Genomic DNA, 71,929 nt, shown 5'->3' with positions numbered 1-71,929 from the left:
CAACTCTTGTTCAAATTTCAGTCTGGCAAATAAACCTCTAAATGAATTTCTGTTTTGCCCTAGGCCTTGTCTTATATTTGTAAATGTTCAATTTTTCCCCCATCCCACAAGGACCAGAGACCAGATCAAGGGCCTATACTGTCCTGGGACTCATTAACCATAGATTGTCCCACAGGCCAGAAAGATGCTCATTTAACATGGGATGCATTTGAACATAAACTTTCCAGGAAAGTACTAAGTTGCAAATGCAGAAATTGAATTTCTAAAATGGAGTAAAAGTTGAGGGTATTAGCTGCTAATAGAGCACAATTGTTCAGCCAGTTGACCTTTGAACCTAGGTCTCCTTAAAGTCTTCCTATGAAAAATTGGCCCCACTGCCTCTCGATCCTGTTTTTAATGGGAAGATATGATAATACAGTCACTCTTAAAGGCACTTTAAAGTGTTAAACAAGCTTAAATCTTTAATTATTCTTTGTTCCAAGAGGAATTCTATTTCTGTCAATTTACCCTATGAAAATAAATAGTGACAAATTTGGATCCACTCTGGGCCCTACTCTGTTTTCTGTCTGCACAGTCTGCACAGATGATCTCCTCCATGTCTTCTAATAAGCCCCCTACATGCTGAGGAATAGCAGATGTACATCTCCAGCCTTGACACACAGCTAGAATTCTAAATTTGTCATCTCCACTTAAAGTCTAACAGGGACCACAAAGAAAACATGGTCAAAACAGTATTCTTAATATCCTTCTGAAAACTTGTTCCCTCAGCCCCAGTTATTTTCCTTCTTAGTAAAAAGGCCAGTACCCTCTTAACTGCTCAAGTCAAAAGTCAATTCCCTTAGCAAGTCCTGTCTACCAATCTTTCAAAATATATCCTGAATCTATGACCCTATCTTTGCTATTACCACACAAGTCTAAACAGTCTCTCAACTGGACTTCTGCAAATCCTGGTACTAGTCTGTCAGCTTCCACCTTTTCCCTACCACCAACCACCAACTTAATAGCCAAGGGAAATCAGTTCATGTCACTCTCTTGATTCAATTTCCATCTGTGATTAGGACTCCCATGGTCCTCGTGATAGAATAACAAGAACACAGAATACGTAAACTATTCGGCAAAAAAAAAAAAAAAAAATTCTTATTTTGGTAAATAGGCTTTTGAGTGCTGATGTGGTACCTGCCTAGCCTAGTGGTCTAAGAGGTGAGCCCACAACTCTGGGCCCCCTCAGCCTGCCAGACTGCTTGTTTTGCAAAGGATGCACTGACCAATTCATGTGCATTTTTGTGAGAACTGTGGAGGCAATGAGGAGCTATGTCTACCCGCTCTTCTATATCTTTGATTTCTCATATCTCTTGCCCTGCTTCTTTTCTTCTTCAGTCATACACCTAAATGAAAGCTACTGGAACAGCTTTTAAATCATCGTGCTCACTAGTATCCAGCCCAGACCATGGTGTCCTCTGTGTTCTGACATATATGGGGAAAAGGATTAACAAACTCTTTCTTCTGTTGCGTGATAATCTTTCAGTTGACTTATTGGCTCTGTTACTCTGACAAGCAGATAACTGTAAAATATCAAAAATATTCCTGGTGCAAAAGGTGTCAGTGCCAAAATGGAGTCATTTTTGTGTCAAAACTAAATGGATCCTGGAGGTCACTGAAGGGAGGGTCCTCACATGTGTTTGCCTGGATAACAAGAACAATCAAAGGAGGCTCTGTCAACACCACAACCTTTAAGTTAAGGCCATTTCTGTGAGGACATCCTTCCAGTAACAGCCAGTCCTAACCATAACTTTGCCAGAATCCTTACTAAACCATAACCTTGCAATTAGGTCACTTGTATGAAGACCCTCCCCTAGCAATGGCCAATACATATTACCATGTGGGATAAGCCCCTATAATCAATGAACTTTTATTTCAAAACAACCTTCATTAACTTTTCTTTTATGTCTTTAAAAGTGTCCCCTTGACTCACCTACCTGAATATGGCTATGATCTGTCATAGCTCAAATATCTCAGGTTATAATCCCCAGTATATTACCAAATAAACTCACTTCTTTGGAAAGCCACTTTCTTTTTGTTATTTTAGGTTGACACTGGGCAGTATTGCTTGTGATGCAAATTACCCCTTGTCATGCTTTTCAAACTGGAAGAAACTATAATGAATCATAAGTACTTAATGGAATGTACTAAGTACTTCCATTACTAAGTGGAAATGGAAATGTGGAAAGTACTTAATGGAATGTTCCATAAGTACTTAATGGAAGTACTAGGGATTCCATGATTTGGGCTTCCCTGAGTGTGGGGAAATTATAACAGGGTATGTTTCTTGCAGGAGTCTGGAACATAAATATATGGAGGGAATGAACACTCCTATGCTCCTATGGGGCAATTGGACTCTTTTAACCTACAGCATCTCTTCTATTTTCCTCTTGTAGATTTTGTCTCTGTACACCTGGAGCTGTCCCTGAGAAAAGGTGGCTTGTCGCTGGCTATACTATCCTATGCTGGGCTGCTATAAAGACTCCCACCAAATGAGAAATGCCTGATTGTGCCCTGCTGGTGAGCTGTGTTTCTTTTCTTATATCCTCTGTTGATTGAGCCAAGTATGGCTTTTGATAGTTTTATAAGTTTATTTAATTAAACCAGATAAGGTTCCCTGATAGGGAGTAGCATAAGCTACTTTCTTATCACTCTTAGAATAAAAATACAAATTTCTTGACTAGTTACAAAACCTCCCATGGTTGAACTCCAGCCTGTGTCCTGGGCTTCATGATAATTGTAATTTACCCCTTACCTACAAAGCTTGGCCACACTGGCCTTCCTTCTGCTTCCAGAACACACTAAGAGCCCAGCATAGGGTTAAGACCATTTCATTAGCTGTTCCCCAAGCCTTTAATGTTCTTCCACCTAATCTTTACAAGGATGGCCATTTTTATCATTCAGATCACCTTTCTACCAAGGCCTTCTCAACCATTCACTATCCTATCTATCTATTCCAATTATACGCATAGAACTTATCATTGTGTGATATTTTCTTCTTTGCTTATTATTTTCTGTCTCCCTCCACTAGAGTATAAGCCCCATAAAAACAGATACCTTGTCTTATTTGCTACTGTAACCCCATTGCCTAATATAGTAGTCCCTAAATGAAATATTTGTAGGAAGGAAGAAAGGTGGGAAGGAGGGAGGCAGAGAGGAAGAAAAGGGAGGTTGTATTAAAGACATGGACAATAATGGGATGAATGTGGAACAGTGTATATCAGAATCATTTGCCATCATGATAAATGAAATTAACTCATATTGGTGAATAGACTCTTGACTCTCTCAACAAACCTCTTTCTTCTGTAGTCTTTGCTGTCTCAGAACAGAATCTGAAATTTGCATTCCCTTCAGCCCCTTCTCCTTCTGGTAGGATGATTATTCATTCAGTTGTTCAGCTTTAAAATATAGGAATTAACCTCGATTCTTCCCTTTTCCTTGTGTCTCATGTCTTATTTATCAGCAAGTATTATGGTATTTCTCTTTGAAATACATCCTGAATCTGATGGTCCCAGCACTGGAAGTTTGTCAATAGCCTGTAAGGTGGTTTCCCTGTGTCCTCTCTCAGCCTATTGGAGTCACTGCTCCCACGGGAGCCAATGTGATTTTTTTTTAAACCATGTGATGATAGTGCTTTTATTTGTGAGAGAATGTTCTAAACATCTTTCTATTTTCTTGTGATAATTTTCTGTTTAGGCTTCCTATTACTTCTGAGGTCAGTATTGGTAAAGCACATTTTCCTGGAATATTTCCATTTAATTATTCCCAAATTAATTGCTTTTAATTGTACAAATAAATCCAATTATTTCTTATGTAAACTACTGACATTATGTTCTTCCTTTCACTCTTTGTTTTTGTTTTTTTTATTTTATTTCAAGAAAATATGAGAGTACAAACATTTTGGTTGCATTTTATATCTTTTTCTCTCCCTAGCAAGGATTAGAGGTATGCCCTTCCCCTCCACAATGCTCATTACATCCCTCAGATGGGGGTCTACCCCCTGGACCCCCAAATCCCTGGTGAACACCACCACCCTTTGATCACCATAGTGTTAGTCAGTCAGTACCAATTTGATGGTGAGTACATGTGGAGCCCATTTTTTCTGATCTTGTGTCACCTCACTTCAGATAATGGGCTTAAGCTTAATCCAGGATAATATAAGCGGTGCTAGCTCACTGTTGTTTCTTAGAATTGAGTAATATTCCATTGTAAACATACACCAAATTTTAATAATCCACTCATAAATTGACAGGCACTTGGGTTATTTCCACGTCCTTGCAATATGATCTTTTAAAAATGTAGACCAACCTACCCCACCTCTTTACCCACAACTGCCAAAAGTTTTTCAATTATACTGAATTCAATCTAAATTCCTTACTAAACTAAAATGACTTAGCCTGTGCCTGCCTCCCTGAGCCCCTCTCCTCAGCCCCCTGCTCTAGTCACAGCAGCCTTCTTGGTGTACCTGGAACACACCAAGCTCCTTGCTGCCTTCTAATTGATCTCCCTTTTGTCTGGAAACTCCTGCTCCTGACTTTCACTTGGCTGACTCCCTGTCATATATATCATTAATGTTCTCCAAGCCAGTGACATCCTTTCTGATTACCACCACACACACACACACACAAATAAGTCCACCTGTCAGTCTCTGTCTTCTTATCCTGTGTTTCTTCTTAGCCCCTTCCTTTGCCTGAAAGTATATTATTTGGTTACTTGAGTGCCTGTCCCATCTCTGAAGGCAGGGCCCTTGTGGCCCTTGTCCAAAACCTAGGATGAGACGTATTCAGTTAATATAAGCTGAGTGAATTTTAATCTATAAAAATATTAATATATTTAACATATAAATATATATTCTTCAATATTATATTCTTCAAATATATAGTCTTCAATTCTTCCTTTTCCTTAATCTTGCACATCTAATCTTATCAGAAAGTTTTGTGAATTCTATCTCCAAAATATGTTCTCAGTTTTCCGCTGCTTATCACACACCCTTGTTGAAAACCCTAGTCTAAGCCAACACTGTCTCTCACCTGAACGAGTGCAGAAGTCTCTTCACTTGGCTCTGTTTCCATTCTTGTCACCTTTTCATTCATTGTCCATATAAAATGAGAATGACTTCCACACTCCTTACAGAGGTGACAAAGCTGACATGGGTTACACTCACCTGTCTTTTCTGCTTCTCCTTCAAGCACTCTCCTTTCTCATTCTGTGTACACTAGACACACTGGCCTTCTTTAATTTCTTCTCAAATGTATGGAGCTCAAACCAAAATTGGAATTCTTTCTTATACTTTCCCCTATTCATGAAACGTTCTTTCGTTAGTTCTTTGAATGTCTGGCTTCCTCTTACCCTTCAAGTCTCTGCATGAATACTTCCTCCAAAGAGATCCACTCTGACCACCCTTCTACAACTTATATCCCTCTTCTTGCTATATGCACTAGCAAAATATCTTGTTTATTTCCTACATGAAATGTATTTTAATTGAGTTATCATTTATGTAACAGAAAATGATAGAGAATAGGAGTTAAGAGTGTACTCTCTAGAAAGACTGTTTCAAATCTCAACTCTGTTTCACCATTCCCTGTCTATGTAATCTTGAACTGGGCGCTTAACATTTCTGTGCTTTAGTTTATTCAATGTAAAATAGATAATATTATTAATAACAGTACCTACTTTACAAGGTTGTTTTAAGAAATAAATGAGTTAATATATGTGAAAGTTATAGAACAGTGCCTAGTTTTCAGTGAGTGTTCTATAAGAGTTGATTATTACTGCTGAGGTCTGTCATCTTCACTATATTATAAACTCCTGACAGCAGCAAATACATCAAATCTCATTCATTATTACATTCTTAGCATCAAGCACAGGTTCTGACATAAGTATTCAGTAAATACTTATTAAAGTGATAAGTTACAAAAGGCTATTTAATAACTTGAAAATGACTAGTGATATATTACCAAGTTAAAAAGACAGGCTACAAAACTATGTACAGTGCAATCATGGTTTTATTAAAATATGTAAAAAGACAAACATCATGTTATCTGGGTAGTAGAGTTTTTTTTATTTTTAATATTTTAATTTTACCTGTCTATATTATCTATAATTTACATATATATAAATTATTATTAGGAGAGTTAAGGCTTTACAACTATTTGTCAAAGATGTATACATTTGATTGTATAAGAATCAATAAAAAACTACCTGAAATAAGAGTTTGCACTGTCACTGGTGTTAGCATAGTTTTACCACAGTAGTATCCAATCAGAAAACAATGGAAAAAAAATTCCACTCAAAATAACAATCAGAAAAATGTGATTTTTAAATAAGCCCAAATGTATAGTATTTTTTATAGAGAAATAAGTGCAACTAAATAAGTGAAAGCATTCCTTATTCTAAAAGGAAAGTCTGTCAATTGTAAATTTCTCAATTCTTCTCTAATGTAAGAATATAATGGAAAGCCAATCAAAATCTCATTTGGTCTTTTCTAAAATTTGGCATCTACTATAAAGTATGTTTGGGAAAATAAAGAGACAGAATTAGCTAATGGTATTTTGCAAGGCAATTGTACTTTTTGCCATTAAATATTTCCAAGTTAAAATAATTGAAGAAACGTAGTCTTAGTAGATGAAATAAAAAGCAAAGAAACAGAAATACACATATGCACATGTAGCATGTGGTAAAGAAGGTACTTAGATCCAGTGTAGACACTTGCTGGACTTAGGGGTGCAAAAATTCCAATACCACAAATCCTGTCCTACTCTATTCTTTTGGGGCTAAGGATTAAAGCATAAATTAGGTTAAATTGATTTATTACAGTGGTTAAAATTATGGGCTCAGAAATTAGACTGCCTAATTTCAAACCCTGGCCCTAATATGAAGAAGCTTTACAACTTTAGGCAATGTGCTTCCCTCTCCACATGCTTTAGCTATCCTCATCTGTGAAACAGGGATACTACTACTACCTGCAGGAAAGGACTGTTTTATGGAATCAGACTAAAGAGCTTAGAAGAAGTTCTGACATATAGTAAAGCTTCAATAAATGTTAGCAATTATTAAAATTAAATGTAAATAGAAAAACCCTAAAATACCTTAAAAAATACAAGCATATGTTTATGATAGAGACATTAGGAGAACGTCCAAGATAATAAAGAACACAAATGCATAAGAGTACTTTCTATTCTTTGGATAAAACATTTCTCTTAAATTGCTCTCCACCTCCCTCGATATTTATGATGTAAATTATCGTTGCAGAATTTACCAGGTTTGTTTTGGGTTTTTCTCCTTTTTTGTCTGGCTTTCTAGCAAATATCTTGGTCTAAAGAAAAAGTATAGTTTCTATGGAGGAAGCCAAGCTCTAGGCCTGTATAATCAAAGCTTTGCATCTCTTCTCCACCTATACCACCCCATTGTCCTGTCCTTCCTGGCTCAGATATTTGATCTTGGACCACAGCTGACAGAGTGATCAGAGCAGGGATGGGAAGTTCCAATAGCCTTCCTTGCAGTAACATCAGCATGCAAGGATCTCCTCTCCCCAAAATTCCAACAGCCTTTATTCTCCCAAACAAAAGTTCTGGTCCTGTGATATCTTCTATTTGATTTGTGTTTATCCAGTCTTACCAACCACTTTCTCATTCAGTTGCTCATTTACTCACTCATCATCAACACTCAGTAATTTAATTTTTGGTAGAATTTTATGCACCAGGGCCCTACCTTAGCTGCTAGGTAGAAGATAGCGACCCTTTCTACCCCAGGCACCTCCCTCTCCTGGATTCACCACTATGGAGCTGAGCACGAGCTTGATGAAGTCAGTTTCTGATGAAGCTACAGCAGATATTTCAAGCATCCAGGCAACTGTACAGGGCTCTCAAAAGATTATGACCAGAGAACAATCCACTAAATGAACACTCCTCCAAAGCCAGGACTTATAGACCCATCCCACCTGTGGTCTGGCCTGGTGAGCTGGGCTTACCTAATATGAGCCCCCAGGTTTCCTTTGGCACAGGTGGAAGGCAGGCAAAAGCAGGGACATTGCATTCCATGGGGTTGTTTTTCTCATATCTATCGGACCTTCCAAGGTTGGGAATTAGAGGTTCTGTTGTACATCTTCTCCAGTAAAAGGCAGCACCAGAGCACTCGCCTTGTGAATTGCAGAAAATAGAGATAAGTCTTTTCTCTTCCTTTCTCCTAGCAATGCCATAAACAGTTCCTTTGATCTGGACATGAACTCCCCACTGATGGGGAGTGGAGTGAGGGATTGAGGGGCCCAGAAGCCTTGTGCTTCACCTAGAGATTGAAACCTAAATCACTGGCGTAAAGTTGTTCCCAAAAGCTGGTTTCATCTCCTTTAAACCACATGCTGGTACCTCAAAGGTAGACAGACTGGACACAGAGCCCCGGGCCCCAGGTGAAGGATCTGCTTTCTCACAGTTCCTGAAAGGATCCCCACACTCATTCTCTGACACCAAAGCACATACCACAGCCACTTTTAGCATAGTGGCATCCTCCATCAAGAACCCTTTTCCTTCCTTGACAGGAATAGGGCATGAATATTTCTTATATTTATACTCCCCCCTTCTGGGATGAAACTCTGATTTAACAGTCCATATTTTGTATGTGTGCTTCATGGTTCCCTTGATTGATTTATGAATTGTAACACTTTTACCATAGACATACATGGGTAACGGAAAGCATGTCTGAATGTAAACAAGAATTTAGTCTGAGATGCCAAGGGCAGCTCCTGTTGCCATGCACCTCCTACTGCAATGCCTTCGTGCGTAATGGCTCTTTTGCAGAAATACTCTTCTTTCCCCCTTCAAAGCCTTATCTGCTTAATTCTTACCACTTTTGAGGGTTTCGCTTGCAGTACACACTCACAGAAGCCTTTCATGTCTCCCAGGCTAGATTAAGCTCTTGTTTATGCTACTTCAGAGCTAACCATCTTTTTCTTTATAGCACGTACCATAGTTTGTAATTATATATATAAGTATTCTTCATATACTCACAATCTGAACAATTTCTGCTACCAGATCATAAATTCTTGAGGGCAAGATCATGTCTCCTTTATTCACATTGAATTCCTAATAGCAAGCAGAATGCTATGCACAGGATAGATACTCAATTTTTAATATGTAAGTTGCAAGAAATCGACTCTCTGCATCTGGCTACAAGAGACTTTATAAACGTAATGAGATTCAGGAATCTTAGAACCTCAGCCTGAATCCTTACTGCTGTATCTCTATTCAATCAGAAATCAGCATCAAATCCTAAAAGTGATAGCCCTGCGAGATATTCTTCAGGGGCAATGAAAATAAGAAACTGTGCCCATTCTTCTGCCAGGCTGGTGGTAGGGAGCCCCAAAGCACAGAGTACATGGTGGTAGCTACTACAGAGCACAAAATCTGGAGGAACTCTGGAAGGCCATCAATAAAGCTGCAGACCTCAGTCTTCACAATGTTGCAGCAACATTTCCTCCTCTGTTCTCCATACCTCTGAGTCTTCTAACTTTAAACCATTTAGTTTCCCCTCCAAGCCCCTCCATCCACATAAAGATAACCTTTATCACCACCTCTTCTCCCATATCCTCCCCCTTTCTCACAGCCCACAAAAATCAGACTCAGGCAGCAGCTGACACCGGAGAGCGGATGTAATTGCATCTCAAGACAGGCACACGCAGAGCTCAGACTGGGGCCCCACAGTGGTACCATGGTGGGGGTGGTTGAGTCACACACAGAACCCCCACCCTGTTTCTGGCTCTTAGTCTTCCTCATTGACTCTGGAACAACATTGTCTCCGCAGTAAAGGGCATCATAGTAAATTTGGTTTATAGTGCAGCTGTGTTTTCAAGAATGGGAAACCTAGGGTAATAAGATATGGGAAAAAGGCAGAGGAGAAGATATGGTCTGAATGACTAAGGCTCCTACAACTGCCTCAGCCTCTCCACAGCAGCATCCACATCACCCCCCGTGGCAATGAGGGCCTGAAGATTGGCTTCAGGATTCAGAAAGCCCATGGCCCGCAGCTGCTCCAGTTGCACCCGGAAGTGAGCCTCAGGCTGCAGCTGCTGGGGATTGGCACTAGCTAAAGCTTGCAGCATCTGGAGGAAGGGAGTAGAATGGAAGCCCAGCTCTGCAGAGCCCTGTGCTGGAGACACCTCAGGAGCTGGGATTGGGGGTGGGTCCTCAGATATAAAGGCACCTTCCCTAGACTCTGTACCTCCTGCCGAACTCCCCAGCCCTGCTAGGCAAGGCATGAACCAGAGTAGGAGGCGAGGTGCTTCAGTAGCCAGGATCTGCAGACCCTGCTCAATCTGCAGCAGGGCTTGCATGGCACGGGGGTTTGCCATGGCTGCCTGAAGGTGCATCAACAATGGCAGCTGTCGGTGTATCTCCTGCAACTGTGGGACCTGATTCATGCCAGATGGCCTCAGAGATCTTGGATAAGCTGGTGGTGGCAGCCAGGGAGGTTCAGAGACTCCAGGAGTGGCTGCCATGAAGGAAGGTGGTGAAGGAACAAATGGAATTCTGTTGGCAGAATCCCCCAGCCCTGAGACAAGATCAGGCAAGCTTGTGTTGTGGCCAGTAGAGCTTTCGCCTGCACCATCTAGGCCTCCACCTTGTCCAGTACTGTTCTCTGTGGGATATCTCAGGAAAGCTGGGCAGGAGGACTTTCCCTTGATTGCTACTGACTCCTTGGGGAGAGGCTGGCCTGACCCAGGTTGCTGGGATGAGGATGAAGTTGGGGGAACTCTGTTTCCTGGTGGTGGTAGTTGCTGGCTTGGGCTGAGGGTGGATGTGGTCCCCTGCAGAAAGGTTCCTAGGGATTGAGGGGTCTCATATAATTGCTGGAGGTAGTCATAGAGCCCTATATTACCCAGAAAGCTTGGACCCCTATTCCTAATTTCAGATGCATCCTGGTCCCCAAGCCGCCTTCCTCGCCTGCCACCTGAGCCTCCATAGGTGGAAGTCCAGGGGTTGGGGAGAGGGTCACAATTTTCTGTCCTTGAAGGTTGGCTGCTACCAGTGGTGCCATTAGCAGTAGTGGCAGTGGCAAAGGGGTTGCCACCAAACTGTTCCTGTACTGCATTAAGCATTGGGTCCATGATATCTGTGTACATGGTGCGAAGCACATTGTAGCCACCAGGGATGCTCTCTAGGTTACTGAGCGCCCGGTCCTGGCTACGCATCATCTCTTGCATCATGGCGGGGTTACGTAGAAACTCTAGCGTCTGCCGCATGATTTCAGGGTTGTTGAGAATATGCCCAATCTCAGGGTTGTGCTGGATCAGCTGCTGCATATGGGGGTTGTCAAGAACCAGCTGGCGCACCAGGCCTGTGTTGGACAGCAGACCCTGGATGAAGGGGTCATCAATGAGCTGGGCCACAAACTCAGGCACAGATATGTGCTGCCACATCAGCGAGTTTGGCTGGTCAGGGAAGCTTCCGGGGGTTAGACCCAGCCCATTGAGCCCTGTAAGGACACCCAAGCTGAAGGCAGGAGACCCATCTGCTGGGAAAATGGAGCTTGGCTGAGGGAACGACCTAGGACTTGGGCCTGGGGCAGGGACTGAAGCAGCTGGGCACTCGGTGCCCACAGCACGGCGCTGCATCTTGATGACCAGGTGGAGAGTGAGGCCATCTCGCACTCCACACTGTGCCAGTGAGTCAGGGTCCTTGAGGATTTTGCCAGCAAAGATTAGAACCAGCTGATCAGGATGGGCCTTAAAGCGCTGGGATATCTCTTCTTTCAGTTGCTGGATGGTGCATGTGTCCGTAACTGAGAAATCCTCCTTGTCCTTGGGCGTCTTCACTGTCACCTTGATGAGCTGGGGATCCTGGATGGGTGCTGGGCTGCTCTGTGGCAGGGCCTCTCCACTTTTGGCCATGGTGGCAGCAGGAGGCCCAGGTCTGTGGGGACACAGCTGGGGGGATGGGGATGGGAGACCAAGTTCATCCTTTCAGGCAGTGGCGAAGGTAGGAAAGGTGAGCATGAAGAGGGTCTCAGGGCTCAGGGTCAGGAGAGCTATAGGGGCCACATGGAAGGGACCATGAGGTCCCTGGGACAGGATGCTTCTGGGAAATGATGGGATTGAGAGATGTTGTGGTCAGGAGAGAGAAATCTGGGACCCTGGGAAAGAGGTGTGTAGGTGATGAGCATGAGGACAAAGGTAGGAGGAAGGGCCCAGTCTGGGGCATACTTACCAGTCAGCTGTGGCCCCGTCCTTCCTCTTATGCAGGGCTCCAAACCGCCCTCATCTTGCTGCACAGCCACCCCTGAGGCCTTCTGGGCCGGAACCCACTCTCTCAGGTCACTTCTGTGACCTCAGTACTGACATCACAGCCTTACACAATGGATTCTGGAGACTTCTCCAAGCTGCTCTGGATCCTGGGAACTCCTGCTCCCCCACCATTGACCTCTTCTACTTCCTTTATCTCAATTGCCTTCCTTATACTGAGGGTCCTGGGCTGACCACTCCTTCTCGGGCCAAGAACCCTGCTCCCACACAGCCTCGTACGTGGTATGTGGAGACCCACACGGGGATCGGGTCATGGTAGAAAGCACCTCAGTCCTTTGTGTCCCCATTTAGACCCAACTTCAGCTGCTTCCTAGCCTAGAGTCTTCTTTCCTGGCATCCCATGTCCTTGTTTTCTGTCTGATTCAACATTAACCATGAATTCTTTATGTATTTTCAAAGTATTGATTTTCTGATAGATGGGATTTTGAGTATAAAGTGAGGGATCAAGAATGATGTGTTTTTTACTTTTTTTGTTTTTAGTTATTATAGTCCCCCAGAGGAACTCAAAGAAAGTTATTTACTGAGATAAATAAAAGGCCAGGGAATAAACAGGTTGTTAAATAGAATATCATCAGGTTGTTAAACAGTTCACATGTACTTGAGATGTCTATTTTATATTGGAAGGGCGATGTAGAGAGGTGATTGAATATTATAAGTCTAGAGTTCATCAGCATTTAAAGAATATTTAAAATCATTGACTGGTTAAGATTAGCTGGTTAGTGAATATAGGAAAAAGAATAGAGATTAAAAATCTGAGTCTTGTAGCTCTATTAGAAGTCTGGAACATCAGAAGAATTCAGCAAATGAAACTGAGAAGAAATAAAACAGTAAGGGGGAGAGAGAGAGAGAGAGAGAGACAGACAGAGAGAGAGAGAGAGAGAGACAGACAGACAGAGAGAGAGAGAGAGAATGAATATAAAGGAAGACACGTTTCAAAAAGGTGAGAGTACCAGCCTAAGCAAGAATGAGATCCTGTCTAAAAAAAATAGAAACATTATCTGGGCGTGGTGGCATGCACCTGTAGTCCCAGCTACTTGGGAGGCTGGAGCAGGAGGATCATATGAGCCCAGGAGTTAGAAGCTGCAGTGAGCTATGATGACACAACTGCACTCTAAAAAAAAAAAAAAAAAAAAAAAAAAATGAAAGAGTAACCATGTCAAATGATGCTGATAAGTCAGTAGCGTGAGAACTGAAAATTTGTTACTGGATTTGATAAAAGGGAAAACTGGAGACCATAATGAGACCAGTGTTAATAGAGTGTTAGAGGCAGAAAGCCTGATTGGAGTGTGTTTAACACATTGATTGCCACACTAGGAAAAAAAAAATTCCTGGGGCCATGGTGTTTTATTCAAATAAAACTATCCTTTCTTTTTATTGTTTTCTGTGCATGTTATATGCAACACTATCCACCTGTTTAGAATTAATTTGTCAATATTAATTGAACAATAACAACATCAACAAGGAAGATTTTCACGAACCAACTACAGGGTTTTCTTCATGTGGCCCTGGGCTCAAAACTAGCCTGAGTTAAATACAACTCACATGGCAGTCAATGTGTTAAGAGCAAATGTGTTGGAAAGGAAGTGGATCCGGTGTGAGTGCTATAAATGAGAGAAAGGGGATGGTGGTTCTGTGGGACTGTGGGGTTAAATGGTTTTCAGGTTTTGTTTTCTTTTTCCTTAAGATGCAAATAGTACGTGACATTTTTATTCTGATGGGAACAATCCAATGAATAGAAAAAATGATGCATGAGAAAGGGAAAATAGTTTTAAGAGTATGTTTTTAATTCTAGGGGCTAGAGAGATTGGGAGCAAGGGCCCATGTGGAGATCTTGGTTTAGAAACAGTTTATTCATTGTAAGGGAATGGAGGACAGAGTGCAGAGGTGCAGATTTAGGCTAGGTGGTCAATTCAGTGGACACAGGTGGAAGTCTTTCTGATCACTGTTGTCTTCTTGAATCAGACATAAAAGGAAATATTGAAGATTTGAGAAGAGCAGTAAAACAGGTGTGAAAGGATCAACTCAAAGAATAAGGTACTGGATCGAGTTGGACAGTAGATTTCCAGGTGTGGTTCCCCAGACCTGCAGCATCAGCATCTCCTGGAAATTTGCCAGAAATGAGAAATTCGTGCCCTGCTCTAGACCTCCTGAGCCAGAAACCCTTAGATTATAGGTAAGAAATCTGTGTTTTAATACATCCTCCTGGTGATTCTTTTGCAGATTCTGGGTGAGAACTGTAACCAGCTCCATAAATAAGAAAACATTTTTTACAGATTTTTTTTGGCAGTTTTCTTATGTTTCAAGTTCCCAGGTCAGTAAGATTTGCTGACCAGGGCTTTGAAATTTTCTGTTGCCCTAATGCATTCCCTTTTGAGTTTCTTTCTCAGAAATGGCAGGAAAGAATGGTGGAAAAGAATGCTTGCCTCCTTGTAGGCACGAGATGACTACAAAACTTCACACTGCCTGTTTGTCTGGAGAAGACAAGATAAGCGATTCTCCACCACAGATTGTGCCCAAGGACCCACTGAGCAGGCACACAAGGCTGAAAGAATGACCAATATTAATCCCCTAGCTCATTTTAATACAAAATCCCCACCCTGGGAGGGACTTATCCACCATTATTTTTTTATCATGGGACGTAGCATGTAGTAGCACGATTCCTCACTATGCTTGTGTGACCTGCACTCCAGCACAAATATGTAATGATGCTCACCCCCCTCATGCAATATTCATTTCACCTCCAGAAAACCCCTTACCCTGTTGATCGGGGAGGTGGATTTGAGGCAATTCATACCTCAAATCCCTCCTCCCAATAGACGCATGTCCTGAAATAAATCTTTTCTTCTTTGACAATCCTCATCTTAGCAGTTGGCTTTCTGTGTAGCAAGTAACATTGAACCCTCCTTATGGGCATGTTAACAGAACCATCAGACTGAGAAAAGACAGTTAGGGTTACTAAGAGGACATTTAAGACTGTTGGTGATAAATTTAAATGAAACTTTTTGGCACAGTTGTATGCTTTTCTCTGCCTACACTGAAATTAGGCAGAGTTGGGCATAATCATGATGAGTTTACTAGGTGAGTATTATGCCAGAATTATCATATTAATGGACCATGAAGTAGTCCAGAAGCTAGACAACTAGGGTCAAGAAGCAGCCAGAAGGTGCAAGACTGACACCTGTCCACTTCTGAGTCCATGGAAATGAAAGAAGCAGCCACTGCTGCTGGAAAAGCAGTGTCCTCAGTGGACAGCCAGATTTCCCTTCCAACAAAAGAGTAAGAGACCATTTAGAAAGGAGGTTATAGATATGTGAATTTTGCTGTTGCTAAGTTATGAGTTGTAAATGGTAGGGTGGAAACGTTTGGGGAATTGGTGATGAGAGGAAAAATGAATCAGATGAGGAATTTCCAGAGCATATTGGGATAAAAATCAGACAGATGACCTAGAGAGCTTGGGCTTTTACGTAAAGTGTGGCAAACAGGGTATAAAGATTAATCGGACTAAATGTGAAAAATCCATCTTGGCTATAATTTCTTTCTTGAGACTTATCTTTGAGAGGTTGTAGTGGTAAAGCGGGGGTGTTTGGCAAGGAGCTTGCTAGAAGTGCTAGAACTTTGTGGGCTTGCCCTTCACTCCTGCAGCGGCAATGTCAAGGCTAGGGAGGGGTGGTCTGCTGGGCACACAGATGCCTGAGGGTCCCCAGAGAGTTCAGAATCTGAGGACTTTTCACCTCCTCCAGGGCTGCCACCCCATTCCCAGGCACTACTGTCTCTCACCTGCTCTATTGCAAAAGTCTCCTAACTGCTTTCCCTATTTCCTTGGTTTCCCTCCACCACAGGCTATTCCTCACTCCATAGGCAGACTGATAAATTGAATTACTTCAGTCCTTTGTTCAAAACTCACCAGTGACTTGTGATTACATTCACAGAAAAAATCCAAAGTCCTTGCCAGACCTACAAACCCTTTAGGAGCTCTCCTATTTCCTCCCACCCCTCATTGTTGTGGTTCACTTTATACATTATCTCCTTGCCATTCTTCAAACACAAGAATACCCCTTTCTCAGAGCTTTTACTCTCATACAGCTTTCTCTGCCTGGACCAGCCTTCTCCCAGGGAATTGTGTATTCAGTTCTCCCAATTCATTCTGATTTCTGCTCAAATGTCACCTTTTCAGAGATTCCTTCTCTGTTCACCCTATTTAGAATAGCTCATCCTGATTCCTTTTTCTTCATAGCACTTACCACCACCTAACATATCTATAAGTTAATTTGAATAGTATCGTGTGTTCTTTCTCAAGAAAGAAAGTAAACTTTGTAAATAAAGGATCTTTGATTTTTTCATTGCCATTTCTTCAATACCTAAATCAATATGGACTTAGTAGCCTATGGCTAAAGCGTATTAAATTATTTAATAATTGAATAACTGAACTGTTCCACAATTGGTTGCATGTCCTGCCAGGCTAGGATACTCCAGGTGAGGCAGAAAGAGGAGAAGATGAGCCCTTGGCAACTATGCAAAACACAAGTTACAAACATAAGATATGCTGAAGGATGTGATATTCTTGGAAGGTGCTGTGCCCCATGGAGGGCTGGGTTTGTGGTGACTGGAACATGCAGTGAGAGTGGCAGCAGTTAGATCTCTGTGTATTAAAAAGAGAGTAGTGACAGCCCATCAAAGTCCTTTAACTGTGGCAATGGCAGTTAGTGTGAGGTTCTGATGATGGTCAGTGCTCATGAGTACCTGGCTGATGTGTGGATTCTTCCTACTCTGGCCCACCAGGGTATTCCTTTTCCACTTTAAGACTTGAATAATTTGGGTTTGAGAAATCAAGACAGCCTTTATGACTAAATAGCTGGGTCTGTCTATGTAAACTGTTCCCTTTCCGTATGGGTATGTTATTATTGTCTTTCCCTCGATGTGGGTCTGTTTATGTGTCTCTAGGTGTCTGTGTGTATCTGTGTATGCATATGGCTGTATGTTGACTCTTTGTGCCTACATACATGATTCTTTCATTGTGTGAGCTTGTGTACCTGTGTACACCTGTCTGAGGCAACATATGCAGGTTCATGGATATTTAAGCATGGTACATGAAACTGATTCTTTTTATTGCTATATTAATATGAGCATGAAGTATGTGTATTTGTGTGTTCCTGTATGTACAGTTGGTAAGATAGAGATATCACACACAGTTAGTTGCTTTTTTGCTAAAGAAACAAAGCCAAACCTAGAGTGGGGGCAAGTAGGTGTAGCCATTTTATTGACAACTCTTCCAACCATGGCCAATGATCTATTTTTCAGTTTAGAAAGCACTGGTTGGTAACTCCTATTCCGGGACTTCTTCTGGCTGGAAGCATCAGAAGAGGTGGAAATGGCTGATGAGGTGGTCAAGTGGGTTAGCCGGCAGGTAGCAAGCAAACAGGTAGGCATGGTGGTTAGAATCCCTGGGACCTCTTGAGCTTACGGATAGCAGCACTGGTGTCCCCCTCACTAGCAATAAGTGCCTGTAGATTAGCATGGTGGTTCTGGAATCCCATGGCCTGAAGGGATTCCATCTGCTTTTTGAAATGAATCTCAAGGGCTTGTAGAGTGTGGGAAGGATCCCCATCCAGAGACTGTAGTCTCTGTAGGACTGCTCCAGACTTATGACAGTACTCAGGTCCTTTGGATTCAGTTATATCTGGAGCATTCCAGGGCCAGGGCACTGTGTCAGGGTAGCTGCAGCTGGGAGCAGGAAGCCAACCCTGGCCCCCTAAGTAGGGTGCAACCCAGGGCAAAAGAATAGGAACCTCTGTGGCCAACAGCTGGAGACCCTGCTCAATCTGCAATATTGCTTGGGATGCTTTAGGGTTTGCTAGGGCTATAAGTAGGTCAGAAAGCTGTAACTGCTGCAGCCATGTGGGCAACTCCTGCTGCCACTGTTCACTTAGCTGGGGGATACTCACGAACAACATCATCTGAGCTGCCAAGTAGGGGTTGTTCATAAGCAACTGCATCATGCTTCCTGTGATCTGGGAGTTAGTCTGTTCATCCAACAGCTGGAAATCATTCTCAAATCTCTGTTCAGAGCTACTTAAAGAGATAGTGGCATCCTTGTCTTCATCCTGGGGCTTCTGGGTGAGCTCTACACTAGGTAAGGCTGGTATCCCAGCTGGCTGACGAAGGGCACAAATGTGATTCTGTCCCTTGGTGGAAATAGTGGCAGTATTGGCCCTGGTAGTATGGTTGACCTTGTTGGAGGTTCCATTGGCTGAGGTGATTGAAGATAAACCACGAGAACTAGTATAAATGACTCGGGTTTTAGGTAGCTGATCCCGCCCTTCCTGGGATGGTGACGGAGATGGGTGGGAGGATTTGAATTGATCCAGCAGTTGTCCTGCTAGGAGAGCTATGAAAGGATTGCTTTCAAAAGGATCTTGCCTGCTGTTGAGAAGTTGATCATTGAAATCAGCACAGCTCTGACCCACAGTATTGTTCCCACTTGGCATTGTCTCTAAGCCCAAATGTGGCTGTGGGTTTGGTGGATGCTCAAGGTTCCGTCCAGGTTGCTGTATCTGCATTATCTCTTGGATCATGGCAAGGTTCCTGACCAGCTCCAGGGTCTGCGAAAGGATCTCAGAATTGTCAAGGAGGTGGGAGATCTCTGGGTTCTGCTGCATCAATTGTTGCATGTCTGGGTGTTCTGAGATGAACTGCCGCATGAACTCTGTGTTGGATAGAAGCCTCCGGATGCTAGGATTCTCCAGAATCTGTGCTGTGTGCTTTGGACTGCCCACTTCCAGGTTCTGGGTGTGAACCTTGGGTGCATCAGACCCCACAGAGTGAGATGATTCCACTGGGGCTTGATTCACGCCAGCAGGTTGGTGCACCGCACTGCTGTTTCCTTTGGTGTTTCTGTCCTGGTGGTGGAAGGGCTCATTGGTTGGAAGGTTTGAGGAGGAATGGGCTGGGGATCTGGAGCTATGCTTGGACTTGATGACCAGGTGGATAGTGTGGCCATCCATGATGCCCCTCTGGCTCAGCGTGTCATGGTCTTTGAGAAGGCGGCCCATGAAGACCAGCACTAGTTGGTCCATTTGACATTGGAAGTGAGCCGATAGCTTCTCCTTGAACTGCCTCACCAAGGTGTCATCAGGTATCATAAAGTCTTTCTGGCTGCCTGGTGTCTTCACTGTCACTCGAGTGATACTCAAGGAGGTATTCTTATCTGTAGGCAGACCTGAAGGATGCCGACTCTGGGGCTTCCTAGGCGTTCGAGAGATGACATGCGGCATGGGTCTTAGTGGGTGGGCAGGCAGGAAGCAGGTGGAAGCAGGGGCAGAAGGGGTGAGGGCAGGCAGTGTTGCTGCTGGCCTTTGTCTCAGGTGTTGTATTTTCAGGTCACAGGCTAGTTTCCTTGTTGCCCAAAAGGAGATGTTTGATTGGGCTAGGGCCAGGTATTTTGCGATGTTATGCCCTCACCCCAGCTCTCCAGATGTGGCCCAGCCGAGGCCTAGTGTGGCTACTGATTCATACTTGGCCCAGGTGAACTAAATGGTGATGAATCCTCCCAGGGCTACCCCTCCTCCTGTCCCACCCATCAAGGGCATGACATCTTCAGAAAAGGGATATTGTGATGTCAACCCTACCTAGTCTCACAGTCTGCCTGGACTAGCTGAGGGTGCAGGACATATTTGGGAGAGTCTATGTCTCTATAATAAAATAAAAATAAGACAATTTTGCATAAAAATTGGAGACAAAGCTCTCAGGATGGAACTAGTTAAAAAACCTAAATAAAAACCAGATTTTTAAAAATGTGGTAGATGTGGAATTTCTGTGTGGTACTGTGTATAGGCCCCTTATAGGGATATCAGAGTTGTATGAAAAGTTGCTTCTACTGAAGCCATATATAAAACCACATTCTTGTAAGAATACAGTCTCTCCCACAGGAAGGAGCTCATTAATTTTGTTAGTGATCTGAAAAAGGTAGGCTTTAGGAAAATGGAAGAATAAAGGTGTTATGTGGAAGAGGATGTCATGTTTTCCCTACGGTCTAGATTTTGGGATTCTAGACTTAAGTATGCTCCTATGTGGTGGGGAAAAACTTCCTCTGCCCTAGGAAGCAGGAGCAGGGCTAGCCAGGGAGGCTCCCTGTGGGGGTGTTACAAAGTAGAGGTGAGTGAGCTGTTTCTTGCAACCTAACTTTGTACCATGTATCACTAGATATTTTCTATATGTCACTATAACAGAATTTTTAGAATGATTCATTTCAATGATCTAACCCAATCCTAAATGCCCACATTTGCTTCAAAGCATTAAGAGAGAGGTGTCTATGAATCAAGAGGTGATGGTGGAGGTGGTTAATAGTAGAGTCCCTAAGGGGACAGGTATAGGCAACTAATAAGCCAGATTCTCAATCTCATGCAAATGTGGAGGATGTTGTTTGATTTTTATTTGGAAAGCTGATGAATTTTTTGTTAATGGATATGTTCAAATGCATATTTATGTCTATGTTGATGTTTGGGTGTAGATGGAAATAGTGTTTATAGAAGAATGAGACTGTATATGTCTTATTGAATGTATGAGATATTTGGAAATGTATTGTGAAAATGTATGACTCTTCTATGTTACTGGGAAGACCTCAGGGTCTGGATTGTATGTATTCCACCCACTACCTGCTTGGAGGAGGAGGGGCATCATGCAGACAGATAAGAGACAGGAGAGAGTTAAAGCCCATATGTTCTCAGTGTGTTAAAAGGAAAGCAAAGAGACAACAGTCAGCCAGGAGACTTCCTGCTATCACACCAAATATTATTTATTGAGAATGTCTGGACCCTGAGCCCAATCCAAGCCAGATCTTCTTCATGCTTAGTTTCCAGTTGCTAATTTCTTAGGACTGGTCTCAAGCCTAAGCGCCTCTCTCAACTGCACTCTAAAGTGAGATTGGTCCAGGACAGTGAAAAATGGATTATCAAGCTAAGACTCTGCCCTGAGGGTCCCAAAGGAGGCTAGGGATAAGAGAAGGACCTCCATATTTCACTCTAATGACCAGCTCCCCTGTATCTTCTGCCTGGAATCATATGTTGTCAGCCTGAGACTGACCATCCTAGGTCACAGATTTCTGGAATTTTAGGTGCCAGAGTCATAGTTTTCAGAAAGAAATATGAGATGCCAAAACATCAGAAAGAGGGGATACCATTTTCCTAGCTAATAATTTGTTCATTTTTTCCCAATCAAATCTCCCTAGACCATTATTAAAGAAATCTTTAATGTGCTGATTGAGATATTAATTACATAAAGAACTAACTAGATATAATCAATGTCTCCCAATCATTAGGGACAATGGTCATTTTGAGAAGTGATCCTCCTGGAGAAGAGGAAGAAGACACACTTCCACCAATGTCCTGCCCAGCCTTGGGGGCTCGGAGCCTGGAGAGCTATTTGTGTTTGACAGGTTTTGGTAGAGCACGAGCCCTAGGTGGCCTTGTGGCTGGTGGTCTTGGTAGCCTGCTTTGCGATGTCAGGAAGGTGAGATCATAATTCAGGAGGAACCCGTCATTGTAGACATACAGCTTATGGTCCGAGGGGCAGTAATTGATGCCATGCAGTGTTTCCAGCATCTTGTCCAGCAAGATGCTGAGGAAATGCCCCTGCCCAGTGTTGGTATCAAAAGCGTAGAAGATCTCCTCTTGGTGAGTGCTCAGTGAGCGTAAGGCATAGAGCACCCCACAGGCCATGAAGGCCCCTGACAGGGCTGGCTTGTACTGGCTGGTGTGCCAGGTTTGCTCTACTTCTAGGGTGCTAGTGTTGAGACGACTCACAACAAGGTTACCATTGCTCTCCTCGGTGGCATAGAGCACCCACAGCCCCTTCTCATCACCAGCAAAATCTAAGTCCTTCCAGGGCACACCAGCATAGGAAAAGCGATTAGTATTGGTGGCACCAGGCAGTGTGCGCCGCAGCACTAGGGTGTTGGAGGAAAGGTTGATCTTGGCCATGTCACTTGTACCATAGTAGTTAAAGTACATAAAATTCTCATACACGGTATTGCCACTGCCATCACCATAGCCCATCATCCTCTCCTGATAGTTCTTCAGCAGCATGAGGTCATTATAGGACTTGTACAGCCGGTAGTAGTCAAAGTACCTAGGCCAAGCCCCCCCACATCAGAATCATTAGGTAACAGCAATAATATACAAGGTAACAAAGGGCTGTTAAAAAGGGCAGGTTAGTGTGCTAATTAATAGCAGGGGCTGTAGGATTAAACAATGGATTTTTAATCCCTCTTCTTTTACTTACTCCATACTATGATAAAATAATTTAAAAAGTAACAGTAATAAAAACGCTAACAGCAGCAGTGCCTATGAGGTACTGTATATGCATTATCTCACTTAATTATAATAAATACACTGTAAGATAGGTTTTATTCTCACAAATTAGGAGGATAGGTCTCATAAAAGTTAAGTAATTTGCCTAAGGTCACACAGCTTAAAGTAAAATCTGCAAAAGCATTATAAAAGAATCTACGTTATTGACTGTCAGGACTGACCAAGATGATGCAAAGAAAATCATTCGTAGAATATTTGTCTCAAAATCAGTAATCAGCAAATGATAGCTATTATTTTTTCTTCTTTGCAGACAATCTTCTGTATCTAGGCTCCACTGCCTTCCACCTACCCTGGAGATGTAGGTTTCCTATACCAGGACATGGTTCGGGAGCTAGATTCAGGGAGATTTATGCCCATGAGATCACTTTTTAAAGTCGTTTAAATTATCTCTGAGTTATGAGTATTCTTATTCCTTAACACTGGGCAGTAACTCCTGGCTTACTCATAAAAATTTTGAGAGGATTCAAAAAGCAAAGGTATATAAATGTATTTTATGTGATACAAAGTGTTTATGGGAATTGAGGAGCATTATTACCAGTAACAATAATCTTTGTGAACTGAGCTTCAACTGGGGCTCTTCAATGACTGGTTCAACCTACATTCATCCCTTCCTCCCGTGACCTACTAAACTGGGTCTCTACCACATCTCCACACACACTGACTTTGAACACTGTGCTGTACCTACCTCCCTAGCAAGGCTGACAATCTTTTGAAGGGCTCATTCATCTATGTGTTGATTCATTTCTTTCATCTAATACATATTTATCAGTACCTACTATGTTGTCTATACTTTCTTATTTCATCCCATGTGATCTTCTCATATATTTAATTATCCTCATCTTGCATATGGCTAAGAATGAGTCTGAGATGTTGATTCATTTCCCCAAGGTCGCTTAGCTCAAGTGGCAGTACTGAGATTCAGAGCCTGAATGGCTTGACTGCAAGTCTGAAGTTTGGCCATGGTCATGCTTTAAAGTTCTATGCAGGAAGTTAGGATTCTAAGGCCCAGCTGTAGAAGAGTTTATCCTTGACATAGGATCAGATTTCAAAAAGAACCATCTTTGCATTTTTATGGAATTAAACATTTCAGACAATGGGTTTGTGAAGGAAGCTCAGGGTAGTCTGGGTGATACTTATCCCATGAGAGAAGTATTAGCAGGTGACCCATCAGGCCTAGGCTGGGTTTGCTCAGGGGCACACCTAATATACAGAGAAGAAGCTGGACTAGAATTACAAAAAACAACCATTAGGGTAAGGTTAGGGACCATACAGAATTAACCTGGTTGCACAAGAGCAGTCTTCCAGGACTCACCTGGTATCTGCAGTCAGAGGGGCCACCCAATAAAGGGAAGAGTCTGCATTAGGTGCTGAGTCTCGGCCCCAGGCACCTGCCTTGTATGAGAGGCCTCTCCAATTGAGCTTCACCACAAAGGGTCTGCTGACTTTCTGGAGGCCTCCATGATCACAAGAACCTAGAGGGGAGAGCAGGCAAGGCATGAGCTAGGTGTAAAGCACACAACCTGCAGAAAGCAGTGTGAAACCACAATGACTGTGTGTGCATTGGAGTGTATATCCCTGTACCTGAGTGTGTATGCAGGTATACAAGCAGGTTGATTTTGCATGAATGGAGTTCAGTATGCATGTCTGTGCATATGAGTATACCCATGTATGAGCATATACTAGTCTTAGTCTGCATCCTGCAGTGACAAACAAAACAAAGGAATGAAAGATTTATTCTCCATCAAGATTTTTACTGTCCTTCTCTCAGCACACAACAGCTAACCCTGCACTTCCAGCCTGGCCTCTGGAGAGACAAGATCTTGAGAAATTCAGTCTGTGAACTCACCAGGGGGCAGGGGCGGACCAGGATGTCTGGAGGCCCATTCTGGCTCCCTGTCCCTCTCATACTTGCTCAGTCGGTCTTTGAGGACATCCATCTCCTGGCGGAGAGCATTGATGCTGCGCTGGTCAGAGTCAGCCAGGAGCTTGAGCATGAGACTGGCATTAGTCACCTGTGGACATGAGAAGCCAGGGATGTGGGTCATGAAGTATTTTCCTTCCCCCACCCCGCATCTTCTATGTAGTGATGTCTGGGAGCATGGAGTGTTCTTAAAAACTGAATTCAGGCTGTCATATTTCTCAGCTCAGGATTATTTCCCCCTCCCCCAGAAAGAAGTAATTTTGGAAGTTGTCCAATATGTGACATTAGACAAGACAGGAGCCTGTGGGGGGAGGGCTGTTCTATAATCCATCCATGTTCCTAGGTCTGGAGTTGGTGTGGGAGGTCTCCAGCCCCACTATCTCCTGCCTTGGTCTTAAGCTGGGCCGCCAACTTCCAAGCTCCCTCCAGCTCCTGGAGCAGCAGATCGAATGCTGAGGTCTCATAGGGAGAAGAGAGGGCACTAGGATATCTGGACACCATCTTGTAGCTCATTTCCAGGGCATCATTGTCTTCATCTTCAATGACCTGGACATGTAAGAATGAATAAGTAGTTCCCCCAAATGTCAGCACCTCAGAGATCTCCAAATTCTGGCACTGGGCTCTTCCCATCCACGTGCATCATCCAGGGCCATACAGCCTACACAGTCCTCTCATAGCTGTCACCTTATTTGCTTCTATTAACAGTCTTTGAGGTGGGCATTAGTATTATCCCCATTTCACAGCTGAGGACATTCATATCTTTCTTTTCACTGCAGGAAAATAATTCTTACCTTCACACCATGCAGATCCTGTCTTCCCTCCCCTGGTCAGAGCCACTGCTCAGAAGAGGCTTGGTGAGTGAGTGAGGGGCAGACCCAGTGGGCAGACTGAGTGGGTGAGTGAGTAAGCTGGACAGACCCAGCTCCCAGTCTGGTCACATCCCATTGACCTTCCCCAGGAGCTCCTCAAGTGAATATTACAGTAAGCAACTAACCATGTCACACTGCTGATGTGACACTTGCATTTACTCATCTTTACCTACAGGATCACTTCCAGCTTGCCAGCTTGGGCCACAAGTCCTTCCATACAGTGTCCCTATTTTAACTCTGCAACACTAACTTGTTCCTGCCTCCTTTCTATTGTGTATGCCACTTCCAGACCTCTGATTATTCTGTACCTGTGCCTAAATTGTCCTCTTCTCACCTTCCAATGGACTCATAGCTACTAATTCACCCATGAATGTAGGAGTTACCCTTCCCTTAATTTCCCAAAATTGAAGCTGCAGTCCCTTCCAGCACCTATTGGTGAAGCCACCCTTACCCTACCTCCTGCACTGGCTGGATCCGGCTGCAATTCACATGGCTGGAAGCTGGCTTTTCCTCAAGGCTCTGTGGGAGAGAGCAAAGCTGTCTGCAGAGAGGTGTCAGGGGATAGGCTTGGAGAGCTTCCACTCTCCACATTACCCCCTCTCTAGAGATCTGGCATAGTCCCACAACTTTACCTTGTCTTGAAGAGAGCAGGGACAGAGAGTTCCAAATCATCAAAGAAGGGAAATTAGCAGTAACAGCACCAGGGAGCCCCAGAGTCTGGGCTGGTGTTTAGCATTAACTGTAATCCACATTTTGTAATTGAAAAACAAGAGGCTCCGAGAGTTTCAAAATATCTTACTAAGTGACACGATTAATAAGTGGCAATGCTGTAAGCTTCCCCCATGTCTCCTGCGTGTCCTAGATCCTGTGCTCTGACACCTAAGGGAACTGCAGAGCAGCAAGCTCTGTTGGGTGGGTTTGCAGCACAGGCCAAAGAGAGGGTAGAGGCAGTTTCCTTGCCGCAGCTAAATGGAGGGCTAAACAGTTCTAGGGCTGAGGGATGCATGATTTGAGTTATCCTCTCCCTGTCTATCATATTACCTACCTACTCTCTTAGAGCCCAAACCACTGATTCTATACCAGATTTCCTGAGTTCTAATTCTGGCTCTGTGACACTGGGTAAGTTATTTAATCTCTCTGTGCCCCAGTGTCTTCGTGTGTATAATGGGAGAAATTATAGCATTTACCTTTTTGTTTTACTTTAAGAATTATAGATAGTGAAATAGAGATAGACAGATGATTGATAGATAGAATATTTGTGAAGTACTTAGAAGAGTGCCTGGCCTGCCTGTGTTAAGACTCATTATATTGGTTATGATTCTGAGGCTATATCTCCACCTCCATTTTCCAAGTGAGATGAGCCAGCCCTAGATTAAAGATTCCTTCTCAATTTATTTTACTGGGCCTGTAGGCCTCTATACCAGCTGGGGTTTCCTTACAGAATCTTTAAGAATTCAGATGTGTGGCCCTTGTTCTTCTCTGAGAAGTCCCACTCATTGCTTCTCTGGCCCTGGAACCCATAGTTTAACCTGGCTGTATCTATATCCTGCAACTCCAGCCTAATAGTTTAGCTTCTGGGGAGAAATGAAGTCAAGACTGTGTAGCTTATTGTAGCTTGGGCTGGCCTCCCTTAGTTCCAGCATCCTCAGCACAGGAAGAAGGTGGCAGACTTTTGCAGAAAACAAGGCCCTGTAACAGAGCAGGGTATTCAGCCAGAATTCCTCCTCTGTTGCCTTTATCCTTGTCTTCCATCTCTTACCCTGTGTCATCACAAGCCAAGGGGAAATCAGAGCAGATAAGGTGTCTGAGCTTCCCTCCCTCCCTCCCTAGTTCTCACTATCATCACTGTCTCCCAGAACCTGGGCGGTTCTTGAACAGAATTGGAATAGTGAAGGAAGCCAGCCCCAAGCACAGAGCTGTCTCCCCTGTCGGCTATGATCCCCCCACCCTCTGCCTGTACCTGAGGCTGTCCTGAAAGCACCATGGGCAGCAGCAGTAGAGTGGTCAGAAGAGCTGGGATGGGCTGCATCTTGCATCAGCTGCAGGAGTGGAGTAAGTCCCAGGGGTTCCCCTGGGCTTTTATCTCTACTGGAGTGAACGGTCTCAGCAAAGGATACAGATTTCAACATCTGAAAGGGCAGGGCGAGGAACATGAGAGGAGGAAGGGAGGGTGTGGGAAGGTGAAAAGGAAGGTTGTGACAGACTGATGCCTCCAAACGTGGCGGGGGGAGTGAGTTTTTTACTACAAGCAGGATCTTCCTCATCCATCCCCAGGCTGAGATCTTTCCCACCCTGCTTGGCCCTCCTGTCCAAACAGATTAAGGCAAACCTGAGACATTCTGTGGGGGCCTTGGTAAGGGCCCCTTTCAGGGGGAAAGGGGGATTATGGTCTTTCTCCCAACTTTGAGGGAGGAAGAATCAAGAAGGAAATGCAACCCTACCTGTTCAAGCTCAAGAACAGACCCCATTGGCTTAACTGTGTGCACTTGGATGAAAGCCCAGGTGTATCTCAGGAGAGATTACTTCAGCAACAGTCTGTTGGACTGCTCTGTTCTATGCCTTCCCACTTCGCTATACACTTCTCAGTGTTTCCATATCTTTCCACTATTCGAATGCTTTCTCTAATTTCCCCAGTCTTCATGCCAGCAACCTCCACTGCCTATGCTCCAAGAAAGCCCCTTCCCAGTACTTTCTAACCTGCCACAGGAGGCTGTCAATGCTCAAGTCCTCTGGCCTTGCAACTGGGGTATTCCTTCAGAAAAGAAAGAATTTGGTTTCTGAGGCCTAGACAAAGAGTCACAGCCCGGTGTTCTTAGTGCTGGCCACCCTAAATTATTCTCTTCTCTGCTAACTCTCTTGAATACTTCTCAGGCAGTGGGGAGTCTCACATTCACCCAAGTGCCTGGGAGGGTGTCATATTTCCTATGAAAAGTGTATTGCTCCATTTTCTCTATTGAGGAATTTGGTCTCTGTAGCTCTACTGTCTGTATCTTTCATCTTTCCCTACTTTTCACAGCACCCTCAACTTTAGATATTATGGCCCTTAGCAGAAAGATCCTCTACTTACTCATCCTATCCTTTGGAATCCTTTTCCCATCATATACCTAGTAGAGAAAGGCATATGAAGCCCCCACTTCCCCTGCTGGGAAAGGATTTAAGAGCTTGGTTGAGTGTGTGACTCCAGGAAGTCATGCTCAGGGCTCTGTTGGGCTATCCTTGCTGAGACATCATTGCCTTATCTTGCTTTACAGACGCTCACCCTCTGTCTCCACACCAAGCACAGAGAACCATTCTTCAGCTCCTCTGGTCTAGCCTTGCTATAACCATGGGGACCAGGGGAGCCCAGAGGTTAGGAAGATAAGAAAGGAATGAGTTGGGAAACCTAAACTGCAGGAAGTAGGAAACCTGTCCAGCATCAGTGTCCAGGTGGGTGTCACTAGAACTACAATACCTGATGGAGGGAGGGACATAGGAAGGGAAGAATAAAAGAACAGATAGAGCATAAAGAATGACAGCTGGTGCTGGAGTCCTTGTGCCATGTTTTGCCATCTACAAATAGTAGCACAAGTTGGGAAAGCAGGAGTAGCTTCAGCTTCTGTTCAAACTAGGAAAAGAGCTTCAGGAGGCAGCCACAGTATTGTCCACTCCCTTCTCATCCAAATCCAGCAGGTCTCCCAAGCTCTAGGTCAGGCGTCCTCAAACTTTGGCCTGCGGGCCACATGCAGGTGTTTTTGCCCATTTGTTTTTTTACTTCAAAATAGGATATATGCAGTGTGCATAAGAATTTGTTCATAGGTTTTTTTTTAAACTATAGTGCAGCCCTCCAATGATCTGAGGGACAGTGAACTGGCCCCCTGTTTAAAAAGTCTGAGGACCTCTGCTCTAGGTATTAATCACCCATGTCAGAAACCATGTTCATTTCCAGAGTTGTGTTCTATTTTATTCACATCATGCCATGTCCTGAGCCCCTCCTGTCTCTATCCTTCCAGCAAACACGAAGTTCCTGCTTGGTGTCAGGCACCGTAGAAAAGGCCCCATTCAGAGCCATGTTTCAGTAATCACGTTCTGGCTAGGTAGAGTGAAGAAGAAAGATGAGATCCTAGTCCTCAGACTGTGTCCTGGGCCTCCCTGTCTGTCATGTTCCAGGCTCAACACCTTCATGTGTGCGATCCATCTATGGAGACCCATACAGAGGTAGGAAGGCCAACAATAGACTGGGCCTGCGTGATGAAAATAGTTTGGCAGGAGCATAGGGCCACCTGGGGGCAGACAGTGGAGATACCTTGGTTAGAGCTCTACACAGGTGGGTCCTGCAGCATCACCTGATTATCTGAGGGTGAAGTTGGAGAATATAGCAACACATTTATTCCTGTCAGGAGGGCCTTTCCGGCCCCACCCTCCTCACTGCCCCTGTGCAGAAGAGCTGAAGCAAGCACCTGAGCCTCTGAGCAATCTGCCGGGTCCGCACTCCGTAGACCACAGGATTGAGGGCCGGGGGAACCACCACGTAGAGGTTAGCCAGCAGGATGTGGATGTGGCTGGGCACTGTGTGGCGGCCGAAACGGTGAGTGAGGAAGGAGAAGAGGGCAGGTGTGTAGAAGAGAACAATGACACTGGCATGGGCCCCGCAGGTACCCAGGACCTTGCCTCGGGCACGATGGGATGGCAGGCGGCAGACGGCACGGAGAATGAGGGCGTAGGAGGCACCTATGAGCCCTAGGTCTAGGGCTGGGGAGAGCAGCGTGGTGGCCAATCCGTACCAGATATTGGGGCGCGTGTCTCCACATGCCAGCCGAGCCACCCCCATATGCTCACAGTAGGTGTGGGGCAGGGCTCGCTGCCCACAGTAAGGCAGTCTCTGGAGCAGGATCACAGGGGGCACCATGACACAGGCACCACGGGTCACAGCAGCCACAGCCACTGTTCCTACCACACGCTGGGTCAGCAACGCCCTGTAGCGCAGAGGCTGGCAAATGGCTACATAGCGGTCCATGGCCATGGCCAGCAGCACTGAGGACTCAGCGATGAAGGCCACGTGGACAACAAAGAGCTGGGCTAGGCAAGCTCCAAAGGAGATCTCACCCGACAAGCCCCAGAGCACAGCCAGAGCTTTGGGCACCGTGGATGTGGCCAGAACCAAGTCAGTAGCTGCCAGAAGCCCCAGAAGCTGGTACATGGGTGCCCGAAGTGCCTTGTCAGCTGCCACCAGTCCCAACAGAAGGGCATTCCCCACCAAAGCTGCCATGTACAGCAGGCACACAGGCACAGAAAGCCAGACGTGCAGAGCCTCCAGTCCCGGCACCCCCAGCAGGACAAAGGGCCCAGGCCCAGAGATCAGAACGGTGTGGTTGAGAGCTGGCAGTGCAGGATCCAGCCCCATCTCCTGGTTGCATCTGGCTGTCTCCCTGAAGGACATAAATGAAATCTGTGAGCGGCAGCTACAAATTCTGCAGAAATTTTAGATAGGTGGGGTGTGGATAGGGCTTAGGATGCTGTAGCATTGGCAGACCCCCCTCTTTGTGTTAGACAGTGTTCTGGGAATTTGGCATATACTGACCTATGGATTCCCTTACATAGTCTCGTGGGTTTGCTAACATTCTCATATGACAGATCCAAGAATTTAGTTTCTGAGAGTTAATGATCTTACTCCAGGTGGTAAATAGAAGAGCTAAGATTTGAATTGAAACTCATTTGACTGAAGACCATGCTCTGATAATCCTCTCCTCTGGATAGAATATTCCCTCATTAGCTCAAGCACATGGGGACATTAGGGTATGTTTTGCTTTAAATAACCTGTCCCAGAAAAAGTCATTTGTGTTCTCTAAGCCTAATCCCTCCAACTACAGTATAGCTGCTGTGTTCTCTCCAGCCAGGGGGAGATGTAAGCGAGAAGGAAGGATGTAAGGATGGCTGTTTCCTACTCCGTTCACACCGACAGATGCTCAGGCAAAGTTCCCGTTCCATGATCCATTTGCAGAAGCCACTATTTAAATTAAGACCCACTCTCCCAAACATTCCTTCCCATCTATTCAGTACTTCTGCCCAGATGCCCATGGTTTCTGGCATCCCTCCCTCCAGCTCTGGTCCACAAGAGTTCTAGGCACCTGGGTCATGGAATTTAATTTTTTACTTTAACCAGTGCAGGCATCTCTGGCTCCTCTTTCCTCTGTCCTTTGTCCATGAGCAGATACTTTGGGTTCTACAGAACACAGTCTGGGAAAACCCATGTAAGGACACAGGAGTACATCAGGGCTGGACTGCAGTGAGAGGGCCTGGGGTCAGATGCCACAGTGGCCGTGCGTCTGGTGGTCAGGTTAAAGTGGTGGGGGTGGGGTGAGGGAAGAGTTTGCTTGCCTGGGTTTAACTAGATAAAGAGCAGCCTGAAATAAGGCTGGTAAGGTGGGCATTCCATGTTCTACCCGAGAGTTATGACCTTGAACTTTATGAGAGAGAGAATCTGGCATCCTAACCTGTCCTGGAGACTGAGGGACCTGGGGCAGGTGAACAGAGAATCAGATCTCTGGCGTTGGGTCCTCACCTCAAGCTTCCCACACAGCCTTCTCTGCACGTCTGTCTCCTGGACCAACACCTTGACTCCTTCAGAATAGAGACAGGCAATAAACCAGACTAGACTCTCCCATTCGGGAGTCTTGTTAGTTTAGGAACCAGTGCTTCCTTCTGAAGGATGAGGCTTTGGTGAGTCCTGGGGCCTGGCCCTGTCTCTCTCATGACGGGGGCCCTACCAACTCCTCTGGACCCTGGGAACATTCTGCCAAGCTCCAATTTACCACAGGCCAGGCCCAGCCTTTACAAGGAAGGAGGATGTCAACTCTCTCAGGGCCTAGGAATGTCTCTCCCCAAACCACAGGGCAAGCACAACTTGTACCCAGGCAGGGCCTCTTAAGCAAGTTTTGTACTCAGGGTGTGGGCTCTGCTAGCACATTTCCTCTTGGAAAAATTCCAGAAACAACTCTCCCAGTTCCCCTGTGTCCTCAGCATACACTTCTTCCACTTCCTCCTACTGGCTAAGTGAAGGAGAAAAGGAGGACACTGGGGACCCTCTTGCACCCTCCAGGCTCATTGCCTGCCCTGTATCTAGTTCTCTTCACACATAATTGGACCCTTCTCATCTTCCACCTGCCACCTCTGCTCTCTCTTCTCCCCAGCCCCTCACCCCACATCCAGGCCTCACCACCTCAGCTTCCCCTGCATGTCGAGAGTTCAGCAAGGACATACACAGGGAGAAGTAAAGTGGCGTTTCTACTCTCCCTGAGCTCCCAGGCACAGGCTGGCTCTGGGCTGTGTGTGGCTCAGAGTTCTGGAGCATCTCCTTGGTGGCGATGCCACTGTAGAGGCGTTACACTGTCTTGTGATCTTCCTAAGATCAAGAAGCTCACATACAAAAAGGATATAGTCACATAGATCTGGGGCTAGAAAGAAGATTCCCAGGACAGTTTATTTTCTCAGATTCTTAGCCTTGTCCCTCTCTTGACAACAGTTTTCTTCTTGGCAGAAGGGGCTACCTGTGTCCTCACACTGGTTCTAAAGTTCTGTGTTAACTCTGAGTTTCTGTTCCTACCCTAACGGTGTGCTCACTCTAACTCCATTCACATGTGCACTTGTGGCACTGGTGGCAGATACCTGCATGAATCAGCTGCTAACTGAGACTTGTCCCTACCACCTGCTACCTCTTCCTCCATTGGGTTCCAGGCCAGAGCTCACTACAAGGTCACCATCTCCCATGTCGTTTTTCTTTTGATCATCCTGAGGGTGAGCCTGGCTCCTAAGGGCCAGTGTACTCAGAGTGGCTCACATATTGTTTCTTGCCTAAGAGACGTGAGGAACAAGGCATTCCCTCTAGGTCAGAGTAGAACATCAAAGAACATAGTAAGTGCAGCTGGATGCACTAAGGAAAAAAAAGAAGGCCCAGTGTAACAATCCAAGAAATGAATCTGAACAAACTGTGTTCAGTCTCAGATACGGTATGTGATTTGGGGTGAATCAATTAATAACTTAGAACCATGGTTTAATCAGAACACATGGTCCTCACCCTGATTTTGGAAGAGGTTGGGCTGGGAGGGAAACACGGCACAATGTTACATTTTTCTTGTTTCTGTTTATTTCAATTTCAGCACAGTGATAACAGCCAGGGCAGGCTCTGAAGCCAGAGTGTCTAGATTCAAATCCTAGTCCTTCCATATATTAACTGTGTGACTTTGGACAAGGTCCTCAACTTCTCTGTAGCTCAATTTCCTCATCTCTAAATTATAGATAATAATAAATGCATCTGCTTTACATGGAACATTGTAAGGATTAAATAAAATGACAAATGTAAAATAATCACATAGGACACAACAGTGTCTACAACACAGTAAATGTCCAACACATGTTAAATGTTGTTATCATCAGCACTCTTAGTATATCCCTTTCTGGCCTCTTTCCACTACATTCTTCATTCTCATTTTATACTCTGATCAATAGTCTTTTAATATATCTTAAAATTTTAAAAGAAAGTTGGGTTGTGAACTGAACTAAGTATGTTTAGAAGCAGAATGGTCTGGAGTTTGAAAAAAATAAATGACCAAAAAGCAGGATGAAAGGTTCTGATTAGATCAAAGAGAAAACTTCCTTTGCTAATAGAACCAAAAGCTGATTACAGGACTGTTTCTAACCAAAACAAGAAATGTGGCATCACTGTCCCCTAGCTCAAACTTCCTACATCATTCTGATCTGGAATGGGAGACGGGAAGGGAGTGGTGACCCTCGGCCCCAGCTCTCAACCTGAAAGGCTGCACTGGCCCTCCACTACATGCTCTCCTTTCTACCCCAAAGTTGCTCTCTGAACCAAAGGCTGAGAAACTCATTTTCATCAATTCTAAAAGGCTTTTGGTGGCATATTATCAGGTATTGGCACTTTTGACCTTCAGTGTTTGGCTCAATGTGGAATAAATCCAGGTAGAAGTCAGGTGAGGAGACCTTGGCAGGAGCCCCCAAAGCTGTGTCTAAGTTGTGACTGATCATGGCTGAGGGATTCCTGCTGGTGATGGGATGGGGGCCTCTCACCTCTCTGTTGTGGAGTTCGGATTAAAGACAAGGAGTGGGCATCCTGTTGCTATCCACCCAATTCTGCTTCAGTGCCTGCTGCTCCAGTCTGGCCATTCAGCTGACAGTGCCCCTGGGCCCTAGGAGACTCCAAAGATGCTTCTGTGGCAAGCTAGGAGAGAGCAGGTATGGGTGAGAAGGATTTATGGTTCTCTTCTTTGAGCATTTCAGGTGGCATGGGCCTTGAGCCCCTGGCGGGATTGAGGATCTGCTGGTCTCAGCTGTGAACTGTTAATGAGGAATTAGCAGAGATCTTAAGTTCTCTCTGTAGACTTTTCCAGGTCCCAGATTTATGTAACTGGTATGCTCAGGACCTGGGGAATGGTAGAGACTGAGTAGGGATATGGAGATGTGCTTCACTCTACACTAATGACAAACCCAGTTGCCATCTGGAAGTTGACAGCTGTCATTCTTTAGTATTGTTTCTGCCCCTTGACCTTCAGTGTTTGGCTCAATGTGGAATAAATCTAGGTAGAAGTCAGGTGAGGAGACCTTGGCAGGAGCCCCCAAAGCTGTGTCTAGGTTGTGACTGATCATGGCTGACGGATTCCTGCTGGTGATGGGATGGGGGCCTCTAAAGAGACAAAAGAGCATAATTTAAAGACCTGAACTTTTGTAAAAGTCTCCACTACTGTGTAATCTTGAGCATTCTCCTTAACCCTTCTCAGCCTAGTTTTCCTGCTGTACAATGAGGATTAATGTATTTTCCCTAAAAAGTGGTTGTAAAGATTAACATAGCAGGCAGAAAGCACCTATCAGGTGCCTTGATCTCAGGAGACTTGACACGACATTACACAATGTTCTGTGTCTTGGTAAGAGTCAGTTTTAAGACTCACTCTGCTTATCTGACATGTATCTGTTGTACCTGAATGATTGACATTCTTAGTTTCACAACTCCATCCCTCCTTCAAAAAATACATGCTCTCACATTTACAGCAATAAAATATGGTATTTTATTTACAGTAATAAAATATGGTAATGGCAAATCTTTTACAATATATCACTACAGTTTATGTTTTTAATCTCTAGTTTGAAAAAAAACTTTATGTATACACTTACAGAAAAAATTCAATACCAAAACAACAATAACAAAAAAAATTCTTATACAATTGTGGTTATGTTTTTATAGTCCAGAGTAGTCCTATTATCCCCTCTCGTTTTGGGCCTTTTGCTTATGGGATTTTGTGTGTGTAAACAGTACAACCTAAGGTATATGGGAGTAGTTCTTGTGATGTGACGCAGAGACCACAAACAAGGAGTCACTCTTCCAATGTGATGATTTAGTACTGGGGGTGCTCAGTGAGGAGCCCAGCTTGCCATTCTCTCTTGAGGTAGCCTCTGCCCTGAGCAGGCTGCCCACTTCCCAATGACAATACGACTTTACACATTTAGGAGCTAGTTCATGATATGGAAATCTAACTCACAGAACAAATAAAGCTTACAAAGTATTTTTCATGGCAACTTGATGAAAGCACAAATTTCCTAACATAATAATTATTTTATTATATGTAGGATTTGTACATGACTGTGATGTGAAGAAAGAATTATTTTTTCAACTCTCTTACGGCAAACCTAACTAACTCTGAACTGTATATAAAATTATGAAGGACACAATGTCAACAAGTGTAATTTAGAGTTCAGTTTGGTAAAAAAATATGTTTTCATGAAATACTAATAGGTACAGGCAAATTGTCTGTAGTAGTTAGCAAAATTAAAGAGCTTATTATGTCATAACATTGAAGTTGATCAAAATAAGGAGTTTTTCCCTGATGCAAAATAATAGCTATTAAGGGAAACATTTATGTTGAGATGTGTGAAATGTACAATGAACTTTTAGAGTTTCTTCAAAATAAGAAACCTTTTTTTTAAATTCTTTTTTATTTCAGCATATTACAGGGGTACAAACGTTTAGCTTATATATATTGCCTATGCGCCACCTGAGTCAGAGCTACAAGCATGTCCATCCCCCAGATAGTGCACACAGCACCAATTAGGTGTGAGTACACCCATCACCTCCACTCCCCACCATCTACCTGACACCCGATGAATGTTATTACTATATGTGGACTTAAGTATTGATCGGTTAATACCAATTTGATGGTGAGTATATATGCTGCTTATTTTTCCATTCAAAATAAGAAACCTTTTTGTTCCAACTTTTTAAGAATGTATATTGTATAGCCAAATTTTCTTATTTAGCTATCTTTTGTATTTTTAATAGTCTCAATATATCATGCAACATGTTTTCAATAGTAGATACAATTTAGAGTCAAATATAGAAGTTAAAAGTTTGGAAGATCAGAATTTCTGCAAAATATTATGTCATATTCCATATACCAATACTTTTTAAAAAAATAAGTGATAGACTATATATTTCATATCTACAAAAAGTTAACACTGAACAACTTACTAATTTAATAGAATGTTTTGAATTTTATTTTCCATTAAAAAAATAATCCATGTGTAGGAAATTTAACCATTCACAATATATTTGTTATCTTGAAAAATGACTTAAGTTTCTAGAAAATATAGCATTATTTGGCTAATTTTGAATAAAATATAAAGGTAATTATTTTGGAAATGATGAAATTTCTTTAACATCATTTCTTCTATTCCTATTAATAGACCTTTGTAAGACATATTTCTCTACTATGAATATTAGAAAAGCAAAACCTAACCACACAAAACATACACACAAAAATTGTTTAATCATATATTATTGCCTGCAAGTAACATCGCCATCAATTCAATCAGGGTTAGATAAAATTACAAGCAAGATGCAAGCTTATTTGATACATTAAAACTTTGAAGACTTATATATATGGTATTCCTTTCAAAGGTTTGTCTAGACTTTCAACATTGGAATTGCAATATTTTATCCATAAATTTTTGTTTTACTATAATTGCAGAATGACAAAAATCTCATGGGTCTAATATAAGTCCTCTACATTAGTCATCTAAATGATTACACACTTTCAAACAACAATGTGTGTAATTTTAGTAAGTCTTTATTTATTTCCTATCTTATGTTTATTCCAGCTATATTTATTGAATCTTTTTTTTGAGAGAGAGAATGTCTCACTCTGTCACCCTGGCTAGAGTTCAGTGGCATCATCATAGCTTACTGCAACCTCAAACTTCTAGGGTCAAGTGACCCTTCTGCCTCAGCCTCCTGAGTACTGGGACTACAGGCGTGGGACACACCACACTAACTTTTCTATTTTTTGTAGAGTCAGGATCTCACTGTCACTCAGACTGGATGGAACTCCTGACCTCAAGTGATCCTCCCACCTTGGTCTCCCAGAGTGTTAGGATGTATGGAATGATTTTTATGTCTTTTGAATAAAATACGAAATGTGAGGCTTGAATTTTCTGTATGTATTTCATAAAATTTTTTTTAGTAAGCTATGATACTGCATTTTACAACAATATTAATCCTCAGTTTTTGGAAACAATTTTTTAAAGTCCTTCTTTATCAGTAGGTAGAGAAAAACTGATCTAGAGGCCTTTCTTCCCATGTGTTCACATATATGAATGTCCACATTTGTGGTTCAGTGGTTTCCTTCTGCAAACAGATGAGCTAGTGTGATTGTTCTCACCTTTAGGTGTGTCCTGCCAAGCTATGATATAGAAATAAAGTAATGGGAAGCCAGTCTCACTATATAGTCATATCACATCCTTGGACTGAACACTAACTGAAATAAAGTTCATGTTTTTATGTCCACCTGTCTGACTTCTATGCCTATCTGTCAATTAGTTTGCAAGAGGAAGTAGACAGAGATGTGTGATTAATAATTAATCTTCAAATGCCAACAATAGTGTCAACTATGAGACAGTTTACAAACCTCTTCTATGGATGTTCAAATCCATTCCCTACATTTGCTGAACATTCTGGTTTATAAGCACCCATTTTTCTCACTGTCAACTCCTCTAATTAATGCCATCATTAAAATGGATGATTCTTCCATCAATTTAGACAAATCTTTGAAACACATGGTTCCCCACCTAAGCTCAGGCAATCCCCTCTGGCTGGCAGTTCTCAACCCCTACTCTTGAGGCTCAACTTCTTTTTGTTCCTCAAGTCACATCACAGAAATAGGCTCTTCCATAAAGCTTTCCATGACTCCACAGAATGGTTGAGGAAGCTTCCTTTGTGCTCCTATAATAGCATACTCCAATCATTGCAATATATAACATTAAATTTTGTGCGTAAATTATCTACATGTGTGGCTACTCTTCTTGCTAAGCAATAAGCTTCTTGCTTGTAAACAGTGTGTATACTTGCTCAATAACTCTACTTTTAGTTTGTGTGCATTTTCTTTCATATCACAGGTGCTTTGTGAATGTTATTGGACTAAAATTATGATAGGTAAGACATCTGTAACTTTATTTTAATAATCTAGGATCAAAATGGCAAATACAAGAATAAAAACCCTCAACTGCCTCCTTTATTCAAAGGCATACGCTATAAATCCATTCCATCACTCATTTTTAATAAGCTCTACATGAGTTTCCTGAACACAGAAACTACCCCTAATTGTGATGGACATCTGACATAAAGCATACATGCAATATTCGGTCTAGGTACACGTTGCAAGTATCCGGATTAAGGTGGAGACAAATGGATGGGAGAGTGAGCAGGACTAAATCTAAGGGAATAAGGAAGATATAAAGAATGGTGAGATGTGGAAAGTCTGAAGAGAAGTTGCTAGGGACACATTCATTGATCCCTACAATTTGTAAAATAATGTACTAAATTCTGAGGGTGGAAAGATAAAATAACACACAATTTCCCTATTAATACCATATCTAGTACAGGTTGGGACATTTTAAAAATGTGGAAATATATAGGATAAGACAATTTACGTGTGGGAAAGTTGCCTCCTAATTTTTGTATAATTATCATTTTTGCAAACAAACCAGATCATATAATTTCATTCATGGACTGATAATGGCAAATTTGCAACTTTTCTCACCAGACAGAGCCATTGATGGCTAGGGCAATAGATCTGAACTTGGGGAAGGTAAAACTGAGCCTAATCTCTTTTCTTCTTCCATAAACAATAAAGAGGAGGAGGATATTAAGTGATAAAATGATGAATTCAAGTTTAAACATGATGTATCTGAGGTGAGTATAGCAGCAGTAATTACTAAATATACTAACATAGCAGATACTATTAGAACACCATTTGCAATCTGCCAAGTACATCCATCTATATTATTCTTTAATCCTAACACTGACCCTATGAGCTCAGAAAGCAAACACTGAAATCATCAGATCACATATGAAAGCTGAGATATAGCATTGCCAGTAAAGAGATCAAGAAGTCATAGAAATAAACAAATTCTCCTGGGGAAGAGGGTAGAAAAATAATAGCAGACAACTGAGCCAGAGAGAGAGAGTGGGAAAAGGAAGAAGAGACAGAACAGGTAGTCATCCCCTTGACTTTGTGTTTTCCTTGGTCATTAGCCTTTCATGGGAGCCATTCTTGCATGCCAGCACATAATCATGCATTCGAACTCCCACCAGGAATAAAGGAGTATATACTTTGATTATCTCAACTCAGAGTCTACTTATTTATTATTTCTTCAAAAAAGTTAAAAATATCAGGTCTGGGCCAATCCATGTTCTCAGCAAAATGGAAATAACCAGATGAGAATAAGAGAATACCAGAAAATCTCCTGGTATCTGAGATCATTTTTAGCAAGCTGGCTCAGAAAGCAGATTCCTCCTACAGTGGGATGTGTGTTAATTCTATATACTAGAGTTCATATAGAAGTAGAGGGTGGAATTTGGTTACCAGAGGGGGCAGGAAGTGCATAGGCAAAGGGGAGATGTTAGACAAAGGGGTCAAAATTTCAGGTAGAAAGAGAAATATGTTATAGCGATCTATTGTACACAGCGACTACTATATTTAAAAATAATGTACTGTATACTTCAGAATTGCTAAGAGTAGATTTTAAATCTTTTTACCACAAAGAAATGATAAATGTGAGAGGTAAAGGATAATGTTAATCAGCTTAATGTAATGATTCCCTGATAAATCAATGTATAATAACATCATATTCTTCCACATAAATATATATATATATTATTTGTCAATTAAACATTTTAAAAATAACTAAACAATAAATTATTTACAAGTCTAAAAGATAGAGTGCATAACAACCATGTTGCTCATTATAGCTGCAAATCACAATTTCCAAGTTTTATTGTTCTTTCCACTTAGGGTAATTCAGCTGTCTGTTTTACCTTCTTTTTCTTAATCACATGATCATATCCTGTACAACCCACTTTTCTACAAGCAATCAGGTCATCAAGACCATTTGTTCATATAGCTTATGCCACTTTCCAGCTACATGAAAGCAGCTAAAAGCAGTTCTCTCTTTAAATGGTATTTGCTTCTTCATTCTTGCTACATTTCCATATACCATAAAATTTTCCTAGATTTTCTATTGCCCAGTGGATCATCATTCCATACTCTTGGTAGAAAACAAAAGTATGATCTTATCTCTGATCTGCTTGGTCTTCACTCCATACACAATGGGGTTGAGTGCAGGTGGGATAACAATATACAGGTTGGCAAACATGATGTGGAAAGTGCGGGAGACATTGTGTCCAAAGCGATGGGCAAGGATGGAGAAAAAGGCAGGTGTATAGAACATGAGGATGACACACACATGGGAACCACAGGTACCAAGGGCCTTCTGGCGGGCATCTTGGGAAGGGAGGCGAAAGACAGCACAGAGGATGAGGGTGTAGGACACAGCAATGAGGATCACATCTGATATGACTGTCATGATGGGAACACAAAAGCCATACCAGATGTTGATGGAGATATCAGCACAGGCGAGCCGGGCAACACCTATATGCTCACAGTAGGTGTGGGGAATGATGCGTGTCCTACAAAAAGGCAGGCGTGTCAGCAAAAATACATCTGGTAGAATGATGCAGAAGCTTCGAAAGGCAATGCCCACAGCAATCTTGATGATGGTTTTGGGGGTCAAGATGGTGGTGTATCTCAAGGGGGAACAGATGGCCACATAACGATCAAATGCCATGGCCATCAGAATGGCTGAATCCAGGACAAAGCTATAGTGGAGGAAGAACATTTGTGTAAGGCACCCTGGGAATGTGATTTCTCGAGCCCCCAGCCAGAAGATGCTGAGTGTTTTAGGAACACCGGCTGTGGACAAGATGAGATCAGTCATGGCCAGCATGGAGAGAAAGAAGAACATGGGTTCGTGAAGGCTACGCTCCACTGCAATGAGGTAAAGAAGGATGCAGTTTCCCATAATGGCTATGATGTAGATGATACAGAAGGGAATCCCAATCCATACATGGAATTGCTCCAGGCCTGGAATCCCCACCAGGATGAAGTGTCCTGGGTTGTAACTGCTCAGGTTGAAAATGATCATGGTAGACAAAGGTGGCACCAGTCTCAAGTCCTGAAGACAGAAGGTGATAAAGGATAGTTAGAGAAACTTGAGTCATTCTGATTTCCAGCCAATTATCAATATTGGTTCCTAAAGACAGAGTGATCATATAGTTAATCATTCAAGTAGGTCCCCTTTGAAGTCCCACTGAGAAGTTGAAATTAATAATAATGGCAGCCACATGCAAAAACTAAAATTGTCCCAGATACAGTTAGCCTACTTAAAGAAAACTTCTTTCTCTTGGCCACCCGTAGTAGTTTGCACAACTTCTCCAGGAAGCCTTCCAGACTGGCCACACTCTTCATTGTACACTGTCTTCTGATACAAGTTATCACACTATATGATATATTTTTAACATGTTAGTGGATTACACTTTATGTCACATTATGAACATCATTGTTGTACCTGCTCTGTCATTGTGGATGTCAATATCTGTCCTAAGAAAACCGCTTGCTTTTCTCAAGGCCACCTGATGACTATGTCTCTTAAATTTGTGAGGTCAACACCACATCATTGCCATCCAAAAATCTAATTCAGTTAAGGAAACAATACCTAAGTTCCTACACTATGCTAGATGACAAGTGTAACTCAAATTTAAATTAGAAAAATTGTCTATAACTAGGCCCATGAGCACTATCTTCTCCAAAATAATAATAATAATAATAATAATTTTCCAGCACCCTGTTATTCAAGTGTGTAATATCCTAATACATTAGACTTACTAACCCAATCAATCAGGATTTCTGTTCAAAAGGATTATTTCTTTGTGAATACATATTCTATTAGATGGACAGATTAACCCAAGATATATAGTCTTTCACTTAATACTTTTCTACTGAGAGCATACAATTCATCTTTTGCTAACACTAGAGACCTGGTTAGGTTGTCAGAACCTTCATGTTGAAAACCCCTCTTCTAGGCTACTCACATACACAAGCAACATATGGCTCCAGCATCCTGAAACCATATACTTAGAATCATAGCTCTCCCAGCCTGTCTGAAGTCATCCTTTGTTCATACATATGTGGGGAAAGGTCTTCTCTAGTTTTTATATTTAAATGTACTCAAATACAAATGTGTATGTGCAGTCATCCAAAAGCATTTGGAAACCCCTGGGCACAAAAAACAGAAAGTGAACTCTGAGCCTTCTCATCTACAATCAGACATATCCACACTGTGGCACAATCTACAACACAATCTCTTTTTTTCTTTTCTTTCAAGAAGCCAATGCCATTAAAAGGGATAGAGGGCATTAAATGAGGGTATTAAATGAGGAAACCACATTTCTACATTAAAATAAATTTAAGAAAATGAGTAATCAAATCCATGTGGTTCTTGATTGGATTCTTTTTAAACAAATAAGCTATAGAATTCAATTAATAAATAATTAAGCAAAACTAAATATGAGATACATATTAGATGATATAAAGGAATTTGTATTAGTTTTATTAGATGTGATTATGACATTGTGATAGATACACACTTTCACACACATATGCACACATATGCACAGATGTCCACAGTATCTTGATACAACACTGACACTCAGTATGCTCTCTGGGGCTTCAGAAAGCTAGATCCCAGAACTTAATTTAATCCCAGTTCAAAAATTTACTAGCTTTGTGAATTTGGGAAAACTATTCAAACTTAATGATCCTTTGTTTCATAAGGACCATAAAGTTAGGATAGAATATTTAATTCCTTATAAAAGAAATTACTATCTCAAATTCTTACAATTATTATTAAGACAAAATGAAAAAGACCTAAATATAAGCTTTAATGCAGTCTGGACATAGTAAGCACATAACAAACTTTACCTCTTTGGATTAGGTTATATTTTGTAACATTAGCATTATCATTAGCAGTCAGACTACACAGTAAAGGAGGGAACAGAAATAGGCAGATGCATAAATGCTGACAAGAGCACCCCTGGGCACACACACATACTGGCACACTTAATTCTAATCTTAGGTTAGGTTTATGAGCTCTTGTCATATGTCTGACACAGAATTGCCTGAACAATACTAACTATGGCCACACTTCACCCAGCCGTGTAGTTTCCATCTGTTCTGATCTCTGGTGCCCATTCAGTGGAGCACACACACAGGTACTGGAGACTATGACCTCGGTTCCTAAAAGGGACTTGCTCAGGGAAGAAGGTTATAGTGCTCAATCCATGGACCTTGGAAATGCAAACCTGGGCTTTTGACTCACTTGCTGTCTTCCTCCAAGACTTGTCCCAATCCAGCCCCCTCAAACAACCAACACTCACCAAATCTTGGGGATCAGGAAAAAGGGAAAGAAGAGTCGGCTGACAGACACACAGAAAATCTGCCAAGGGCAAACACAGGAACCAAAGAACAGAGTGGAGCAGAAAGGAAGAACTGGTTGAGGGGTTGATTTCTGCCTACTTATTTTCCCTGACCACTGCTCAATCTTGGGAAAAGCTTCCTAGTTAGGGCCTTAGGGACACTGATGCCTCTCGTCTCACCCTCACAAGAAAAAGATGAAGAAGTTTCCATTAACCCTGTCCATGCTTTCGTGTTATTGCCTCAGGATGCTTTATTTTATTTTATTATACATTGGCATTTGAGCTGCTATGTACCTGCCTATCATATAGTCTAGTTTTCAAACTCATGACCTCACTTAGGATAAAGGACTTTCTACAAGTTACTTAATCTCCATGAAAAGCGCCTTATTTTAGTAGCTACCTCTCAAGATTATATATGAATTTACAAATTATGAAGGGAAACTGCTTGTGAAATGCTGTGTCTGTCAGCACACTTTTCTTCTTTCCCATTGCCAATTCCCCAAGATTCAGTGAGTGTTTGTTGTTGGAAGGAGCTTGATTGGGACCAGATCAAGAGAGAGAGAGGAAGGGAGTGAAAAGCCCAGGACTGTATTCCTAGGGGCAAGGACTGGCGAAAATGCTGAAGGCAGTGGCAAACACATAGTGTGGATGAGCAATGTAGGGCTCACGTTAAAGTGAAGAGTACATGGCCCACTTCAAGGTATTCTAATACTACTTTTAGAGGAGCAGGGAGGCCTAGAATCTGTGTTAATAAGCTCTGCAGTGGATGTCTATTATGACTTTTATTTTTCACTGGGGGACCAGTATCCACGTGGAGGTAAGCAGAAAAACTGAAATGCAGGAGAGTTGGTTAGAACTCTCTCTTGGTAGATGTGGAAAAAGTCCTGCATGCTATTTCTTTTGAAAGATGCCTGAGGACGTGCCGGCGGCCCCTGGAATGGCTACGTCCTTGAAAAATCTTTGGTTATGTGTACTTTATTGTCCAAACCATCATGTCCTAAACTGTATCCACTGTCAGCTCAACCCGTTCCTCTTTCAGGGCTCCTGTGTTCAGCAAATATCACCACACTACTCATAAGGATTTTTTGTGTGTGTGTGTGTGCCAATTTATATTGTTGTTCCTGCTTAAATACCTCCTAAATTTATTCTTTCTGTGTTTCCACTGCCCAACTACCATTATTTCTTTTATTTTTATTTCGGCATATTATAGGGTACAAATGTTTAGGTTATATGTGTTGTGTTTCCCCCCTATTGTCCCCACATCCTGGAGTGAGAGCTTCAAGCATGTCCATCCCCCAGATGATACGCATCCCACACTCATTATGTATGTATATACCCATCCCCTCCTCATCCCTCCCACCTCCCGATGCCCAATAAATGTGATTCCTATATGTCCACTTAGGTGTTGATCAGTTAATACCAATTTGCTGGTGACTACATGTGGTACATGTTTCCCCTTTTTGGGATACTTCACTTAGTATAATGGGTTTCAGCTATATCCAAGGAAATAAAAAAGGTGCTATATCACCATCGTTTCTTATATCTGAGTAGTACTCCATGGTATACATATACCACATTTTATTAATCCACTCATGGATTGATGGCCACTTGGGTTGTTCCCACATCTTTGCAATTGGGAATTGTGCTGCTATAAACATTCAAGTGCAGATTTTTTTTTATGGAATGTCTTTTGTTCTTTTGGATAGATGCCCCATAACAGGATTGCTGAATCAAATGGTAGATCTACTTGTATAGCTTTAAGGTATCTACATATTGCTCTCCACAGAGGTTGCGCTAGTTTGCAGTCCCACCAGCAGTATAGGAGTGTTCCTATCTCTCTACATCCACACCAACATTTATCCTTTGGAGACTTTCTGATAAAGGCCAAGGTCACTGGAGATAAGTGATATCCCATTATCTCTTTTCTAAATTACTCTAGTAGTTTCTTCAAAGATCATCTTATTTCAATTTTTATCTTCCTCAGGGTATTTTCCACACTGCAGACTAACTTCTTTCTCCATCTGATTAGGTCTTTTCTTACCTTAAATGTCATTTTGTTCCCATCTCAGGATTGCACCACCTGCTATTTCCTCCACCTTTATCTTTATCATGTCTTTGTGTGATTGTCACATTACATTTTCATTGTTGAGAATTCAACTCAGTTGAAAGTGCATTATAAATTTTTATTAGTAAAAATAATATAAATGCATAAAATATTTTCCTGTGGAAAACTGTTGGATCTACCTGTTGGTACTGTCAGGAATTTCTTAAGGCCCAGATCTTAATTATTACCTAAAAGGCTCTTATCCCACAATTCAGACAGCCAAGCCAATTTCTCTGAGTTCATAAATGCAGTCTCTCTGCAGTCTCTCTATGTTATGCCTACACACATATTAAACATAACCCTGAGTGGTGGATTCCAAAATTGCCAAGTTATTTACCTTTAATCCATAGGTATGTTTCCTTCTGATTAGATACAGAATACTAATAATTCCATTTTCAATGGGGATCTTTTTATACCCACTATTGCAAGACTAATAAAATTTTTGAAAATGTCAGTCTAATGCACACCAAATTTGTATAATATAGTGTAAGTTGAGATTTCCTGGGTCATTATTTTAATAGAAAGAATAGGTTGCCCTAAGACATGAAAATTTCTAATTCTTATCTTTCATGTGCTCCTTTTCCTCTTAGGAAGAAATCTTTTTTTTAATGTATTTATTTTTTGACTCTTGATTGGAGAGAAGCTGGTTCTGGGTAACTTGCATAAATATTGTATGAACACTCGAACAGCTAATGCACACATAAGATTACACAGAACTTAGAGCTTAATGTTGTCATAAGCTCTTGAACTAATATAATTAGTTTTCTCAGGAACCACCTATTAATTTCCAGCAAACTAAGACAGAAATATGTTCAAGTGTTTGGCCCTCTTTATTTACAATTCATATCATAAAAATTTGAATTGTGCCTGCCACCCTTTACAAACACTTCAAAAACAGCAACCAACCAATTATTACTTTACACACAAAAGTGATGCTTCTATTAGTATGATCTAGGACCGGTGCCTTCACTGCTACCTAGTTATCATAAAGGAATACAAATCCAATATTTTTAAATGGAAGTTCTCACAATTGAACTACCACCACCTATATAACTATTTGTTTAACATGAAATCCTGTTGCTATATTTAAGTGATTAAATAATTAAATGATTAGAATGGAAATTTCTTATATCTGTTTCATATTTTATACATGTTAATTTTGGTTGTCATATAATGAACTCAACTTGCAATTAGGTATTTGTCACAACAAGGAATCAAAGTTATTTACAGGAACTCCTTAGCCCCAGGAGAAGGCATTCTATTGGTTTATTTCCGATTGGAGTTGAGTGTGCCTTTCCTGTAGCCAGTTGAAGAGGTTGTAGCTTTCTTTGGTCAAAAGAGGCTGCCACCCTAGCAACAAATAAAGTGTATGTGAAAATGAGAGCTAAGATGGCCAACTAGAAACAAAGCTTGTTGGACCATCCCAGCAGAAGAGTTGAGGTTTGGACTGAGGGAAAGCAGAGAGTGATTACTGTTCAGAAGTGGCCCATGGGGACAGACACCAGTGGAGTCTAGGAAAACCATCAGGGGGAACTGAGCAATGGAGAATGAGGAGGATCTAAGGGAACAGCCTGCACCAACTGACTCCAGGGAGTTCTCGAGCCCATAGAAACCATACGTTTTTTTTTTTCCTTCCTCCTCTCACCTGGGGATCCTCAGACCAGCGATAGGACCCAGAGCTCTCATTCCACAGGGAAGTGCCACATGTGACCAAAGAGTCAGCATCCCTGAATCTGGACGCCCCCTCCTCTGTACCTCCTCCACTCCAGGCATTATAGGAAGTAATTGTAACTCAAACTGCTGGTAGTGTCATGGCCCAACCCACCCAACCACAACGAAGAAAGCTCCTTGAAATGAGGGACTTGGTTCCCCACAAAGACAGTGCACTCCCAGCAGAGATGGCCTCAGTCAGCATAGTTGCTATAGCGGCATGTAATGGAGGGCGATAGCTGTGCTGCTACTAGGGCTTGGAGAGGAGGGTAGACAGGTGCCCCCCACAAACTTTATAGTGGTGCAGGAAGTCTTCCACCCCTTACCCTAACCACAGCAGCCAGTAGAGTTCTCTGTGGCAAGTGACCAGCTTTTAGTTCCAGGGACCTGTCTCTAACCCACAGCCAGCAGGAAAACTCAGTCTGTCATCCTCCTTCCCCCAGGCATTTGACACTGACAGGGCTGATGGTAGGGCTCTGTAGTATGGGTGAGAGATCCTAATTCCAGGGGCAGGCGACAAGTGAGAGCCTGTGCCTATTAGGAGGGTGTGGAGGAGCTCAAGAGAGCAGGGTTCTGTGTGTGAGCCACATCCACCATCCCCTGGTGGGAGTATGCTCCTGGCAGAGACTTCTGGGGGTAGAGAATTCTACCCTCTCAGTCTTGAGATCTAGTGGCAGAAAAGGGGTACACAACTGGAGATCCCCCATCTGACATTGACACACAGAGACACAGGCCAGTGGGCCAGACACATGAGCTCTGGAGAAGCTTGTGAGCCAATCTTGGGTGGAGAAGAAACACAAGTCGATCAGAGGGAAAAGTGCCCAGATTTGTCGACAAGGAAGGAATAACCTGGCTAGAGACCTCAGCAATCATACCAGTTGATCCCTCCCATCAGGAAAAGCCCTCCAAGTTTGGAGAGATAACTGTGAAATACATATTAGTGGCTCACCCTAGCAGCTGGATATACAACCATAGGAACACATACACCTAGGCTTTTGCACTCCAGCTGTCGGATCTTACTCCTATCCCCACCTCAGAGGGAAGCAGGGTCAAGGTAACCCCTGGGAACTACAAGGGGTATGTATGCCTGACCTGGCCGACCAGATGCTACAACAGAGACAACAGATTACCTTGGTAACTGGCTTCTCCATGCAAACTACAATCAAGGACAGAGGGTAAAACCGCACAGATAAATATATTGCCTTCCATCTCAAGCTATTAGAGGGCAGTGTATTTATACCCACAAGTACAAACCACCAACTTGGAGCTTAAGCTGGGGAATCAAACTCACTATTTTCCATTGGGAAGAGGTGAAGACAACTGATAAACCCAAGAAGTTCGTCAAACTAGCTAAAACAACCCTAAGTCAATACAGGACCTGTTCTGCTCTCCCCAGCACTATTAGAGAATGACCCTGGGAACCTGTGTCCTTAACCAGAGACAGGGCCAGAAACCAGCCCTAACACCACAGCTCCCAGCCAAGGGTCCAGATGTGAAAGAATCAGAGAAAGAACTCAGGAAACATGAAAAATCAGTCCAAAATATCACCCCCAAAGGAAATCATTAGATCCTCAGCAACACATACAAACTAAAAAAAATGGTTAAAATGACAGATGAAGAATTTTGAATATGGATTGTAAGAAAACACAGTGGAATGCAAGAGAAAATGTAAATCCAACACAGAATAGGCACAAGAATAATGCAGGAAATGAATGAAAATTTCTCTAAAAAATTGAAGTATTATGAAAAACAAACAGAAATACTGTAATGAAAGAGGCATTCAAGGAACTACAAAACACGGGAAAGTCTTAAGAATAGGCTGGATCATGGAGAGGAAAGAATCTCAGAGCTTGAAAAAAACACCTATGTGCTAAACAAATCAGACAAAGAAAAAGAACACAGAAGCAAGAGACATGAACAAAACATACAAGAAATGTGGGATTATGTAAAGAGACCAAACTTAAGAATCATAAGCATCTGGGAGTGCTAAGAAGAAAATACACAAGGGCTGGAAAATCTATTTGTAGGAAGAATTGAGGAAAATTTCCCAGGCCTAGCCAGAAACCTAGATACCCAGGTACAAGAAGCACACAGGACTCCTGGGAGACTAAATCAGAAAAGGCAATCACCACATCACATAGTTATTAGGCTGATCAAAGTAAGCACAAAAGAGGCACTCCTTTGAATAGCAAGTTGAAAACAGCAGATAACTTACAAAGGAAACTAACTGCAAATGGTAGTTCTATTTCTAGTATTTTGATGCATCTCCATACTACTTTCCATAAAGGTTGTAGTAATTTGCAGTCCCACCAAGAGTGTATAAGTGTTCTTTTCTCTCCACATCCATACCAGCATCTGTTGTTTTAGAATTTGTTGATAAGAACCATTCTCACTGGAGTTGGCTGATTATCATTTTGGTTTTGATTTGCATTTTCCTAATGATTTGCATTTTCTAACATTTTCTTCTGAAATTCTTATACTTTTATGCCTTAAGTCTAATTCTGTTATCCATTGTGAATTAATTTTTGTGAGTGTTGAAATGTGAGGATTCTGTTTCAGTCTTCTACATGTGGTATCCAATTTTCCCATCACCATTTATTGAATAGGAATTCTTATCTTCAATGTAAGTTTTTATCTGCTTTGTTAAAGATTAGATGTCAAATATGAGTATGGTTTCACACCTGGGCTCTCTGTTCTGATCCATAGATCTATGTCTATGTTTTTGTGCCAGTTGACATGTTGCCTTGGTTATTATAGCCTTTTAGTATAGCTTGAAATCTGGTAAAAGGTCCCAATTTGTTCTTATTACACAAGGTTGCATGGGCTATTTCAGATCTTTTATGGTTTCATAAGAAGCGTAGAACCGTTTTTCTAGATTGGCAAAAAATGACTTTGGTATTTTAATGGAGATTGCATTGACCCTATAAATCACTTTGGGTAGTATAGATATTTTAACAATGTTTCTTCTGCAGATCCATAAGCATGATAGGTTTTTCTATCTGTTTATATCTTCTGCAGTTTCTTTCTTCAGTGTTTTGTAGTCATCCCTATAAAAGTCTTTTACCTTCTTAGTTAAATATATTCCTAGGTATTTTATTTCCTTTGTTGCTATTGTGAACAATATTGCATATTTGATTTGATTCTCAGCTTGAATGTTGTTGGCATATATGAAAGCTACTCTTTTGTGTGAATTGATTTTGTAACCTGAGACTTTGTTGAATTTATCATTTTCAGGAGTGTCTTGTTTCAAACTTTGGGGCTTTCTAGATATAAGATTCATAGCACCAGCAAGGAGAGATAGTTTGACCTCTTCTTTCCCCATTTGGATACCCTGATTTCCTTCTTTTGTATGATTGTTCTGACTAGGACTTCCAGCACTATATTAACAGAAGTAGTGATAGATGGCAACCTTGTCTGGTTCCAGTTCTAAGTGGGAATGCTTTCATTTTTTCCCCATTGAGTACAATGTTGGCTATGGGTTTTTCATATATGGCTTTAATAATTTTGAGGTATGTCCCATCTATGCCTATTCTGGTAAGCATGCTTATCATAAATAGGGGCTGAATTTTGTTAAATGTTTCCTCTGAATCTATTGAGAGGATGTAGTGGTCTTTGTTTTTGCTTCTATTTATGTGGTGAGTTACATTTATAGATTTGCCTTTGTGGAACCATCCTTGTATCACTGGGATGCAGCCCACCTTGTCATGGTGAATTATTATTCTGATATGCATCTGAATTTGGTTTTCTAAGATTTTATTGAGAATTTGTGCATCTAATTTTAGAAGGAGAATTCATCTATAGTTTTTTTATTGTTGTTCTGTCCTTTCTGGTTTTGATATCAAACTGCTACTGCCTCTGTAGTTGGAGAGAATTCTGTCTTTCAAATGATATGGAATACTTTTACAGTATGAGTACCAGTTCTATGTAGTTATGGTAGATGTGTCTGTGAAACCATCTGGTCCAGGACTTTGTTTTCTTGGAAAAAAATTTTTTTTATTGCTGCTTCAATTTCAGTTCCTGACTTTGGTCAGTTGAGAATTTCTGTTTCATCCTGGTCAAGTGTAGTGAGGAGGTTTTTAATGGTAATTTTTTAAAAATTCTCTTAAGTTTCAAATCCCCAGGCTATGAAGATTTACTGAACATAGCTTTATACCTTCTGTTGCACTGATGCATTCCCTGTTGAGTTTCTTTCCCAGAAATTCTATAACCTCCATGCATCCATGAGATAACTACAAGGCCTTTTACCACCTGTTTGTCTTGAGAAGACAAGCTAAGCGCACTCCACCACAGATTGTGTCCAAGGACCCACTAAGCAGCCTACTCCTCACATCCCATCTGTGTACAACACTGGAAGAGTGACCAATATTACCCCCAGCTCATTGCTACTAAAATTCCCACCACATTTTGATCATGGGATGTATGTGATAGCATGATTTCTTGCTGTACTTACATGCTCTGAACACTGCCTCATACTTGCAATGATGGTCACTGCCCTCGTGCATTACTTATCTCAACTCCAGAAAAACCCCTGACCGTGATAATCAGGGAGGCATATTTGACGCAGTATTCACTACTACTACCTCCTACCTCCCAGTTGATGTATGCTCCATAATAGATATCATTTCTTCCTTGACAATCCTCATTGTCTCAGTAGTTGGCTTTCTGTGCAGCGAGCGACAGAGAACCCCTCTGTGGGTTCATTTAGAATATGTTTTACTTGGGAGCATGAAAGAACCAAACTGACATGTTGCAACATTCATTTGGGCTATAGTACACTTGCTACTGTAATATAATGTGAAGCACCTGGAATTAGGCTTTAGGGAGAGCAAAATTAGTTTGAGAACTTCCACTGTAGTCCAGACAAAGATGTTGAGGCACCACCAAAACGATAATGGGATGAATTCAATAATGCTCACTCCAGGGCTGGAACTAGGGGGAGGCCAGAGAGGTACCTAGGATGCAGTATTTAAGGAAGGGGACATTCATTTTCAAGGCCTTAAGTGCCTCCTTTATCGTTGTGCTCTAGGCACCTCTATGGGACTCACTACTCAGTACACAGACAATCAAGATGTTCCTGACAGTTAAGGAGAGAAAGAAAGTTAACTGTTTTCTTCACTAGCTTTTTCCTTTCTGCGGTTTAGCTGGGGACAGGCCAGGCATCAAGCCCCTTGGTACTCTCCCGGAACAATAAATGTTCCTAGGCTCATCATGCCTTGTATGAAGTAGAGAGTCTCCTATCTGTGTTTGAAGGGATGGATGGAAATATGTGAGCTAGGTTGCACAGGTAGCTGGTAGAACATCTCTGGTGAACTTAAACATAAACATGTAGGAGTTACTGTAACCACCTTGATTGTAAGAAAAAAATCCCTGTATCCCTGGTCTGGCCAAGTGTACAAGAGGTAAAGTAAGTGACTTAATTTCAGAGTGTACTCTTTGAACTACCATTTTCCAAGATTTCAATTCTCTGAATCTGCATTTCCCTCCCAGTGTCCTTCAGCAATTTCTCTCTGCCTTCAGCCTTCATGTGTACCTTCCCTGGGAAAATGTCCATTTCTTTAACTTGCTCTCTGAGCCTGCCCCAGTGACATTTACAGATGTATTATTTAATAATAGTATTCTACTCACAAATGCATGCATGAATACCAGCATTCAGGAATTCCTCAATGATGCAGAACCCAATAGAGTGGCTGAAGCACGAGTGTAGCTACATAAGGCCTAAATTCATAGTCTGAGCCATACTCAGGCCTGTCAGTTGAGTTTCAAAAGGACTGTAGCTGGGGTGTATAACAATTGATGAATCTTTAATAACTAGCTTTGGAGGACTGACTGGTAGAGTTACTAATTCCCAAGATGTGGGTATTCCCACTATTGCTGATTTCCCTTCTGGTGTCCTTCAGCAATTTCTCTCTGCCTTCAGCCTTAATGATCACCTTCCCTGGATAAATGTTCATTTCTTTAATTTGCTATCTGAGCCTATCCCAGTGGTTGTAGCACGAGTACAGCTTTATAAGGCCTTAAGTCATAGTCTGAGCCACACTCAGGCCTGTCAGTTGAGTTTCAATAGGACTGTAGCCCGGGTATATAACAATTGATGAATCTTTAATAACTAGCTTTGGAAGATTGACTGGTAGAATTACTGATTCCCAAGATGTGGGTATTCCCACTATGGCTGATTTCAGGCTACCAATATGATATTGACCTGCTTGCAGAATTCCTGAAAAATTAACACTTGTCTCTCATGATCCAGTGGGAGCAGCCTCTGGCAGATGATCGTTGTAGATCTTTCTAGGCCTGACACAAGAATTATAATGATTCAAATTACAAAGGATGTGAGAGAACAAAGTCTCTAAGCTAGAGAAATCCTGCCTCATTCCAAGGTAGGATAGTCAGTGGATCAGAACAAAGATTTTATAATCAGGCTTATGAACTATATGTCATCATATATTACTCTATACTATTAACATTAGAAACACAAAATCTAACCACAAAAACACACACAAAAATTATTTAATCATATATTACTGCTTGTAACAAGCATTTTCATCAATCCAATCTATATTAGATAAATTCACAAGCAAGATGAAAGCTCATTTGACACATTAAAACTTTGAAGACTAATATATATGGTATTCCTTTAAAAGGTGTGTCTAGACTTTTAACATAGGGCTTGCAGGATTTTATTCATAATTTTTTATTTCACTATAATTGCACAATGACAAAATCTCATGAATCTAATAGAAGTCCTCTACATTAGTCATCTATATGCCTGCACACTTTCAAACAACTATGTGTGCAATTTCTGTAAGCCTTTTATTTATTTCTTATGTTAACATTTATTCTGGTTATATTTATTGAATTTTTTTTTTTGAGACAGTGTCTCACTCTGTCACTTTGGCTAGAGTATAGTGGCATCATCATAGCTCACTGCAACTTCAAACTCCTGGGCTCAAGTGGTCCTTCTTCCTCAGCATTCTAAGTACCCAGGATTACAGGTGTGTGCCACCATCCCCAGCTAACTTTTGTATTTTTTGTAAAGTTGGTGTCTCACTCTCACTCAGGCTGGTCTCAAACTCATGGCCTGAACTGCATTGAGCTACCAGAGTGCTAATATATATTGAATGCCTTTTAGGTCATCTGAGTAAAATAGGAAATGTGAGGATTAAATATTCTGTATATTTTTTAAATTTCTTCAGTAACTATGTTACTGCTTTTTATGAAATCATTCATGCGCAGTTATGGGGGAAAAACTATTTTTTAAAGTTCCTTATCTGTAGTTTGAGAAGAACTGATGTAGAGTCTATTCTCCACGTTTCCACACACATGAATGCCCAATTTGTGGTTCATGATCTTCTGTAGATGGATGAGCTACTATGATTGTTCCAAGGACCCCAATTACCCTTGGGTGTGTCCTGCCAAGTTGAGATTTGGAAATAAAGTAGTGGGAAACCAATCTCACTATACAGTCATATCACATCCTTGATTTCAACACTGTCAGAAATAAAGTTCATATCTTTATATCCAACTGTCTGGCTCCTATGTTTATCTCTCAATTATGTTCACAAGAGGTAATAGGCAGAAATGTAAGATTAATAACTATCTTCAAATGCCATCTAGAGCATCAAACTGTGAGACACTCTATAAACCTCTTCTATGGATGTTCCAGTCCATTCACTACATTTGCCAAACACTTTGGCTTATGAGCACCCATATTTCTCACTGCCAAGCCCTCTGAGTAATGCCATCATGAAAATAGAGGATTCTTCCACCAATATAGACATACAAACCTTTGAAACACGTTGTTTCCCACCTCAGCTCAGGCAATACCCTCAGGCAGACAGGTCTCAAATCCTTATTCTTGAGGTTCCATTTCTTTGTGCTCTTCAAAACGTATCACCAGAATGTGCTCTTCCAGAAACCTTTTTGTGACTCCAAAAAGTGGTTGAGGATGGTTTCTTTGTGCTCTTCTAGTACCACACTTCAATCATTGCAATATGTAAGATTGAAATTATCTGCATAAATGATCTATTGGTATGGTTTACTCTTCTTCCTTGTAAACAGTGTATATCCTTGAGCCATGTCTCTACTTTTAATTTGTATGCATTTTATTTCATATAGCAGGTGCTTTATAAATTTTTTGACTAAAACTTTTATAGATAAAATTTCTGTAAGTTTATTTTAATAATGTAGGATTAAAATGGCAAATGCAAGGCATAGAAATCTCCACTGGCTCTTTTCTTTGAGGACATATATTGTAAATCTATTCCATCGCTCATTTTTAATAAGCCCTACATGATTCTTCTTAACACAGAAACTACCTCTAATTGTCATGGACATATGACATAAAACATATATGCAATATTTGGTCCAGATACAAGTTGGAAATGTGTGGTTTAAGCTGGAGATACATGAATAGAGAGTGAGCAGGACTAAATTCAAGGGAATAAAGAAGATCTAAAGAATGGTTAGATGTGGAAAGTCTGGAAGAGAAGGTGCTAGGGACACATTTATTGATTCCCTACTGTGTGTAAAATACCGTACTAAATTCTGGGGATGGGAAGATAAAAGAAGACACAATAACTCTATTAATAGAGTCTCTAGCATAAGTTGGAAGATTTGCACAAAGCAGAAATATATAGGATAAGATAGTTTATGTTGGCAAAAGTTCCCCGCTGAGTTTTTATGATTATCAATTTTGAAAACAAACCAGAACATGTGATTTCATTCACGGTCTGATAATGGCAGATTTGCAACTCTCCTCACCAGGCAGAGCCATTGGCAGCTAGGGCAATATATCTGAACCTGGGGAAAGCAAAACTGAGCCTAATCTCTTTTCTCCTTCTATAAACTGTGAAGAGAAAGAAGGATTTTCAGTGACAAAATGATGAACTCACGTTTAAACATGATGTATCTGAGGTGAGAATAGCAGCAGCAGTTACTAAAGATACTATCATAACAGCTAATGTTAGAACAGCAGTTACAATCTGCCCAGCACATCCACCTATATTATTCTTTTAATCTTAGCACTTTCCCTGTGAGCTCAAAAAGCAAACACTGAAATCACAAAAGGATCACATATAAAAAATGTGATACAACTTTACTGGTAAAAAGGTCAAGTAGCCATAGAAATAAACAAGCACTACTGGAGAAGAGGGTAGAAAAATAATATCAGACAAGTGGGCCAGAGATAGATGGCAGGAAGAGGAAGAAGAGACAGAATAGGCAGCCGTCCCCTTGCTTTGCTTTGTTTTTCTTGCTCATTAGTCTTTCATGGGAGCCATTCCTGCATGTCAACACATAATCATTCATTTGAACACCTACAAGGATTAAAGGACTATGTACTTTTAAATTATCTCAGCTCAGAGTCTACTTATTTATTATTCCTTCAGTAAACTTTTAAAAATATCATGAATGGGCAAAGCCATGCTGTCAGAAAAATGGAAATAACCAGATGAGTATAAGAGAATACCAGAAAAGCTCCAGTTATCTGAGAGTGTTTTAGCAAGCTGGCACAGAAAGCAGAATTTCCCTATACTTGAATGTGTCTTAATTTTATATAGAAGAAAAGAGTGGAATTATGTTTACCAGAGGTGACAGGAAGTGGATGGGGAAGGGGGGGGATGTTAGTCAAAGAGGTCAAAGTTGGAGTTAGAAAAGAGAATTAAGTTATAGTGATGTATTACTGTATACTGTGGCTACTATAGTTAATAATAGTGTACTGTATACTTCAGAATTGCTAAGAGCAGATTTTAAATCTTATCACCACAAATAAATTATAAGTGTGTGAGGTAATGTATTAAGTTAATTAGACTGATTTAATCGTTCCATGATGTATACATGTATAATAACATCATATTGTTCCATATAATATATATGATTATTGTCACTTAAACATTATAAAAATAACCAAAAAAATAAATTGTATCAAATTTTAAAAGAAAACTAGAGTGCATAACATTATATCGCTCATTATAGCTCTAAATCACAATTTCCAAATTTTATTCCCTTTCCATTCAGACTAACTCACCGGTCTGTTTTCACTTCCATTTTCCTGATGACAAGATCTTATCCCGTATAATCCGTTATTCCAGAAGAAAAGAGGTCATCAAGAATTTATTTATAATAGAAACATCTCTGTCATATAGATCATGACACGTACCTGGTGCACAAAATCTTCTGTAAGCATTTCTCTCTTTAAATAGCATTTGTCTCTTCATTCCTGCTACATTTCTGTGCACTATAAATTTTTCCTGGCTTTTCCATTGCCCGGTGGACCATCATTCCAGACTCTTGGTAGAAAACAAATGTACAACCTTATCTCTGATCTGCTTGGTCTTCACTCCGTACACAATGGGGTTGAGTGCAGGGGGGATAACAATATACAGGTTGGCAAACATGATGTGGAAAGTACGAGAGATATTGTGTCCAAAGCGATGGGCAAGGATGGAAAAAAAGAGAGGTGTATAGAACATGAGAATGACACACACATGGGAACCACAGGTACTCAGGGCCTTCTGGCGGGCATCTCGGGAGGGGAGGCGAAACACAGCACAGAGGATGAGGGTGTAGGACACAGCAATGAGGATAACATCTGACATGACTGTCATGAAGGGAACACAAAAGCCAAACCAGATGTTGATGGAGATATCAGCACAGGCAAGCCGGGCAACACCTATATGCTCACAGTAGGTGTGAGAAATGATGCGTGTCCTGCAAAAAGGCAAGCGTGTCAGCAAAAATACATCTGGTAGGATGATGCAGAAGCTTCGAAAGGCAATGCCCACAGCAATCTTGATGATGGTTTTGGGGGTCAAGATGGTGGTGTATCTCAAGGGAGAGCAGATGGCCACGTAGCGATCAAATGCCATGGCCATCAGAATGGCTGAATCCAGGGCAGTACTAAAGTGGAGGAAGAACATTTGTGTAAGGCACCCTGGGAATGTGATTTCTCGAGCCACCAGCCAAAAGATGCTGAGGGTTTTAGGCACAGTGGCTGTGGATAAGATGAGGTCAGTCATGGCCAGCATGGAGAGAAAGAAGAACATGGGTTCGTGAAGGCTACGCTCCACTGCAATGAGGTAGAGAAGGATGCAGTTTCCCATAATGGCTAAGATGTAGATGATACAGAAGGGAATCCCAATCCATACATGGAATTGCTCCAGGCCTGGAATCCCCACCAGGATGAAGTGTCCTGGGTTGTAACTGCTCAGGTTGAAAATGATCATGGCAGACCAAGATGGCACCAGTCTCAAATCCTGAAGACAGAAGGTGATAAAGGATAGTTAGAGAAACTTGAGTCATTCTGATTTCCAGCCAATTATCAATATTGGTTCCTAAAGACAGAGTGGCCATATAGTTTATCATTCAAGTGGGTCCCCTTTGAAGTCCCACTGAGAAGTTGAAATTAATAATAATGGCAGCCACATGCAAAAACCAAAATTGTCCCAGATACATGTGGATGTACAGTTAGCCTACTTAAAGAAAATTCCTTTCTCTTGGCCACCCAAGTGGTTTACACAACTTCTCCAGGAAGCCTTCCAGACTGGCCACACTCTTCATTGTACACTGTCTTCTGATACAAGTTATCACACTATAGGATATATTTTTAACACGTTAGTGGATTACAGTTTATGTGACATTATGAACATCATTGTTGTACTTGCTCTGTCATTGTGGATGTCAATATCTGTCCTAAGAAAACCGCTTGCTTTTCTCAAGGCCACCTGATGACTATGTCTCTTAAATTTGTGAGGTCAACACCACTTCATTGCCATCCAAAAATCTAATTCAGTTAAGGAAACAATACCTAAGTTCCTACACTATGCTAGATGACAAGTGTAACTCAAATTTAAATTAGAAAAATTGCCTATAACTAGGCTCATGAGCACTTCTCCAAAAAAAAAAAAATAATAGTTTTCCAGCAACCTGTTACACAAGTGTGTAATATCCTAATATGTTAGACTTACTAACCCAGTCAATCAGGATTTCTGTTCAAAAGGATTATTTGTTTGTGAATACATATTCTATTAGATGGACACATTAAACCAAGATATATATTCTCTCACTTAATACTTTTCTACTGAGAGCATACAATTCATCTTTTGCTAACACTAGAGACCTGGTTAGGTTGTCAGAACCTTCATGTTGAAAACCCCTCTTCTAGGCTACTCACATACACAAGCAACATATGGCTCCAGCATCCTGAAACCATATACTTAGAATCATAGCTCTCCCAGCCTGTCTGAAGTCATCCTTTGTTCATACATATGTGGGGAAAGGTCTTCTCTAGTTTTTATATTTCCATGTACTCAAATACAGTCTTGTGTGCCCAGTCGTCCAAAAGAATTGACAAACACCTGGGCACCCACACAGAAGATGAACCCTCAGACTTCTCATCTACAATCAGACATACCCATACTGTGGCACAATCTACAACACATTCTTATTTTTTTTTTCTGTCAACATGCCAATGCCATTAAAAAGGATAGGAGAGATGGTATTAAATGAGAAAAACTCATTTCAGCATTAAAATAAATTTAAGAAAATGAGCAATCAAATCCATGTGGTTCTTGATTGGATTCGTTTTAAACAAATAAGCTATAGAATTCAATTGATAAATAATTAGGCAAAACTACATAAGAGATAGGTATTAGATGATATAAAGGAATTTGTGTTAGTTTTATTAGATGTGATTATGACATTGTGATAGATACACACTTTCACACTTTCACACACATATGCACACATATGCACAGATGTCCACAGTATCTTGATACAACACTGACACTCAGTATGCTCTCTGGGGCTTCAGAAAGCTAGATCCCAGAACTTAATTTAATCCCAGTTCAAAAATTTACTAGCTTTGTGAATTTGGGAAAACTATTCAAACTTAATGATCCTTTGTTTCATAAGGACCATAAAGTTAGGATAGAATATTTAATTCCTTATAAAAGAAATTACTATCTCAAATTCTTACAGTTATTATTTGGACAAAATGAAAAAGACCCAAAAATAAGCTTTAATGCAGTCTGGACATAGTAAGCACATAACAAACTTTACCTCTTTGGATTAGGTTATATTTTGTAACATTAACATTATCATTAGCAGTCAGACTACACAGTAAAGGAGGGAACAGAAATAGGCAGATGCATAAATGCTGACAAGAGCACCCCTGGGCACACACACATACTGGCACACTTAATTCTAATCTTAGGTTAGGTTTATGAGTTCTTGTCATATGTCTGATACAGAATTGCCTGAACAATACTAAGTGTGGCTACACTTCACCCAGCTATGTAGTTTCCATCCGTTCTGATCTCTGGTGCCCATTCAGTGGAGCACACACACAGGTACTGGAGACCATGACCTCCATTCATAAATGGGAGTTGCTCAGGGAAGAAGGTTATAGTGCCCAGTCCATGGTACCTAGAAAATAGAGCCCTGGGCTTTTCACTTACTGCCTGTCTTCCTCCAAACCTTATTCCTATCTAAGCCCCCTCCAACAACCGACACTCACCGAATCTTTGGGATCAGGCTAAAGGAAAAGAAGAGTGGGCTGACAGACACACAGATAATCTGCCAGGGGCAGACACAGAAACCAAAGAACAGAGTGGAGTGGAAAGGAAGTTCTGGTAGAGAGCTTAATTCCCTGCCCATTTATTTTCTCTCACTACTACTCAATCCAGGGAATATTTAAGAAGTTAGGACCTTAGGGACTCTGATGCCTCTCTTCTCACCCTCACAGGAAGAAGATGGAGAAGTTTCCATTAACCCTGTCCATGCTTTTCTGTTATTGACTCAAGATGCTTTATTTTATTTTGTTATACATTGGCATTTGAGCTGATATGTACCTGCCTATCATATAATGCCTGTTTCAACCTCATGCCCCCACTTAGAATAAATGACTTTGGACAAGTTACTTAATATCCATTGAAAGGTGCTTATATTAATACCTACTTCTTACAATTGTATTAATGTAAGGATTGACAAATTAAGAAGGTGAAAATACTTCCAAAATACTCTTTTGACACACTTTTTCTTCTTTCTCTTTTGCCTGATCCCCAAGATTCAGTGAGTCTTGGTTGTTTGAGGGACTTTGATTCAGACCAGATTTGAAGGAAGACAGGGAAGGAGTGAAAAGTCCAGAACTGTATTCCTAGGGGCCACGGACTGGCCCCTTGCGAAAATGCTTAACATAGAGGCAAACTCATAATACAGATGAATAATGTAGGGCACCTGTTAAAGTGAGGATTACGTGGCTCACTTCAAAGTATTTTAATACTATTTTTTAGAGGGGGTGGCTAGAATCTGTGTTATAAGCTCTGCAGTGGATGTGGATGTTTTGTATTTTTCACTGGGCCACCAGTATATATGTGGATGTAAGCAGAAAAACCAGAAGACAAGGAAGTTGGTTAGAACTATCTCCGTTGGGGCTGATTTGGAAAAAGTCCTGGATAACATTTCATTTGAAACACTACTGAGGATGTGCCTGGGTGGTGGGGTGGGGAGTCCCAAATGGCTACTTATTTGAAACATCTTTGGCTAAATGTTCCAAGCTAGTGTCCAAACCATCATGTTCTAAACTGTATCCACTATTCCCTAAACCTGCTCTTCTTTCAGGGCTCCTAAGTTCAGCAAACAGCACCTCACTACTCATAAGGATTCTTTCTTTTTGCCAACTTTAATTGTTGTTAAAATATTCTCTAAATTTATTCTTTCTCAGTTTCCACTGCCCAACTACCATTATCTCTTGTCTAAATTGCTCCAGTAGCTTCTTCAGAGATCATCTTATTTTCATTTTTGTCTTCTTCAGTGTATTTTCCACACTGCAGACTGACTTCTTTCTAAAATGCACATCTGATTATGTCTTTTCTTAGCTTAAATGTCATTTTGTTCCTGTGTCAAGATCTCAGCACTTGCTGTTTCCTCTACCTTTATTTATCTTCGTCCTATATTTGCATGACTGGCCACATTACATTTTCATTATTGAGAATTCAGCTCAAATTGAAAGTTCATTATACATTTTTATTAGTAAAGACAATTAAAGTACATAAAATGTATTCCTATGGAGAAACTGCTGGATCTGCCTGTTGGTACTGTCATTAATTTCTAAAGGCTCAGATCTTAATTTTTACTGAACAGGCTCTAATCCCACAATCCTGACAGCCAAGTCAATTTACCTGAGTTTAGTTAATGCAGTCTCTCTATGCTATGCCTACAAAGATATTCAACATAACCCTGAGTGGAGAGGGTCCAAAATTGCTCATTTGTTTGCATTTATCTCATCCATAGATATGTTTCTTTCTGCTTGGACACAGAATACTAATTCCATTTTCAATGGCTTTTTATGCCAAATATTGCAAGACTAATAAAATTTATCAAAAATGCCAGTCTAATGCATACCAGAATTGGGTTAATATACTACAAGTTGAATTTTCTTGGGTCATTATCTCGATAGAAAGAGGAGGTAGGCTTAAGACATGAAAATTTCCAATTCTTACCTTTGATATACTCTTTGTCCTCTTATGAATAAATTTTTTATTTTATTTACTTATTTGTGTTTTGACTATGGACTATATGGAGAAGAGCTGGTTCTAGGTAACTTCCACAAATATTGTATCAGCACTGAAAACACCTGATACACACATAAGATTACATAGAATTTAAGAGTTAAATGTTGTCATAAGAACTTGGTCTAATATAAATAGTTTTCTCAGGAATTAGTTACTAAATTCCAGCAGACTAAAATAGGAATATGCTTAGCTGTTCCCCTCTTTATTTACAATTTGCATCATAAATACTTGAACTGTGCCTATGACCCTTTACAAACACTTCAATAACAATAACAATAACACACCACTACTTTCTGTACAAAAGTAATGATTCTATTAGCATGATCTAGGAACAGTGCCTTCACTGCTATTTACTTATCATAAAGGAGTACAAATCAAATATTTTAAAATGGAAGTCCCCACAATTCAATTACCACCTCCTATATAACAATTTAACTCGAAATTCTATTGCTATTTTTAAGTGATTAAATAATTGAATGATTAAAATGGAAATTTCTGTTTTCATATTTTATACATGTTAATTTTGGTACGTATTTAATTACCTCAACTGGCAAGTAGCTATTTTTTACAACAAGGAATCAAAGTTATTTTACAGGAGCTCCTTAGCACCATGGGAAGGCATTCTGTTGGTTTATTTCTGTTTGGAATTGAGATGCCTTTCCCTTGGCCTGTTTAAAATGTAGTTTTCTTGGGTCAAAATAGGCTGCCTCCTACTAACGATTAAAGTGTGTATGAAAGAGCACTATAGAGTGGCTGCTGAGTCCAGTAAACCCCATCCTCACCTCCAATAACTCTCACAAACTTCATCACAAATTCTGTAACAAAAACAATACATTTACCAATAATGTTTTAAAATACAATTTGGACTGTGATGCCACTTTGCTTAAAATCTCCATGACTTCCCATTACTCTTAGAATACTAAAAAAACTCCATAAAATGATTTGAATTTTTCCATCATCTACAATCTCACCTTTTGCTATTCTCTCTCTGGGGAGGGACAGGGGAACCTGCAGCCTCAAGGCCACACATGGCCCTCCAGATCCTCAAGTGCAGCCCCTTGACCAAATCCAAACTTCACAGAACAAATCCCTTCATTGAGAAGATTTGTTCTGTAAAATTTGGATTCAGTCAAAAGGCCACAGTCGAGGATCTGAGAGGCCACAGGTGGCCCATGTCTGCAGGTTCCCCACCCCCACACCCCATTGCTGTTTCCAGTTGTTTGATGGATCCAGCCCTTTTCCACTTCTGTAATTTCCATGTGCCAATCTCTCTACCTGGATCATGCCCTCCCCTACCCCATTTGACTGACTTCTCATGGTTTCCATCTTTCTTAGAGAAAATGTAATTTTCTTCAGGAAGGCTTTTCCTTTCTACCTAATTTAAAGTTGGTTTCCTCTGATAATTGGTTTCTGAGAGCACTGTTTTTAATTTTTGTCTGCTCAGTCTATTGTAAAACCTGATGCACTCTGAAGTTATATGTTCATTTGGGTGTGTTTACATAATTGAGGTCTGCCCCCCTCACTAGACTGCAGACTACATGAGGATCAGGGTATTTCTGTTTTATTCAGCATAGCACATAGAGTACTTGAAATATAGTTTCAGACATGGAAATGTCAACAATTTGCTAAATACTGTTGTATGAATGAATCTCTAAGATGGATTGTGGTTCGCTCAGTACTCTGAATGTTCTAAAGTAGCTGGATTAAATCAGAAGTAAAGAGATTAGCATCATATTGGCTCCTCCAAGAATTACTAGCTTTTGCTGAATGGAAATTGAGAGTGCACCACATCTCTGTACTAAGATAAGGAACTGAAGAGTCCCAGGAAAGTGCATATTCTGTAAGGATGTGATTCATTACATCACTGGATGCCTATTTTTTTTCCCAAGAGCTCTCCGAAAATGTCTCTTTCTCTTCTTTATATCTGGAGCAGTTTTGCTTCTCTGAACCATTGATTAGCTTCTACTATTATCGCCACCATGAATTATGTAACTCATCATGCTTAACTCTCACATAGATGTCTAGAAAGCTTAGAGCTAAATTTCTACCCCACATGTAATAACAGAATAGGAATTCGTAGCAGGTGGATAGTGTATTTCCAGCCTATTTCTTGTGTTAATTAAAAAAAAAATTATGTCTGTTTTCCTTTTCACCTTTATTTTCCTATTTATACTTTGTAGTACAGTCAAATGCCAAATAATGTTTCTGGACTCCACATATGACAGTGTCCCCACAGAATTGTAATGGCATATTTGTACAGTACCTTTTCTCTATTTAGATATGTTTAGATATACAAATACTTACCACTGTGTTACAATTGTTTACAGTATATAGTACAGTAATATGCTGTACAGGATTGTAGCCTAGGAGCAGTAGGCTATACCGTATAGCCGAGGTGTATAGTAGTCTACACTGTATAGTTTTGTATAAGTATACTCTATGATATTCATACAAAATGACAAAATTTCTTAATGACTCATAAGGGCCCATTTCTCAGAATATATCCCCATTTTTAAGTGAAGCATGATGATGATTTTATTTATGATATTCAAAATACATCAAATATCTTGGAAACAATGCATGTAGGTGTTGTCACATGGTGAAAGAGAATATAAATTCAAACATAACTCTTTGAGTCCAAAGGGCATAGCATTCCTGTTAAAATGATATGTTGAGAGCTATTGAAGAAATATAAATCCAGAAACATGTGAATGAGGTAGCAGTACAGAGGTGGAACATAGTCTAATGGTAAAGAGACTGTGCAGAACTCTGGTATTTTGGGTCAAGTGAGAGTGATGAGTTGTTTGGACTACTGTGGTAAGGGAGGAGGCTGCTCACTCAACTGGTGAATCCAAGAGGTTGTTCAGAAGGAAGCCATAGGCTTTGAGAACATATTAGATATGAGAGGTAAATCAGACATCAACCCTTATTTGACCTGGCAAATACCTTAAAATAGGTATTCATTGACCGAATGAGTGACTAAATGGCTCACTGTGACCAAATTAGACATTAGAGATAATGAATTGTATAGATATATATTTTTATATTGGGACTACATCACTATTGAGATACAAAGATGAAAAAGAGATTTAGGACCACCAGTGCATTGAGTTGGTCACGTCACAAACCCACTTAGGCTGTACATACTTTTCCATTTTATTAGTGATAGGAATTTAGCTTTTGCCTTTTATTCCTTGCAGGGAACTCCACCCACCCACATCTCAAGATCTGACTTTCTCGAGATTGAGTAAAAATTAGTTTTGAATTTTACCATTGTCGCCTTCTTTTGCCTAATGAAAGCATCTGCACACTTAAATCAATAATTTTATAATTATTGCCATTCATTTATTTGATAAACATTGCTTGTGTAGTAGTGTATGCTGGGACCTATATTGAGAACTAGATAGGAGCAACCACATTAAAATCCAAAACCTTGCAGTGTCATCACAGAAGTAATTCCCTACCCTGCTACAATATATAAATAAAATTCTATAATTCTATAGAATTATAAATTCTAAAATTCTAGTAGGAGGTTGTTTAATTTCCACGTTTTTGTGTAGAAATGTGAGTTTCTGTTAGGGTTGATTTCTAGTTTTATTCCACTGTGATCTGAGAAGGTACATGGTATGATTTCTATTTTTTTAAATTTCTTGAGATTTTCTTTGTGTCCTAGGATATGGTCAATCTTACAGCATGTCCCGTGAGCTGATGAGAAGAACGTATAGTCAGTGGATTTTGGGTAGAATGTTCTGTAGATGTCTGTCAGACCCAATTGTTCTAGAGTTTTGTTTAAGTCCATTATTTCTTTATTAATTTTCTGTTTGGAGGATCTGTCTCGTGCCGTCAGTGGGGTGTTGAAATCCCCGGCGATTATGGAGTTGCTATTAATCCATTTGCTTAGCTCCAGTAAGGTTTGCTTTATGAATCTGGGTGCACCTAAGTTGGGTGCATATATATTTAAAATTGTTATCTCTTCTTGTTGGACTGTGCCCTTCACCATTATATAATGACCCTCTTTGTCTTTTACTACTTTTGTTGGTTTAAAAACTAAATCGTCTGAAATTAGAACTGCCACACCAGCCTTCTTTTGGCTTCTATTTGCTTGGAATATTGATCTCCACCCTTTTATTTTTAGTCTATGTGCATCCTTGCAGGTTAAATGTGTTTCCTGAAGACAGCATATACTTGGCCTGTATTTTCTTATCCATTCAGCCAGCCTATGTCTCTTGAGTGGAGAGTTTAAGCCATTCACATTTATTGAGAGAACTGATAGGTAAGGTAGATTACTGATCATTCTGTTGGGTTGGATGTTGTTGCTATGATTTCTGTCTTGAGCCATTGTAATATCTGGCCTTTAATATCTTTGGGTTTTGGTTGTTTTTATATCCGTGGATTATTATTATGATGTTCCGTGCATAACGCTGTTTTAAGTACTTCTTGTAGGGCTGGTCTTGTCTTGGTGAATTCTCTGAGCCTTTGCTTTTCTGAGAATGTTTTTATTTCTCCTTCATATATGAAGCTTAGTTTTGCAGGGAATAATATTCTAGGCTGGGCATTGTTTTGTTTCAAAAGAGTGAGAATGGGGCCCCAGTCTCTCCTTGCTTGTAAAGTCTCATTAGAGAAGTCTGATGTTATTCGAATTGGCTTTCCCTTGTATGTCACTTGCTTCTTTTGTCTTACAGCTCTTAGAAGGGCCTCTTTACTTGATACTTTGGTCAGTCTGATGACTGCCATCTTGCTCCGCCCTCCCCAATTCTAAAATTCTATAATGCATAAATCTGAAACAAAACCTCAGATTTGCCAATCATTTTATTGGTTTCATTAAAAGTGTCATAATGATTTTAGAGCAACCACAAGGAATTGAAAAAGATTTTGTTTCCAAAAGCAAAAAAATACATACGAATTTATTATTTCCTAGACACAGAATTTGTTTGGCTGCAGCTGGAATGACTGAGTAGACTTCTGCCTATAAGAGCAAGGAAACTAAAACCCCAGCTGTGACTAATAAGGAAATTTTTTATTTGTCTTTTCTTTGGGGCACTGGCTACATGCCAGTGCCCCAAAGTATAGAGGAACATAGTCTAACTACATGCAGGAATAGAAAGAAGCTGTAAAAGTGGGTCACAATTGGGAAAATCAAATCACTAACAATTACAGGCTCCTACTATGTACCAGGTTCTTATATAGTACTATGTTATTTAGAACAACCTCGTGAGATATGTTTTTTATACCTATCTTTTTTTGTTCTTTTGTTATGTTTTGTTTTGTTTTGTTTGCAGAAACTCTTGGAAGTAATGTTATCTAAGATCTCACTTCTAGTAAGGGGCAGAGCCAACATCATTAGATTCCACAGCCCCTGCTCTTCGATGCTGTCTTCCCACACCAGGTGATTGCCTCGACACACTGTTATAAGCCAAGAATGTAGAAAAGGTATGCAGGTGTAGAGAAGGATGTAAAGAAGTGGATTGCTGGAACTGCAATTTGTCCAGCACACACCAACCTTACCCGAATTTACATGACCATTCTAATATCGCAGCCACTATTTAGAGACCGTTAGGGCTTGCAGACCAAAAGTTCTTTGGAACTGTGATGCTTGATACCTCACCGTGGAGAGTAATGTGAGAAAGGATATGAGCCTCCGTCTCTAGTCCGCCCTTAGGAATTAATGTGGAATCTTGGTTACAAAATTGAGAAAATTGGTTCAAACGTGCTTGTTATAAATACAGACGCGCCCTCTAGTGGAAAAAAATAGAATTTATATCCTAAATAACGGTTCATTTGTGCTCGTTATAAATACAGAGTTGCCCTCTAATGGACGAAAAATAGAATTTATGTTCTAAATCCTGGTTCATGATAAAAGCAAATAAGCAAACTTATAACAAGAGCTAATATTTTTGGAAAACCTTATATATACTACACAAATCTAAAGGTATTTACTTGAAATCATTTTTTAATTATCTTAAAGTTCATGTGAGATAGGTGATACTATTATCCACACTTTAAAGATGCATAAACTGAAGCAGAGAGAAGTAACTTTTCAAAAGCCACTCAGTAGGAAATGGTAGGGCTGGAAATCAGAGCCAAGGGGTCTTTTCCTAGACGTCCAGGTATATAGTGAAAATTCTCTATCGAGCCAATAGACTATGTGGCAAATAGTATACATATATGATATTTGTGTAGTAAATGACACAAAAAGCATAAAACAAGTTAACATAAAATTAATCATATCCCTTAGGATTATAAATGTAGATTGTTTGGATTTCTCTATTTAAAAGTAGAGATATCCATGAAGTTTTTCTATTTGATATATTTTTTATTTCAAAATATTAATCAAATACAAATGTTTCTGTTACATGGATACATTTTATCATGCTTACATAGGGGCTTTTAGTGTGCTCATCACCCAAATAGTGATCGTTGTACCCAATAGGTAGGTTTCTAACCCTTCCTTTCTTTCCCCTTCCTCTCTTCTTGATTTCCAATGGCCCTTACATCTGTTTGTGTCCAGGTGTGCCCATCAGTTAGCTCCCAATTATTAGAGGCTGTATGTGGTGTTTGTTTTTCTATTCCTATGGGCAGCACCCTAGGTGTGTGGAGGCTGACAGCAAGGAAAGAATAGATCAGGAGAAGAGTTTGGAGAAGTAAACAAGGACCTGAGCCTTGTGATTCACAACTGGAGTCCTAAACTACAGAATAAGAGATTGAGGGGCTGGGGGAAGTGTAGTTGGCTCCATAAGCAAGAAGACCTTTTTTTTTCACAATAGGATTATTTATTCAGTCATGTGTGTACTCATTGGTCCTGGGATCCTAAAGTTTGCATCACCACTGGTGCAGTGCTTCCATCTCCCTTACTCTTTCTTTTCCCACCAGGAATGGTTTAGCTACTGTGAAGTGTCCTCCTGCAGCTTTTCCCTGTCAGCTGTGTGCTGCCCCCTTTGGGTGGAGGATGACAACAGACACTATGTGCTCTCCATGTGCTCTGTCTTTACACTGGGTGGTGTGAGCTGCTGATGCCTTTTGCACGTCCCATCTTCAGAAACCCCTGTGGGAATTTTAAGAAAATTTTACCTTACTCCATAACCATGTAACCTCCTTCTTCTCAACTGCCTGCTCAGATTCTTCAAATACTATGGGGTATAGAGAGAATATTTTATGTGTTTCTGAGTTGAAGATTTCTGGATAATTTTTCACGAAAACTTTGGATGCTGGGCTAAGCACAAGCCTTGAGAAATTAATTTGGAACTACATAGATATTGAGAGAACTCCAGAGAGATTTACCTAACTCCAGAAGTATTGAGACATTTCAGGTTTGTAAAGCTAGTGACAATGGCCTTATCTTTTCCCTGGAGAGATTCATTTTCGATTAGACTGTAGGGAAACATTCTGAGAAGGATGGAGGTATGTGTAGGGGTTTGGGGTTAGAGAATACTCTCTTTGGCTTTTAAAGCAGAGAGAATATATCTCTTTGTGTCTTGCCTATGATGTACATCTTGAATGCCTATGGCATTTTTCCTGGCCTTCCTTGCATTGTTCGAGGAGTTAGAATCAGTTGTCGGGGGACAACATAGTTATTCATTGATTTTAAAATGAATAATAACTTTTTAAATCTCTGGTACAGGACACTTTGTGTGAGCATTCAAGATAAAATTCATAATATAAATATTTTAAACCCCACACAGCGCAATGCAAATTTCTAGTGTAAACAGTCTTCTAGATCAATGAAATTCAATCCCGTGTGTTATGGTGGCTGCTGTACCTGTGCCTATCCCTGTCTTTCCTTCCCGCTCTGTTTTCTTCTTTTTCCCCACAAATTCCAATAAAATAATATGTTATCACACCACCCCCAACAATACTGCCAAGCTGAGGAATATGAAGTGTCACTGGAAAAAAAAAATGACCAAGGGAACATAAAAATCAGAGTTCGGAAGAAGAGATCCCAATAGAATGGTTGAAGCTCAAGTGCAGCTGTATAAGGACTAAGTCACTATTTCAGCCACACTCAGGCCTGTGAGTTTAGCTTCAAGAGGACTATTGCCAGGGGTGTATAACAATTGATGAATGTTTAATAACTAGCTTTGGGGAATTGACTTGTAGAGTTACTAATTCCCAAATTGCAGATAGTTAGTTTTCAAGTGTGATTAATAATTAATTTCCAAATGCCAACAATACCATGAAACTATGAGACATTTTACAAACCTTTTCTATGGATAT

The 71,929-nt window shown here is 41.1% G+C and overlaps 5 protein-coding genes across 5 annotated transcripts; all 5 read right to left on the bottom strand.

The window, feature by feature from the left end:
* Positions 1–9,664: 9,664 nt before the first annotated feature.
* UBQLN3 (ubiquilin 3) lies at positions 9,665–12,364 on the bottom strand. The gene is made up of 2 exons (XM_012786602.3): positions 12,237–12,364; positions 9,665–11,956 (listed from the first exon to the last, which is right to left on the bottom strand). The coding sequence occupies exon 2, from the start codon at positions 11,918–11,920 to the stop codon at positions 9,956–9,958; it is 1,965 nt and encodes a 654-aa protein (XP_012642056.1). The 5' UTR covers positions 11,921–11,956; positions 12,237–12,364; the 3' UTR covers positions 9,665–9,955.
* Positions 12,365–17,561: 5,197 nt separating this feature from the next.
* On the bottom strand, positions 17,562–19,693 carry UBQLNL (ubiquilin like). The gene has a single exon (XM_012786603.3). It carries the CDS (start codon positions 19,600–19,602, stop codon positions 17,764–17,766), a length of 1,839 nt encoding a protein of 612 aa, XP_012642057.1. The 5' UTR covers positions 19,603–19,693; the 3' UTR covers positions 17,562–17,763.
* Positions 19,694–21,101: 1,408 nt separating this feature from the next.
* On the bottom strand, positions 21,102–27,590 carry LOC105883485 (olfactomedin-4). The gene is made up of 6 exons (XM_012786604.3): positions 27,446–27,590; positions 25,942–26,004; positions 25,004–25,162; positions 24,542–24,707; positions 24,008–24,167; positions 21,102–22,453 (listed from the first exon to the last, which is right to left on the bottom strand). Exons 1-6 carry the CDS (start codon positions 27,512–27,514, stop codon positions 21,745–21,747), a joined length of 1,326 nt encoding a protein of 441 aa, XP_012642058.1. The 5' UTR covers positions 27,515–27,590; the 3' UTR covers positions 21,102–21,744.
* Positions 27,591–41,058: 13,468 nt separating this feature from the next.
* Positions 41,059–42,018, bottom strand: LOC105883490 (olfactory receptor 52H1). The gene has a single exon (XM_012786611.2). The coding sequence runs from the start codon at positions 42,004–42,006 to the stop codon at positions 41,059–41,061; it is 948 nt and encodes a 315-aa protein (XP_012642065.1). The 5' UTR covers positions 42,007–42,018.
* A 16,405-nt stretch (positions 42,019–58,423) lies between these two features.
* Positions 58,424–59,383, bottom strand: LOC105883487 (olfactory receptor 52H1-like). The gene has a single exon (XM_012786608.3). It carries the CDS (start codon positions 59,369–59,371, stop codon positions 58,424–58,426), a length of 948 nt encoding a protein of 315 aa, XP_012642062.2. The 5' UTR covers positions 59,372–59,383.
* Between the last annotated feature and the right edge of the window lie 12,546 nt (positions 59,384–71,929).

Source organism: Microcebus murinus, chromosome 4, assembly GCF_040939455.1.
Source record: "Microcebus murinus isolate Inina chromosome 4, M.murinus_Inina_mat1.0, whole genome shotgun sequence".
Classification (NCBI taxonomy): Eukaryota; Metazoa; Chordata; class Mammalia; order Primates; family Cheirogaleidae; genus Microcebus; species Microcebus murinus.
Note: the sequence above shows the minus strand (reverse complement) of the source record. Positions and strands in the feature narration are given on the sequence as shown.

Excerpts from the sequence above, each read along its gene's own strand:
- UBQLN3 (XM_012786602.3), bottom strand. The coding sequence starts at position 11,920 with ATGGCCAAAAGTGGAGAGGCCCTGCCACAGAGCAGCCCAGCACCCATC.
- LOC105883490 (XM_012786611.2), bottom strand. The coding sequence starts at position 42,006 with ATGATCATTTTCAACCTGAGCAGTTACAACCCAGGACACTTCATCCTG.
- LOC105883485 (XM_012786604.3), bottom strand. The coding sequence starts at position 27,514 with ATGCAGCCCATCCCAGCTCTTCTGACCACTCTACTGCTGCTGCCCATG. Across the intron at positions 25,163-25,941 it reads GGATCCAGCCAGTGCAGGAG|GTCATTGAAGATGAAGACAA; the intron begins GTAGGGTAAGGG and ends TTACATGTCCAG. Across the intron at positions 24,168-24,541 it reads TGGTCCGCCCCTGCCCCCTG|GTTCTTGTGATCATGGAGGC; the intron begins GTGAGTTCACAG and ends TCTCCCCTCTAG.
- LOC105883487 (XM_012786608.3), bottom strand. The coding sequence starts at position 59,371 with ATGATCATTTTCAACCTGAGCAGTTACAACCCAGGACACTTCATCCTG.
- UBQLNL (XM_012786603.3), bottom strand. The coding sequence starts at position 19,602 with ATGCCGCATGTCATCTCTCGAACGCCTAGGAAGCCCCAGAGTCGGCAT.